The 72,089-nt window shown below is 39.8% G+C and overlaps 1 long non-coding RNA gene and 3 other non-coding genes across 4 annotated transcripts; 1 reads left to right on the top strand and 3 right to left on the bottom strand.

Moving 5' to 3' along the window:
- Positions 1 to 22,536: 22,536 nt before the first annotated feature.
- Positions 22,537 to 22,644, bottom strand: LOC112804154 (small nucleolar RNA R71). The gene has a single exon (XR_003202772.1). It is a non-coding gene; the product is annotated as a small nucleolar RNA R71 (small nucleolar RNA).
- A 12,757-nt stretch (positions 22,645 to 35,401) lies between these two features.
- LOC112803312 (uncharacterized) lies at positions 35,402 to 38,806 on the bottom strand. The gene is made up of 4 exons (XR_011881629.1): positions 38,204 to 38,806; positions 37,910 to 37,984; positions 36,548 to 36,626; positions 35,402 to 35,590 (listed from the first exon to the last, which is right to left on the bottom strand). It is a non-coding gene; the product is annotated as an uncharacterized lncRNA (long non-coding RNA).
- A 12,397-nt stretch (positions 38,807 to 51,203) lies between these two features.
- LOC112804816 (small nucleolar RNA R71) lies at positions 51,204 to 51,311 on the bottom strand. The gene has a single exon (XR_003203436.1). It is a non-coding gene; the product is annotated as a small nucleolar RNA R71 (small nucleolar RNA).
- Positions 51,312 to 71,642: 20,331 nt separating this feature from the next.
- LOC112804570 (small nucleolar RNA R71) lies at positions 71,643 to 71,746 on the top strand. The gene has a single exon (XR_003203180.1). It is a non-coding gene; the product is annotated as a small nucleolar RNA R71 (small nucleolar RNA).
- The last annotated feature ends 343 nt before the right edge of the window (positions 71,747 to 72,089 follow it).

Below are 72,089 nucleotides of genomic sequence, written 5' to 3'. Positions count from 1 at the left end.
CCATTCTTGTGCCAGTTCCGGCGTTTACCGCCAGAATTCTTGAGCTGAATTGGAACGCCTGTTTGGGCCATCAAATCTCAGACAAAGTATGGACTATTATACATTGCTGGAAAGCCCAAAATGTCTACTTTCCAACGCAGTTGAGAGCGCGCCAATTGGGCCTCTGTAGCTCCAGAAAATTCACTTGGAGTGCAGGGAGGTCAGAATCCAACAGCATCTGCAGTCCTTTTCAGCCTCTGAATCAGATTTTTGCTCAGGTCCCTCAATTTCAGCCAGAAAATACCTGAAATCACAGAAAAACACACAAACTCATAGTAAAGTCCAGAAAAGTGAATTTTAACTAAAAACTAATAAAAATATAATAAAAACTAACTAAAACATACTAAAAACATACTAAAAACAATGCCAAAAAGCGTATAAATTATCCGCTCATCACAACACCAAACTTAAATTGTTGCTTGTCCCCAAGCAACTGAAAATCAAATAAGATAAAAAGAAGAGAATATGCAATGAATTCCAAAAACATCTATGAAGATCAGTATTAATTAGATGAGCGGGGCTTTTAGCTTTTTGCCTCTGAACAGTTTTGGCATCTCACTCTATCCTTTGAAATTCAGAATGATGGGCTTCTATAGGAACTCAGAATCCAGATAGTGTTATTGATTCTCCTAGTTAAGTATGATGATTCTTGAACATAGCTACTTTATGAGTCTTGGCTGTGGCCCAAAGCACTCTGTCTTCCAGTATTACCACCGGATACATACATGCCACAAACACATAACTGGGTGAACCTTTTCAGATTGTGACTCAGCTTTGCTAGAATCCCCAATTAGAGGTGTCCAGGGTTCTTTAGCACACTATTTTTTCCTTGGATCACAACTTTATTATTTCTTTTTCTTTTTCCTCTTCTCTTTTTTTTTTGTTTTTTTTCCTTTTTTTTTCACTACTTTTTCTTGCTTCAAGAATCATTTTTATGATTTTTCAGATCCTCAGTAACATGTCTCCTTTTTCATCATTCTTTCAAGAGCCAACATTCATGAACAACAAATTCAAAAGACATATGCACTGTTCAAGCATACATTCAGAAGTCAAAAGTATTGCCACTACATCAAAATAATTAATCTGTTATAAAATTCAAAATTCATGCAATTCTTCTCTTTTTCAATTAAGAACATTTTTCATTTAAGAAAGGTGATGGATTCATAGGACATTCATAACTTTAAGGCATAGACACTAAGACACTAATGATCATAAGACACAAACATAGATAAACATAAGCATGAAAATTTGAAAAACAGGAAAATAAAGAACAGGGAAATTAAAGAACGGGTCCACCTTAGTGATGGCGGCTTGTTCTTCCTCTTGAAGATCTTATGGAGTGCTTGAGCTCCTCAATGTCTCTTCCTTGCCTTTGTTGCTCCTCTCTCATGATTCTTTGATCTTCTCTAATTTCATGGAGGAGGATGGAATGTTCTTGGTGCTCCACCCTTAGTTGTCCCATGTTGGAACTCAATTCACCTTGGGAGGTGTTGATTTGCTCCCAATAGTTTTGTGGAGGAAAGTGCATCCCTTGAGGTATCTCAGGAATTTCATGGTGAGTGGGATCTCTTGTTTTCTCCATCCTTTTCTTAGTGATGGGCTTGTCCTCATCAATGAGGATGTCTCCCTCTATGTCAATTCCAATTGAATAACAGAGGTGACAAATGGGATGAGGAAAGGCTAACCTTGCCAAGGTAGAGGACTTGTCCGCCACCTTATAAAGTTCTTGGGCTATAACCTCATGAACTTCTACCTCCTCTCCAATCATGATGCTATGAATCATGATAGCCCGGTCTATAGTAACTTCGGACCGGTTGCTAGTGGGAATGATTGAGCGTTGGATAAACTCCAACCATCCTCTAGCCATGGGCTTGAGGTCATGCCTTCTCAATTGAACCGGCTTCCCTCTTGAATCTCTCTTCCATTGAGCGCCCTCTTCACAAATGTCTATGAGGACTTGGTCCAACATTTGATCAAAGTTGACCCTTCTATTGTAAGGGTGTTCATCTCCTTGCATCATGGGCAAGTTGAATGCCAACCTTACATTCTCCGGACTAAAATCCAAGCATTTCCCCCGAACCATTGCAAGCCAATTCTTTGGGTCCAAGTTTACACTTTGATCATGGTTCTTGGTGATCCATGCATTGGCATAGAACTCTTGAACCATTAAGATTCTGACTTGTTGAATGGGGTTGGTAAGAACTTCCCAACCTCTTCTTTGGATCTCATGTCGGATATCCAGATATTCACTCTTTTTGAGTTTGAAAGGGACCTCGGGGATCACCTTCTTCATGGCCACAACTTCATAGAAGTGGTCTTGATGCACCCTTGAGATGAATCTCTCCATCTCCCATGACTCGGAGGTGGAAGCTTTTGCCTTCCCTTTCCTCTTTCTAGAGGTTTCTCCGGCCTTAGATGCCATAAATGGTTATGTAAAAACAAAAAGCAATGCTTTTACCACACCAAACTTAGAAGGTTTGCTCGTCCTCGAGCAAAAGAAGAAAGAAGAGAGTAGAAGAAGAAGAAATAGAGGAGATGGAGGTGGCTTTATGGTTCGGCCAAGGGGGAGAAGTAGTGTTTTGGTTGTGTGAAAATGAAGGAGTGAAGATGGGTTTATGTAGGAGTGGAGAGGGGGTGTATGGTTCGGCTATTATGGGTGGGTTTGGGAGGGAAAGTGGTTTGAATTTGAATGGTGAGGTAGGTGGGGTTTTATGAAGGATGGATGTGAGTGGTGAAGAGAATAGTGGGATTTGATAGGTGAGGGGATTTTGGGGAAGAGGTATTAAGGTGATTGGTGAATGGGTGAAGAAGAGAGAGAGTGGTGGGGTAGGTGGGGATCCTGTGGGGTCCACAGATCCTGAGGTGTCAAGAAAAAGTCATCCCTGCACCAAGTGGCGAGCAAAAATGCTCTTTATGCCAATTCTGGCGTTAAACACCGGGCTGGTGCCCATTTCTGGCATTTAACGCGAGCTTCTTACCCTTTCCTAGCGTTTAACGCCAGTCTGGTGCCCCTTTCTGGCGTTTAACCCCCAGAATGGTGCCAGACTAGGCGTTAAATGCCCATTTACTGCCCTTACTGGCGTTTAAACGCCAGCAAGTTTTTCCTCCAGGGTGTGCTGTTTTTCTTTCTGTTTTTCATGCTGTTTTTGTTTTTTTCAATTGATTTTGTGACTTCCCATGATCATCAACCTACAGAAAACATAAAATAACAAAGGGAAAATAGATAATATAATAAAATTGGGTTGCCTCCCAACAAGCGCTTCTTTAATGTCAGTAGCTTGACAGTGGGCTCTCATGGAGCCTCACAGATATTCAGAGCAATGTTGGAACCTCCCAACACCAAACTTAGAGTTTGAATGTGGGGGTTCAACACCAAACTTAGAGTTGGTTGTGGCCTCCCAACACCAAACTTAGAATTTGACTGTGGGGGCTCTGTTTGACTCTGTTTTGAGAGAAGCTCTTCATGCTTCCTCTCTATGGTTATAGAGGGATATCCTTGAGCCTTAAACACAAAGGATTCTTCATTCACTTGAATGATCAATTCACCTCTATCAACATCAATCACAGCCTTTGCTGTGGCTAGGAAGGGTCTGTCAAGGATGATGGATTCATCCATGCACTTCCCAGTCTCTAGGACTATGAAATCAGCACGGATGTAATGGTCTTCAACTTTTACCAGAACATCCTCTACAAGTCCATAAGCTCGTATTCTTGAATTGTCTGCCATCTCTAGTGAGATTCTTGCAGCTTGTACCTCAAAGATCCCTAGCTTCTCCATTACAGAGAGAGGCATGAGGTTTATGCTTGACCCTAAGTCACACAGAGCCTTCTTAAAGGTCATGGTGCCTATGGTACAAGGTATTGAAAACTTCCCAGGATCCTGTCTCTTTTGAGGTAATCTCTGCCTAGTCAAGTCATCCAGTTCTTTGGTGAGCAAAGGGGGTTCATCCTCCCAAGTCTCATTACCAAATAACTTGTCATTTAGCTTCATGATTGCTTCAAGGTACTTAGCAACTTGCTCTTCAGTGACATCTTCATCTTCTTCAGAGGAAGAATACTCATTAGAGCTCATGAATGGTAGAAGTATATCCAATGGAATCTTTATGGTCTCAGTGTGAGCCTCAGATTCCCATGGTTCCTCATTAGGGAACTCATTGGAGGCCAGTGGACGTCCATTGAGGTCTTCCTCAGTGGCGCTCACTGCCTCTTTCTCCTCTCGAAGTTCGGCCATGTTGATGGCCTTACACTCTCCTTTTGGATTTTCTTCTGTATTGCTTGGAAGAGTACTAGGAGGGAGTTCAGTAACTTTCTTACTCAGCTGACCCACTTGTGCCTCCAAGTTTCTAATGGAGAACCTTGTTTCAGTCATGAAACTTTGAGTGGTTTTGATTAGATCAGAGATCATGGTTGCTAAGTCAGAGTGGCTCTGCTTAGAATTCTCTGTTTGTTGCTGAGAAGATGATGAAAAAGGCTTGCCATTTCTAAACCTGTTTCTTCCACCATTATTATTGTTGAAACCTTGTTGAGGTCTCTGTTGATCCTTCCATGAGAGATTTGGGTGATTTCTCCATGAAGGATTATAGGTGTTTCCATAGGGTTCTCCCATGTAATTCACCTCTTCCATTGAAGGGTTCTCAGGATCATAAGCTTCTTCTTTAGATGAAGCGTCCTTAGTACTGCCTGGTGCAGCTTGCATTCCAGACAGACTTTGAGAAATCATATTGACTTGTTGAGTCAATATTTTGTTCTGAGCCAATATGGCATTCAGAGTATCAATCTCAAGAACTCATTTCTTCTGATTCGTCCCATTGTTCACAGGGTTCCTTTCAGAAGTGTACATGAATTGGTTATTTACAACCATTTCAATCTGTTCTTGAGCTTCTGCAGATGTCTTCTTCAGATGAAGAGATCCTCCAGCAGAGCTATCCAATGACATCTTGGATAGTTCAGACAGACCATCATAGAAGATACCTATGATGCTCCATTCAGAAAGCATGTCAGAAGGACACTTTCTGATCAATTGTTTGTATCTTTCCCAAGCTTCATAGAGGGATTTTCCTTCCTTCTGTCTGAAGGTTTGGACTTCCAATCTAAGCTTACTCAATTTTTGAGGTGGAAAGAACTTTGCCAAGAAGGCATTGACTAGCTTTTCCCAAGAGTTCAGGCTTTCTTTAGGTTGTGAGTCCAACCATATCCTAGCTTTGTCTCTTACAGCAAAAGGGAATAGCATAAGTCTGTAGACCTCAGGGTCAACCCCATTGGTCTTGACAGTGTCACATATTTGCAAGAATTCAGCTAAAAACTGATGAGGATCTTCCAATGGAAGTCCATGAAACTTGCAATTCTGTTGCATTAGAGAAACTAATTGAGGTTTAAGCTCAAAGTTGTTTGCTCCAATGGCAGGGATAGAGATGCTTCTCCCATAGAAGTCGGGAGTAGGTGCAGTGAAGTCACCCAGCACCTTCCTTGCATTGTTGGCATTGTTGTTGTTTTCGGCTGCCATGTCTTCTTCTTTGAAGATTTCTATTAGGTCCTCTACAGAGAGTTGTGCTTTAGCTTCTCTTAGCTTTCGCTTCAAGGTCCTTTCAGGTTCAGGGTCAGCCTTAACAAGAATGCTTTTGTCTTTGCTCCTGCTCATATGAAAGAGAAGAGAACAAGAAAATATGGAATCCACTATGTCACAGTATAGAGATTCCTTGAGGTGTCAGAGGAATAGAAGGAGGAGGTAGAAGAATTAGGATGTGAGAAGAAGGGAAGAATTTTCGAAAATAAGTTAAAAGATTTTGAAAAATAATTTTGAAAATTGATTGATGATTTTCGAAAACTAAGATTGAGAAAGAAGTAAAGTGATTTTTGAAAAAGATTTTGAAATTAGAAATCAAAAAGATATGATGGAAAACTATTTTTGAAAAGGATGTGATTAAGAAGATATGATTGAAAAGATATAGTTTTAAAAAGATATGATTGAGAAGATATGATTTGGAAAAACAATTTAAAAAGATTTGATTTTTAAAATTAATGACTTGGCTAACAAGAAAAGATATAATTCAAACATTAAACCTTTCTCAACAGAAAAGGCAACATACTTGAAATGTTGAATCAAATCATTAATTATTAGCAAGTATCTTTGAAAATGGAAAGAAATTGATTTTGAAAATATATGATTGAAAAGATATGATTTGAAAAAGATTTGATTTTGAAAAATTTTGAAAACTTGAAAAAAATTTGAGTTAAAAACAAAATCTTCCCTCTTGTGCCATCCTGGCGTTAAACGCCCAAAATGGTATACATTCTGGCGTTTAACGCCCAAAATGCTACCCTTTTGGGCATTAAACGCCCAGCCCTGGCTGGCGTTTAAACGCCAGTTTTCCTTCTTCACTGGGCGTTTTGAACGCCCAGCTTTTTCTGTGTAATTCCTCTGCTGTATGTTCTGAATCTTCAATTCTCTGCATTATTGACTTGAAAAGACAAAAATTAAATTTTTTTTTGGATTTTTAATGATGAGGAAAAATCAAAATGCAACTAAAATCAAATAAACAATGCATGCAAGACACCAAACTTAGAAGTTTGTATACTACTGACACTAACAAGTTGAGAATGCATATGAGAAACAATAAAACACACAAAACAAGAGAATTACAGATCAGAGTGAGTAAATCATCAAGAATAACTTGAAGATCAATGAAGACACATGATAAATGCAAGAAGAACAAAAACATGCAATTGACACCAAACTTAAAATGAGACACTAGACTCAAACAGGAAATATTTTTGGTTTTTATGATTTTGTAATTTTTTTGGTTTTTTTGAAAATTATGTGGAAAAAGAAGATAAAGAGGATCAAAACTTTTAATAAGAATTCCAGGAATCATGCAATGTTAGTCTAAAGCTTCAATCTAAAGGAATTAGACATGGCTAGCCAAGCTTTAGAAGGACATTACATTCAAGAGCTAAATTGATGAAGATCAATCAGCTTTGGTGATGATAAGAACATCACCTTGAAACACTAGAATTCATTCTTAAAAATTCTGAAAAATACCTAATCTAAGCAACAAGATGAACCGTCAGTTGTCCAAACTCAAACAATCCCCGGCAACGGTGCCAAAAACTTGGTGCACGAAATTGTGATCATCAATGGCGCCATCAACATGGTACGCTCAATTTCAATCTCAACTCTTTATCACAACTTCGCACAACTAACCAGCAAGTGCACTAGGTCGTCCAAGTAATAAACCTTACGCGAGTAAGGGTCGATCCCACAGAGATTGTTGGTATGAAGCAAGCTATGGTCATCTTGTAAATCTCAGTCAGGCAGATTCAAATGGTTATGGATGATTTATGAATAAAGCATAAAATAAAGATAGAGATACTTATGTAATTCATTGGTGAGAATTTCAGATAAGCGTATGGAGATGCTTTGTCCCTTCCGTCTCTCTGCTTTCCTACTGTCTTCATCCAATCCTTCTTACTCCTTTCCATGGCAAACTATATGTTGGGCATCACCGTTGTCAATGGCTACAGTCCCGTCCTCTCAGTGAAAATGTTCAACGTGCTCTGTCACAGCACGGCTATTCAGCTGTCGGTTCTCGATCATGTCAGAATAGAATCCAGTGATTCTTTTGCGTCTGTCACTAACGCCCCACAATCGCGAGTTTGAAGCTCGTCACATTCATTCAATCCTTGAATCCTACTCAGAATACCACAGACAAGGTTTAAACCTTCTGGACTCTCTTGAATGCCGCCATCAATTCTAGCTTATACCACAAAGATTCCGATTAAGGGATCCAAGAGATAAACATTCAAGCCTTGTTTGCTTGTAGAACGGAAGTGGTTGTCAGGCAGGCGTTCATAAGTGAGAATGATGATGAGCGTTACATAATCATCACATTCATCATGTTCTTGGGTACGAATGAATATCTTAGAACAGGAATAAGCTGAATTGAATAGAAGAACAATAGTAATTGCATTAATAGTCGAGGTACAGTAGAACTCCACACCTTAATCTATGGTGTGTAGAAACTCCACCGTTGAAAATACATAAGAACAAGGTCTAGGCATCGCCGAGAGGCCAGCCCCCAAAACGTGATCAAAAGATTCAAAGATCTAAAGATGAAAATACAATAGCAAAAGGTCCTATTTGTAGAGAACTAGTAGCCTAGGGTTTACAGAAATGAGTAAATGACATAAAAATCCACTTCTGGGCCCACTTGGTGTGTGCTTGGGCTGAGCATTGAAGCATTTTCATGTAGAGACTTTTCTTGGAGTTAAACACCAGCTTTTGTGCCAGTTTGGGCGTTTAACTCCCATTCTTGTGCCAGTTCCGGCGTTTAACGCCAGAATTCTTGAGCTGAATTGGAACGCCTGTTTGGGCCATCAAATCTCAGACAAAGTATGGACTATTATACATTTCTGGAAAGCCCAGGATGTCTACTTTCCAACGCAGTTGAGAGCGCACCAATTGGGCCTCTGTAGCTCCAGAAAATCCACTTCGAGTGCAGGGAGGGCAGAATCCAACAGCATCTGTAGTCCTTTTCAGCCTCTGAATCAGATTTTTGCTCAGGTCCCTCAATTTCATCCAGAAAATACCTGAAATCACAGAAAAATACACAAAATCATAGTAAAGTCCAGAAAAGTGAATTTTAACTAAAAACTAATAAAAATATAATAAAAACTAGCTAAAACATACTAAAAACATACTAAAAACAATGCCAAAAGGCGTATAAATTATCCGCTCATCAACAACCACTTCTATTCTATCTTAGATTGAGTGTGTATCTCTTGGGTTCCTGGTTCACGATTTTGATTCCCTCTCCTGACAACAGAGTGTTCAAATCCATGAAACTAGAGTCTTCGTGGTATAAGCTAGAATCAATTGGCAGCACTCTTGAGATCTGGAAAGTCTAAACCTTGTCTGTGGTATTCCGAGTAGGATCTGGGAAGGGGTGGCTGTGACGAGCTTCAAACTTACAAATGTTGGGCGTAGTGACAGTGTGCAAAAGGATCAATGGATCCTATTCTAGCACGAGTGAGAACCGAGAGATGATTAGTCCTACGGAACCCGTAGTAGGACCATTTTCACTAAGAGGACGGAACGTAGCCATTGACAACGGTGATCCACCAACATACAGCTTGCCATGGAAGGAACCTTGCGTGTGTGAAGAAGACAATAGTAGGAAAGCAGAGATTCAGAAGACAGAGCATCTCCAAAACCTCAACTTGTTCTCCATTACTACATAACAAGTACTCTTTATTTCATGTTCTTTTTCTTTTTGCAATTAAAACTAAGAATCATTATTGATATCCTGACTAAGAGTTACAAGATAACCATAGCTTGCTTCAAGCCGACAATCTCTGTGGGATCGACCCTTACTCACGTAAGGTATTACTTGGACGACCCAGTGCACTTGCTGGATAGTTGTGCGGGATTGCAAAAGTGTGATTGTAATTTCGTGCACCAAAGGTATATAGAACTTCACAGTATAAAGCTTACCACTAAGTTAGGAAACGAGTTTAATGAGTCAACAGAGACCAGATCACTGATTTTGTTATCACCTGAACGAAGAATCAGAGATTGAAAGTCAATAGATGTCCACAATCTATATTTCATGTAGGATGATGAGCATCATCAAGAGAAATACTACCTAATAGAAGGCCTTCGCAAAGAAGTTGGCGACGAGAGTGAGGGAAGACTATAGCACCGCTGGTGACACGAGTAACGTGAGTAGCGTCGGCGACATGATCAGAGTCCAGAGATATTTGAATTTTAGAATTGAAAGAGGAGGATTAGGGTTCTTCTTGCGCCGTTGAGGGAGAGACTGTGAAATAAGGGATGTAATCTAAATGATGGAGGCCACTAGATTATTAAAAATTATATTTATATCTTATTAAATGAGAAATATGTTTTATAAAAATAAATGAGTAAAGTTTACAAATTTATAAATTTGGTTCAGTGGCCAAAAACCTTTTGCACATTTTTAAACATATATAACACATATTATGGGGGGTGCGGGTAGGGCAGGAATGGTTGAGACTTAACCCGCACCCAACCTAGTCTGCGTCCAACCCTACCCGTAGCAGATCGGGTTGGGTACCCGCGGGTAGGGTCCATGTTGCCAGGCTTACACGCATACGCATGGCCCATGGGTATGCGGGATCCCTAATTTCGAACCTCTAAAACTCTATTTTTACTCTTTTAGCCCTTAAACCTTAGTTGTATGCTTAGTGATGGGAAAGTGAACAATGAGGGTGGCAGAAGTACTGTTTATGTAATAGGCTTAAGGGCTACGTTAAATTATGATTTATGGCTGATAATGATTATGTTTGAGATATACGTGACCAAGTATGAATTAAGAATGAATAAATGGATGAGAATGAATTGTAATGATAATGAAATATGTTTCTGAATGTGACTCCGGGTAAGATGCAGTGGTGTTATTCACTTGCTCCGGGAAAGTTCAAGGCTTCGGGTAATATGTAAGGGCTGTGTTTTGTCGCCGCTTGCTCCGGGTCGAGAATTGTAACACAGCTTAGGTAAGAGGCAGTGGTGAGGTTGTCCCCAGCTCTGAGTATGCAGGTAAGATGCAAGGGTTACAACGTTGTTCCACTTGCTCTGTGTTTGGTGTTCTGTCCATAGTTAGCTACCAAGACATGTTGGGCTGGCTATGTAATCGATAGTTGATATTAACGGCTAGTAGGATAGACATACATCATATGCATATGTGTGCTTTGTTTGATTGTGCATTAATTGGGTTTGCCTGTGTGATTATTATGCTTACTTGCTATAATTGCTATTCGCCGTATTTGTATTTTACTTGTGTTTACTTTATCTATGTAGTTCTATTGGTGTTTGGGAGGATTATAGAAGAAGGGGGAATATTCGAGAGTTTTAGTTAAATTGAAGAACCTTAGAGAACCACCCTGTTTATGGTTTCTGTTTTAAATCCTTAAGTTCTATAATCTGTTGTCGGAAGTTCTAGAATCACCTTTGGCTTTCCCGGGACATTATAGGTTAGTTATGCGGGCACTGCTACTATGCTGCGATCCTCTGGTTCTTATTCCATACATATTTTGTGGTTTTTAGATGCAGGTCAGGTGGCATCTCACTGAGGCATTGTGGGAGCTTCAGTCAGCAAAGGATCCTTGTGTTTTGGGTGTCGTTTTGGTTAAGTTGTATATATAGATACTTTTATATCTCCACTGTATATGTGTATTATGTTTTACCCCTCTTAGAGGTTTATTTGGAGAAACAGGTTATATAAACAGTATTTTGGGCCATCATGGGTTTCTCAGGTATATATGTATATATGTTTATGTGCTTTGTTCGATTTTAACTTTGCGAGCCGGGTCAGAAGCTTTGTTATTTATATCTTGGAACTTTTATTTTATGTATTTATGTTTTGCTTTACTCTTATCCTACCTGGCTTAGGTTTGTCGCTTACGTGAATGATGCGCTTTTCTATTTAACGCTTTTGTTTAACTTCCCTTCAGAAGGCTCCTAGATATAAACTCTTTTTATATATATTATGTATATAAATACTTTATTTTAGAGGTCATAGTGCTTCACCACCTCTGTTTTACATCCTAGGTATAAAGCTCTATGTGGTAGGGTGTTATACTTACTGCTGTATGTACCAGTCATAGTACACTGGGAGAGGATGAAAGTCGACAATGACGTCCCCTAACTGCAGTGTGTCATAACAACCAGTGCTCCACATGTTAACCCACTCACTGGTCTTGTCTCTCCAATCATGGTTCTGTGGGCCGGTCAACTGCCTGCAATGATCACAACCAATCTGGAATGCCAGGCCTGGTCGAAGCTGTTCCAGCCTGAATCGTCGTCTAACTTGGTCTGTTGGGTGCCATTTTATACACACACACACACAACAAAGGTTATGGCGAGGTCATCCAAAACTACCACTGCCATACACGGCCGCAATATAAATTGCACATCAGTAACCACGAGGCCGATTAGAAAAATTATTATTCTAAGTAAGTAGCTGATGGTTTGCATCTTCTACCTCTCTCTCTTATCCAAAAGAACCATAAAAAGAGCATAATCTCATTCAATTAATGCAATTTCATGAAGTAAATAGTGAATATTATGGTACATTGCTTTGAAATGAGTTTTTGTTGAATTTCAGGTGAAAAGAGCAACAATGGAAGAAGGAAACAAGAAAAGTGTGCTCGGTGTGCATGTTGGGCGTGCCACATATAGCAAACGCCCACAAATTGAATGGGCGTGGCACGCCAGCCAAGGGACGAGGCACGCTAGTTTACAAATCCAAAAGGCACAATGCAAGAATTACAATGGGCGTGCCACTTGACATCGAAGGCGTGGAACGCCAGTTATCCAGTCCAGAGAAGAAGTCCATGGAGCTCACTATGGGCGTGGCACGCCAAGGCCAGGCGTGGCACGCTAGTTATAAACTCCAAAGAAGGGACAATGAGCTTTACTATGAGCGTGGCACGCTAGTTATACTTTCCAGAGAGCACTTTTGATGACCACAAAGGAAGCATGGCACGCCAACCCCCTCATGCACAATGGGCGTGCCACTTGAACTCGAAAGCGTGGCACGCCAGTTCATTGCTCTAGAAAGGGACTTGAAGGCTCAACACTGGGCGTGCCACTTGATGTCGAAGGTGTGGCACACCAACTCTATTAATGTCATAGGTGTTCCACTTGAGTTCTAGGCATGGCACGCCAATCTTGGAGAAGCTCAACATTAAAATGGGCATGCCGCTTGAACTTGAAGGTGTGGCATGCTAGTTCAAATAGGCAAAGAGGACTAGAAGGCTAAGCAACACTGGGCGTGCCACTTTATGTCGAAGGCGTGGCACGCCAACCTTAATTGTGACTTGGGCGTGCCACCTGGGTTCTAGGCGTGGCACACCAATGCGTGAAGAATGCAGCCCCAACATGGGCGTACCACTTGATATCGAAGGCGTGGCACGCCAACTTTAGCACCCAAGGAGGAAGAACAAAGGGCATGCCACTTTGGACTTAAGGCGTGGCACACCAAGACAATGCAACCATGGGCGTGCGACTTGAATGCTGGGCGTGGCACGCCGGCTACTGGACCAAAGGGGGTCAAGCATGCATCATAAAGGGCGTGGCACACCATCTACTGTGCGTGGCACGCCAGTATTATTTTTCAGAGAAGGAAGAAGAGGTGCTTACAATGGGTGTGGCACACCAAACCTGGTCGTGCCACGCTAGTTCAAGATTCCAGAAAGCAAAAGAGGAAGAAAGACCCTGGCGTGCCACTGAGCTCAAAGGCGTGGCACGCCAGGCTAGAGGAGCAAAGAGAAGACCCTAGGCATGCCACTTGAGTTTGAAGGCGTGGCACGCCAGGTTAGTTGGACAAAGGGTGCATGCCACTTGGAAGCCAGACGTGGCGCGCCAAGCCAAGCTGAGGATCTAGGCATGGCACGCTACTCAAACCCCAGTCACACGCCAGGCACATGGTTCATTTATGAGTTTTTCCTTTTTCCTTTTTGTTGTAATTTTCTTTACTCTTTTATACTTTCTTATTCTAGTGATAGGAGTAGTATATATACCCCCTGAGAGCACTAAAAAGGGGTTGGCAAGTGGGTTAGAAAGTTGGATAGTTAGCTTTACTTTTACACTTCATCTTCTCCATCTCTTGTACTTTTCTCTAAGTTTTGAGTAGCTAAACTCCCTCTCATTGGGAGAGGGAGCTCTGTTGTACTTGATGGATTAATGATAGTGAATTTCTTCTTCTCTTCATCTTCTCTTTGATTTGCTAGAAGGAATTTTGTTCTGCATGCTAGTGTTCAATCATCTTGGGAAAGAGACTGAATGCAAAATGGGTTTCATGGGAACCTTGGAAAAGGAAACATGAAACTATGCTTGAAATCCCTTCTCACACTTGAGTAGATCTGGGTTTTGGGATTGGATATGGTGACATATAATCCACCCACTATTTGGATCTATGAGGTTGTGTGGTAATAATCAGGGACCAAGGAATTGGCTGATTATCAAGATTTGAGAGATTGAATCACCAAGGGATTGGGGTTCAATCAATCATGATTGACAAGAGGTCAATGAGTTGCATGATTGAAGATGAGTTGATCTAGATTTAATCCAAAAAGAGCAACATCTCCTAATCCCAATGAATTTTCCCTATTCTTATCTTCCCTATTCTTTATAGCTTTCTTTAATTTTTGTTATTCCCCATTTCCATTTACAATTCAGTCATTTATGTTCTAGCACTTTACATTCTTGCCATTTACTTTTCTGTATTCTATTGCTTTTCTTTACTTTTAAGTCATTTACATTTCTGCTAATTTATAATTCTGCACTCAACAATCTCTATTGCTTAGCTTGACTAATTCACCCATTGATTAAAATTGCTCAAATCTACCAATCTTTGTGGGATTCGACCCCACTCCTAGTGGGTTATTACTTGACGATATTTGGTGCGCTTGGCATGTTCTTGCTGTTGGGTAGACTGAAGTCGTAATTTCTCAGAACGCTTATTTTGATGACTTTATTTGGTTTGTGGCCTTTCCGAATGTCGTTCTTGTTGAAATAGAGGCTTTGTCTTCTTGTTGGGACATGTAGAAATGTAGGCTTGTAGGCTTCCCTGAGTCCTTATTCTGCCTCCAAAGGATGCCCCTAGGACCTTTTGGATTGGGTCCTAGGGTTTTCTTTTGTTGCTTTGCCTGGCTTCTTGATACCTATATGCTTTAGTTTTTCGAGTTGTCTTTGTTTACACCCGAGTTGTTTGATTAGTGTTCCGAGGTGTTTTTGAATAATTCAATCTTCTTTCCTTCTTGTAGGACTAGTTAACCATGTCTTCTCGCAAAAATATTGTTGAGACATCTTCCCAGGTCCCTGAGGGCATGGCCGATTGGGTGGATTCTATGGTCCTTTTATGCGTCTCATTGGTTGACTCCGATTTTTGTCAACAACTTAGGCAGTTTTATAGAATTTATGGCAACGGTAGTGATGAGAAGAATTATGAACTCGTATCTCCAACTTCTGACGAAAGGGTTTGCTTTTCTACCCGGATTGCTGGAGAGCGCCCCTTTTCTATGGCTATGACTTCTTTTTTAGCCAAATGAATATTTCCCTTCCTTTTACCCCCTTTGAGACCAACTTGTTATGGTCCTGTAATGTAGCTCCATCCCAACTTCACCCCAATTCCTGGGGTTTTATAAAAATATTTCAGCTGCTGTGTCGTGAGGAAGACAGTCTGGTGTAGTGAAGAAGAAAGTCGCTTGGGTTTCTTTCCGAGCTTCCCAGGGGAAAAAGGTTTTCTCCATATTTGATGAGTCTTTTCGTGATTTCAAAAATTACTTTTTTAGGGTCCGAGCTATTGAAGGAGCTCGGCCCTTTTTTCTGGATGAGAATAATGAGCCCACCTTTCCTTTAGAATGGCAAAAGAATGTAGTGGTATCGAGATACTCGTGGGAGATGTTAGATGAGGTTGAACAAGCTTTTGTGATTGTGTTAGAGGAAAACTGGGGGGGAGCCTCCTCATCTCGACACAAAGAAATTTTTAGCTAACCCCTATCTCCTCTGAGCTGAGCTGGGTAGTGGTCAATTTTTTCTATTGGTTTTGCTTGTCGTGTTTGTCTCTTGTGAGATCTTTTCTGACTCGTAGTTTGGTTTCCTGCTGTGATGTGTGTTTGCATAGATGATTAAGAATAATGAATCCATGAAGGCTTTTAAGAGGGCAAGGAAAGCTACTGTATCTCAGAATGCCTCGGCCAATGTGGCCGAGGAGGGATCTTCTTAGGTTTCATCTAAGCCTTTAGTCACAAGTTCTCTTGGGCCGAGGAAGGTTGTCCCCACTCCTCGAGTTTGCTTGATTGATTCTTCACAAACTTCTGCTAGTACCTCCTCTCCTTCTGCCGCTCCTCCTCCAAAAAGACCTCGGACTGTCGAGCCTTTTAATCTTGGTGCTCTCGACTTTGATGCTGTTGGAGTTGTAGATCAACAGATTGCTCCCTATGGTGTCATGCCTACTAACGATGTATCCATTCTTCGTCATTTAGACTACATTACTCGGTGGTATTACGCTGGCGCACATGGGAGCGGCTTTATACCGGACTGCTCAAGATCTTCCTATCCATGCTACCAAGGCCTTTATGGAGGAGGCAAAATCAGTGTTTGACCGAATTAAGGGTTTGAAGGAGGAGCTCGAGGTGAAAGTGGCCGAGCTGGAAAAGGAGTTGAAGGGGGAAAAAGCTCGGGCTGTTGGTCTGGCGGCTGCTGCGCAACTGGCCGAGGATACGGCGTTAAAACATAAGGATAGCTATGTTACTACTTATAGAGAGATGATGGAGCTCAGGGGTAGCTTGGAATCTGTCCGGGCCGATTATACCGAACTTCAGAGTCATCTTGTAGGCAGTGTTACTGCTGCTTATGAGAATTTGAAGGAGCAATTTCAAGTTCTTGCACCAGATCTCGACCTTTCCCTTATTAGCCTAGATAACATTGTTAAGGATGGTAAGATTGTCCCTGACAATCCTGATGATGATGATGATGATGATCGTCCTTCACTGCCTGCTACCAAGACATCTGCTGCGTCGACTTCTCCGGCGACCACTACTGAGATCAACTGCCCAGGGGGGAACCGGATTGCCAAATCCTGAACCGGGATGATGGGACGATGGATGCGATGCCTCTTCAGACTCGACCTTCCTCACCCCAAGTTGATGCTGCTGAGAAGCCTTCGGATGTTAGCTGAATTTCCTTTTTTCTTGTTGTAAATTGCCCGGTTTGTGGGCTTTATTTTTAAAACACTTTATTTTGTGAATGATGTCTTGACGCTCTTCTAGTTGCTTGTTTAGCAACTTTATTTTGATAAACAAAGTAGTTCCCAGGCTTTGCGGGCTGAACCTGGTAGCCTCTGAAGCTGGCTATTATTATAACTTTTATTTTCATATCATACTTGTCTGCGTTTGTCTTGGTACCTTTGTAGTCTTTTGACATGATCGGCTTGATTCCTTTGCCTGATGCTACTTTCAACAGTTTGAATTTTGTTCAAGTCTTCGTTTAGGAATCATAATACTGAGATTGCCGATTTCTTCAACTCGGGTTGAGTTGTTTGTTTGTAATCCTCTTTTTTGGACTTTATTTAGGTCTCTTTCAGGGGTAACTTTATCGTGTCGGATCCTGTCGAGTTACTTGATAATCCTTTTTCATGGACCTTATTCAAGTCTCTTTCAGGGATTACTTTTGTAACTTTATATTTTTGGGCCGATTTTGCCATGTCGGTCCCTGTCGAGTTACTTGGTAATCCTCTTTCTTGGACCTTGTTTAGGTCTCTTTCAGGGATTACTTTTGTAACTTTATATTTTTGGGCTGACTTCGCCATGTCGGTCCCTGTCGAGTTACTTGGTAATCCTCTTTCTTGGACCTTGTTCAGGTCTCTTTCAGGGATTATCTTTGTAACTTTATATTTTTGGGCCGGCTTCGCCATGTCGGTCCCTATCGAGTTACTCGGTAATCCTCTTTCTTGGACCTTGTTCAGGTCTCTTTTAGGGATGACCTTTGTAACTTTATATTTTTGTAGGAGTCCAACTTCATCGTGTCGGGCTCTTCTAAGTTATACTAATCCTCTTTTATAGGGTTGGCCAGACCTCTTTCTAGGGCTTTACTTATAACTTGAGTTGTTGTGGCTGGTCCGACCTCTTTGTGTCGGCTAGTCTTCAAGTTATTTTATAGCAATCCATTTTATTAGGACCTCGTCAGGTCCTTTCTATGGATCACTTTCTATAACTTCTTGCATTATCCTGTTTTCATCTTTGCCGATTTTGTAGAGTTTGGGTTTTAACCCTCGTTTGGCAGACCTTTTAATGAATTTGGTTTTCATCTTTGGTCTTTATCGGGATTGTGTAATGATTTTGATTTTCACTTTCTGTCGATTCGTAGCTTTATAATCGGGCGATGAATGTTTCGGTATAGTGCGGCTTGAGCGTTTGTAGAAAATCTGAATAGATTTTATTAAAAGAAAATGCAAATATACATGCGGGGGTTAATTTCCTAAGTCGGGTGATTTATAGGTCTCAGCTTGGCACCTCGTTAAAAAACCTTTTCAGGAAAAAGAGTGCGCCTTGTCCAAGGTCCTTTATCATCCCTAGCTATAGTACCTTCTTAGGTTGCAAGCGTGCCATGACCTGGGAAGTTCTCGCCCGTCGAGTTCGGAAAGCCTGTAGTAGCCCTTTCCTAGCACTTTTATGACTCGGTAAGGTCCTTTCCAGTTTGCTGCCAGCTTTCCTTCTCCAGGTCGAGTTGTTCCGATGTCGTTTCGGATTAAGATGAGGTCGTCTTCAGCAAAGGCCCACTGTATTACCTTTATGTTGTATCTGGAGGCCATCCGTCGTTTCAATGCTTTTACCCTTATCTGAGCTCTTTCTCAGATTTCCGAAAGTAGGTCGAGTGATAAACCACTATTTTATGGTTTACAATGTGTTTAATTGTGTGGTTTTATCATGGTATTTACCCACTTATTCATATAATTAGCATGCATTTATATTTCCTTCCTAAAATTATTACATGATTGAAAACATGCTTCTTTGGTCTTAATTTAGCTAATCTTAATCCTCTCTTATTACCATTCGATGCCTTGATCTGTGTGTTAAGTGTTTCAGGCTTCATAGGGCAGGAATGGCTTAGAGAATGAAGAAGAAGTATGCAAAGATGGAAGGAATACAAGGAAATGAGGAGATGACCAGCAAAAAGTCACGCGGTCACATGGCTCACGCGACCGCGTGAAATAGAAGAAATCAGAGTGACGCGATTGCATGGCTCACGCGACCGCGGCAGATTGGAAAAGCACAAGTGATGCGGAAGCATGGACGACGTGAAGGCGTGGCAGGGAAAAAACGTGAATGACGCTGATGAGCGGATAATTTATACGCTTTTTGGCATTGTTTTTAGTATGTTTTTAGTATGTTTTAGTTAGTTTTTATTATATTTTTATTAGTTTTTAGTCAAAATTCACTTTTCTAGACTTTACTATGAGTTTGTGTATTTTTCTGTGATTTCAGGTATTTTCTGGCTGAAATTGAGGGACTTGAGCAAAAATCTGATTCAGAGGCTGAAAAGGACTATAGATGCTGTTGGATTCTGACCTCCCTGCACTCGAAGTAGATTTTATGGAGCTACAGAAGCCCAATTGGCGCGCTCTTAACTGCCTTGGAAAGTAAACATCCTAGGCTTTCCAGCAATGTATAATAGTCCATACTTTGCTCGAGATTTGATGGCCCAAACAGGCGTTCCAAGTCAGCTCAAGAATTCTGGCGTAAAACGTCAGAACTGGCACAAGAATGAGAGTTAAACGCCCAAACTGGCACAAAAGCTGGCGTTTAACTCCAAGAAGAGTCTCTACACGAAAATGCTTCAATGCTCAGCCCAAGCATACACCAAGTGGGCCCGAAAGTGGATTTTTATGTAATTTACTCATTTCTGTAAACCCTAGGCTACTAGTTCTCTACAAATAGGACCTTTTGCTATTGTATTTTCATCTTTAGATCTTTGAATCTTTTGATCACGTTTTGGGGGCTGGCCTCTCAGCCATGCCTAGACCTTGTTCTTATGTATTTTCAACGGTGGAGTTTCTACACACCATAGATTAAGGTGTGGAGCTCTGCTGTACCTCGAGTATTAATGCAATTACTATTGTTCTTCTATTCAATTCAGCTTATTCTTATTCTAAGATATTCATTCATACCCAAGAACATGATGAATGTGATGATTATGTGACGCTCATCATCATTCTCACTTATGAACGCGTGCCTGACAACCAAGGCTTGAATGTTTATCTCTTGGATCCCTTAATCGGAATCTTCGTGGTATAAGCTAGAATTGATGGCGGCATTCAAGAGAGTCTGGAAGGTCTAAACCTTGTCTATGGTATTCTGAGTAGGATTCAAGGATTGAATAACTGTGACGAGCTTCAAACTCGCGATTATGGGGCGTTAGTGACAGACGCAAAAGAATCACTGAATTCTATTCCGACATGATCGAGAACCGACAGCTGAATAGCCGTGCTGTGACAGAGCGCGTTGAACATTTTCACTGAGAGGACGGGACTGTAGCCATTGACAACGGTGATGTCCAACATACAGCTTGCCATGGAAAGGAGTAAGAAGGATTGGATGAAGACAGTAGGAAAGCAGAGAGACGGAAGGGACAAAGCATCTCCATACGCTTATCTGAAATTTTCACCAATGAATTGCATAGGTATCTCTATCTTTATTTTATGTTTTATTCATAAATCATTTATAACCATTTGAATCTGCCTGATTGGGATTTACAAGATGACCATAGCTTGCTTCATACCAACAATCTCTGTGGGATCGACCCTTACTCGGGTAAGGTTTATTACTTGGACGACCCAGTGCACTTGCTGGTTAGTTGTGCGAAGTTGTGATAAAGAGTTGAGATTGCAATTGAGCGTACCATGTTGATGGTGCCATTGATGATCACAATTTCGTGCACCAAGTTTTTGGCGTCGTTGCCGGGGATTGTTCGAGTTTGGACAACTGACGGTTCATCTTGTTGCTTAGATTAGGTATTTTTCAAAATTTTTAAGAATGAATTCTAATGTTTTAAGGTGATGTTCTTATCATCACCAAAGCTGATTGATCTTCATCAATTTAGCTCTTGAATGTAATGTCCTGCTGAAGCTTGGCTAGCCATGTCTAATTCCTTTAGACTGAAGCTTTAGACTAACATTGCATGATTCTTGGAATTCTTATTAAAAGTTTTGATCCTCTTTATCTTCTTTTTCCACATAATTTTCGAAAAAACAAAAAAAAAATTACAAAATCATAAAAACCAAAAATATTTCCTGTTTGAGTCTAGTGTCTCATTTTAAGTTTGGTGTCAATTGCATGTTTCTGTTCTTCTTGCATTTATCATGTGTCTTCATTGATCTTCAAGTTGTTCTTGACGATTTACTTACTCTGATCTTTCAATTCTCTTGTTTTGTGTGTTTTGTTGTTTCTCATATGCATTCTCAATTTGTTAGTGTCAGTAGTATACAAACTTCTAAGTTTGGTGTCTTGCATGCATTGTTTATTTGATTTTAGTTGCATTTTGATTTTTCCTCATCATTAAAAATCCAAAAAAAATTTTAATTTGTGTCTTTTCAAGTCAATAATGCAGAGAATTGAAGATTCAGAACATACAGCAGAGGAATTACACAGAAAAAGCTGGGCGTTCAAAATGCCCAGTGAAGAAGGAAAACTGGTGTTTAAACGCCAGCCAGGTGCCCTGGCTGGGTTAACACCCAAAAGGGTAGCATTTTGGGCGTTAAACGCCAGAATGTATACCATTCTGGGCGTTTAATGCCAGGATGGCACAAGAGGGAAGATTTTCTTTTTAACTCAAATTTTTTTCAAGTTTTCAAAATTTTTCAAAATCAAATATTTTTCAAATCATATCTTTTCAATCATATATTTTCAAAATCAATTTCTTTCCATTTTCAAAGATACTTGCTAACAATTAATGATTTGATTCAACATTTCAAGTATGTTGCCTTTTCTGTTGAGAAAGGTTTAATGTTTGAATCATATCTTTTCTTGTTAGCCAAGTCATTAATTTTAAAAAAATCAAATCTTTTTAAATTGTTTCTCAATCATATCTTTTCAATCACATCTTTTTAAAACCATAACTTTTCAATCATATCTTCTTAATCACATCTTTTTCAAAAATAGTTTTCAATCATATCTCTTTGATTTCTAATTTCAAAATCTTTTTCAAAAATCACTTTACTTCTTTCTCAATCTTAGTTTTCGAAAATCATCAATCAATTTTCAAAATTCTTTTTCAAAATCTTTTAACTTATTTTCGAAAATTCTTCCCTTCTTCTCACATCCTAATTCTTCTACCTCCTCCTTCTATTCCTCTGACACCTCAAGGAATCTCTATACTATGACATAGAAGATTCCATATTTTCTTGTTCTCTTCTCTTTCATATGAGCAGGAGCAAAGACAAAAGCACTTTTGTTGAGGCTGACCCTGAACCTGAAAGGACCTTGAAGCAAAAGCTAAGAGAACCTAAAGCACAACTCTCTGTAGAGGACCTAGCAGAATTCTTCAAAGAAGAAGACATGGCAGCTGAAAACAACAACAATGCCAACAATGCAAGGAAGGTGCTGGGTGACTTTACTGCACCTACTCCCGACTTTTATGGGAGAAGCATCTCTATCCCTGCCATTGGAGCAAACAACTTTGAGCTTAAGCCTCAATTAGTTTCTCTAATGCAACAGAATTACAAGTTCCATGGACTTCCATTGGAAGATCCTCATCAGTTTTTAGCTAAATTCTTGCAAATCTGTGACACTGTCAAGACCAATGGGGTTAACCCTGAGGTCTACAGACTTATGCTATTCCTTTTCGCTGTAAGAGACAGAGCTAGGATATGGTTGGATTCAAAACCTAAAGAAAGCCTGAACTCTTGGGAAAAGCTAGTCAATGCCTTCTTGGCAAAGTTCTTTCCACCTCAAAAATTGAGTAAGCTTAGAGTGGAAGTCCAAACCTTCAGACAGAAGGAAGGTGAATCCCTCTATGAAGCTTGGGAAAGATACAAACAATTGATCAGAAAGTGTCCTTCTGACATGCTTTCTGAGTGGAGCATCATAGGTATCTTCTATGATGGTCTGTCTGAACTGTGCAAGATGTCATTGGATAGCTCTGCTGGAGGATCTCTTCATCTGAAGAAGATGCCTGCAGAAGCTCAAGAACTAATTGAAATGGTTGCAAATAACCAATTCATGTACACTTCTGAAAGGAATCCTGTGAACAATGGGATGAATCAGAAGAAAGGTGTTCTTGAGATTGATACTTTGAATGCCATATTGGCTCAGAACAAAATATTGACTCAGCAAGTCAATATGATTTCTCAAAGTTTGTCTGGAATGCAAGCTGCACCAGGCAGTATTAAGGACGCTTCATCTGAAGAAGAAGCTTTTGATCCTGAAAACCCTTCAATGGAAGAGGTGAATTACATTGGAGAACCCTATGGAAACACCTATAATACTTCATGGAGAAATCATCCAAATCTCTCATGGAAGGATCAACAGAGACCTCAACAAGGTTTCAACAACAATAATGGTGGAAGAAACAGGTTTATCAATGGCAAGCCTTTTCCATCATCTTCTCAGCAACAGACACAGAATCCTAAGCAGAGCCACTCTGACTTAGCAACCATGGTCTCTGATCTAATCAAAACCACTCAAAGTTTCATGACTGAAATAAGGTCCTCCATTAGAAACTTGGAGGCACAAGTGGGTCAGCTGAGTAAGAAAGTTACTGAACTCCCTCCTAGTACTCTTCCAAGCAATACAGAAGAGAATCCAAAAGGAGAGTGCAAGGCCATCAACATGGCCGAACTTGGAGAGGAGAAAGAGGTAGTGAGTGCCACTGAGGAAGACTTCAATGGACGTCCACTGGCCTCCAATGAGTTCCCTAATGAGGAACCATGGGAATCTGAGGCTCACACTGAGACCATAGAGATTCGATTGGATTTACTTCTGCCATTCATGAGTTCTGATGAGTATTCTTCCTCTGAAGAGGATGAAGATGTCATTGAAGAGCAAGTTGCTAAGTACCTTGGAGCAATCATGAAGCTAAATGACAAGTTATTTGGTAATGAGACTTGGGAGGATGAACCCCATTTGTTCACCAAAGAACTGGCTGACTTGTCTAGGCAGAAACTACCTCAAAAGAGACAGGACCCTGGGAAGTTCTCAATACCTTGTACAATAGGCACCATGACCTTTAAGAAGGCTCTGTGTGACCTAGGGTCAAGCATAAACCTCATGCCTCTCTCTGTAATGGAGAAGCTAGGGATCTTTGAGGTACAAGCTGCAAGAATCTCACTAGAGATGGCAGACAATTCAAGAAAACAAGCTTATAGACTTGTAGAGGATGTTCTGGTAAAATTTGAAGACCATTACATCCCTGCTGATTTCATAGTCCTAGAGACTGGGAAGTGCATGGATGAATCCATCATCCTTGGCAGACCCTTCCTAGCCACAGCAAAGGCTGTGATTGATGTTGACAGAGGAGAATTGATCATTCAAGTGAATAAAGAATCCTTTGTGTTTAAGGCTCAAGGATATCCCTCTGTAACCATGGAGAGGAAGCATGAAGAGCTTCTCCCAAAACAGAGTCAAACAGAGCCCCCACAGTCAAACTCTAAGTTTGGTGTTGGGAGGCCTCAACCAACTTCTAAGTTTGGTGTTGAACCCCCACATTCAAACTCTAAGTTTGGTGTTGGGAGGTTCTAACATTGCTCTGAGTATCTGTGAGGCTCCATGAGAGCCCACTGTCAAGCTACTGACATTAAAGAAGCGCTTGTTGGGAGGCAACCCAATGTTATATTTATCTATATTTCCTTTGTTATTTTATGTTTTCTGTAGGTTGATGATCATGGGAAGTCACAAAATCAATTGAAAAAGCAAAAACAACATGAAAAACAGAAAGAAAAATAGCACACCCTGGAGGAAAAACTTGCTGGCATTTAAACGCCAGTAAGGACAGCAAATGGGCGTTTAACGCCCAGTCTGGCACCATTCTGGGTGTTTAACGCCAGAAAGGGGCACCAGACTGGCGTTAAACGCCAGGAAAGGGCAAGAAGCTGGTGTTAAACGCCAGAAATGGGCACCAGCCCGGCGTTTAACGCCAGAATTGGCATAAGGGAGCATTTTTGCTCGCCACTTGGTGCAGGGATGAATTTTCCTTGACACCTCAGGATCTGTGGATCCCACAGGATCCCCACCTACCCCACCACTCTCTCTCCTCTTCACCAATTCACCAATCACCTCAACACCTCTTCCCCAAAAACCCCTTGATGAGCGGATAATTTATACGCTTTTTGGCATTGTTTTTAGGTAGTTTTTAGTAAGTTTAAGCTACTTTTAGGGATGTTTTCATTAGTTTTTATGTTAAATTAACATTTCTGGACTTTACTATGAGTTTGTGTGTTTTTCTGTGATTTCAGGTAATTTCTGGCTGAAATTGAGGGACTTGAGCAAAACTCTGAAAAAGGCTAACAAAAGGACTGCTGATGCTGTTGGAATCTGACCTCATTGCACTCGAAACGGATTTTCTGGAGCTACAGAACTTCAATTGGCGCGTTCTTAATGGCGTTGGAAAGTAGACACTCATAGCTTTCCAGCAATATATAATAGTCCATACTTTATGCGGAAATTGATGACGTAACTTGGCGTTGAACGCCAAGTACTTGCTGCTGTCTGGAGTTAAACGCCAGAAACACGTCATGATCCGGAGTTGAACGCCCAAAACACGTTATAACTTGGAGTTCAACTCCAAGAGAAGCTCAGCTCGTGGATAGATCAAGCTCAGTCCAAGCATACACCAAGTGGGCCCCGGAAGTGGATTTATGCATCAATTACTTACTCATGTAAACCCTAGTAGCTAGTTTAGTATATATAAGACTTTTTACTAGTGTATTAGTCGTCTTTTGACCACGTTTCATCTTTGGTCTCAGTTTTGTTTTATTCTTCATCTTAGGAGGCCATTGAGCACGTTTTAGGGGGCTGGCCATTCGGCCATGCCTGAACCTTTCACTTATGTATTTTCAACAGTGGAGTTTCTACACACCATAGATTAAGGGTGTGGAGCTCTGCTGTACCTCAAGTTTCAATACAATTATTATTACTTTCTATTCAATTCTCTTCTATCCTTATTCCAAGATATACGTTACACTTAACTTTGACGAATGTGATGATCCGTGACACTCATCATCATTCTCACCTATGAACGCGCATGACTGACAACCACTTCCGTTCTACTCTAGGCCGGGCGCATATCTCTTAGATTCCCCAACAGAATCTTCGTGGTATAAGCTAGATAGATGGCGGCATTCATGAGGATCCGGAAAGTCTAAACCTTGTCTATGGTATTCCGAGTAGGATTCTGGGATTGAATGACTGTGACGAGCTTCAAACTCCTGAAGGCTGGGCGTGATGACAAGCGCAAAAGAATCAAGGGATTCTATTCCAACCTGATTGAGAACCGACAGATGATTAGCCGTGCTGTGACAGAGCATAGGAACGTTTTCACTGAGAGGATGTGATGTAGCCATTGGCAACGGTGATGCCCTACATACAGCTTGCCATGGAAAGGAGAAGGAAGGATTGGATGAATGTAATAAGAAAATAGAGATACGAGAGGAGCACATCATCTTCACACACTTATCTGAAATTCCCACTATTGCTTTACATAAGTATTTCTATCCCTTTTTATTTTCTATTTGTTTATTAATTTTCGAACTCACCATAAACCAATTTAATCTGCCTAACTGAGATTTACAAGGTGACCATAGCTTGCTTCATACCAACAATCTCTGTGGGATCGACCCTTACTCACGTAAGGTATTACTTGGATGACCCAGTACACTTGCTGGTTAAGTTGAACGGAGTTATGATCACACTAGGGATTATTAAGATCCCAATTATCACACCATGATCTCTTTGGGGTATTTTTGATTTCATACAAATACAAAGAGACCAACTTTGAGGATCACAATTTCGTCCACCAAGTTTTTGGCGCCGTTGCCGGGGATTGTTCGAGTATGGACAACTGACGGTTCATCTTGTTGCTCAGATTAGGTAATTTTCTTTTTATTTTCTTTTCAAAAATTTTTTTCAAATTTTTTCTTTTATTTTCGTTTTTCTAAAAGAATATTTTCGAAAAAATTAATAAAAATCCAAAAAAATTAGAAAATCATAAAAATAAAAAATATTTTGTGTTTCTTGTTTGAGTCTTGAGTCAAATTTTAAGTTTGGTGTCAATTGCATGCTTTAAAATTTTTTCTTGCATTTTTCGAAATTCCATGCATTCATAGTGTTCTTCATGATCTTCAAGTTGTTCTTGACAATTTTTCTTGTTTGATCTTGATGAGTTCTTGTTTTGTGTTGTTTGTTGTTTTTCATATGCATTTTTCGTTTGTTAGAGTCCATGCATTAAAGATTTCTAAGTGTGGTGTCATGCATGTTTTCTTTGCATCAAAAAAAATTTTTTTTTTAAAATATGTTCTTGATGTTCATCATGATCTTCAAAGTGTTCTTGGTGTTCATCTTGACATTCATAGTGTTCTTGCATGCATCTTGTGTTTTGATCCAAAATTTTCATGTTTTGGGTCATGTTTGTGTTTTTCTTTCTCATAATTAAAATATTCAAAAATCAAAAAAATATCTTTTCCTTATTTCCCTCCAAATTTTCGAAATTTTGGGTTGACTTGGTCAAAAATTTTTAAAAATTAGTTGTTTCTTACAAGTCAAGTCAAAATTTCAATTTTAAAAATCTTATCTTTTCAAAATCTTTTTCAAAAATTATATCTTTTTCATTCTTTCCTATTTTTTGAAAATTTCAAAAATATTTTTCAAAATATTTTCAAAATCTTTTTCTTATCTTTATATCATATTTTCGAAAATTCACTAATAATTAATGTGATTGATTCAAAAATTTGAAGTTTGTTACTTTCTTGTTAAGAAAGGTTCAATCTTTAAGTTCTAGAATCTTATCTTGAAGTTTCTTGTTAGTGAAGTAAGTAATTTTAAATTTAAAAATTAAATCTTTTTATCTTTTATCATATCTTTTTCAAAAAAATTTTATCTTTTTTTTCAAAATTTGATTTCAAAATATCTTATCTAACTTCTTATCTTCTTATCTTTTCAAATTTGATTTTAATATCTTTTCAATCAACTAACTAACTTTTTGTTTGTTTCCTATCTTTTTCAAAACCAACTAACTACTCTTCCCTCTCTAATTTTCGAAAATACTTCTCTCTTTTTCAAAAATTCTTTTTGTTTTAAAATTTAATTTTAATCTTATCTTATCTTTAATTTTCAAAAATTACTAACACCTTTTTAAAATTATTTTCGAAATTCTCCCTCTCTTTTCTTATTCTATTTATTTATTTAATTACTAACACTTCTCTTCACCCCTCTTCACCTAAATATCCGAATCCCCTCTTCTACTTTCTTCCCCCTTTCTTTTTCTACTAACATAAAGGAATCTCTATACTGTGACATAGATGATTCCTCTTTCTTTTCTTGTTTTCTTCTCTTTTATATGAGCAGGAGCAAGGATAGAGGCACTCTTGTTGAAATTGATCCAGAACCTGAAAGGACTCTGAAGAGAAAATTAAGAGAAGCTAAGTTACAACAATCTAAAGGTAACCTTTCAGAAATATTAGAACAAGAGAAGGAGATGGCAGCCGAAAATAATAATAATGCAAGAAGAATGCTTGGTGACTTCACAAAGCCAACGTCCAAGTTTGATGGAAGAAGCATCTCCATTCCTGCCATTGGAGCCAATAATTTTGAGCTGAAACCTCAGCTAGTTGCCTTAATGCAACAAAACTGCAAGTTTTATGGACTTCCATCTGAAGATCCTTACCATTTTTTAACTGAGTTGTTGCATATCTGTGAGACTGTAAAGACGAATGGAGTTGATCCTGAAGTCTACAGACTCATGCTTTTCCCTTTTGCTGTAAGAGACAAAGCTAGAATATGGTTGGATTCACAACCCAAGGATAGCCTGGACTCATGGGATAAGCTGGTCACTGCCTTCTTGGATAAATTCTTTCCTCCTCAAAAGCTGAGCAAGCTGAGAGTGGATGTTCAAACCTTCAAGCAAAAAGATGGTGAATCCCTCTATGAAGTTTGGGAAAGATACAAGCAGCTGACCAAAAGATGTCCATCTGACATGTTTTCAGAATGGACCATATTAGATATATTCTATTATGGCCTGTCTGAATTTTCGAAAATGTCATTGGACCATTCGGCAGGTGGATCTATTCACCTAAAGAAAACGCCTGAAGAGGCTCAAGAACTCATTGACATGGTTGCAAACAACCAATTCATGTACACCTCTGAGAGGAATTCCGTGAATAATAGGATACCTCAGAAGAAATGAGTTCTTGAAATTGATGCTCTAAATGCCATATTGGCTCAGAACAAAGTGTTGACTCAACAGGTCAACATGATCTCTCAAAGTCTGAATGGATGGCAACACGCATCCAACAGTACTAAAGAGGCAGCTTCTGAAGAAGCTTATGATCCTGAGAACCCTGCCATGGCAGAGGTTAATTACATGGGTGAACCTTATGGAAACACCTATAACTCATCATGGAGAAATCATCCAAATTTCTCATGGAAGGATCAACAAAAGCCTCAACAAGGCTTTAACAATGGTGGACGCAATAGGCTGAACAATAGCAAGCCATATCCATCATCTTCTCAGCAACAGACAGAGAATTCTGAACAAAACACTTCTAATTTAGCCAATCTAGTCTCTGATCTGTCAAAGGCCACTTTCAGTTTCATGAATGAAACAAGATCCTCCATCAGAAATCTGGAGGCACAAGTGGGCCAGCTGAGTAAGAAAGTCATTGAAACTCCTCCCAGTATTCTCCCAAGCAATACAGAAGAGAATCCAAAAGGAGAATGCAAGGCCATTGATATAATCAATATGGCCGAATGCACAAGGGAGGAGGAGGACGAAAATCCTAGTGAGGAAGACCTCCTGGGACGTCCCTCAAGCAAGAAGGAATTTCCTATTAAGGATCCAAAGGAATCTGAGGCTCATATAGAGACCATAGAGATTCCACTAAATCTCCTTCTGCCATTCATGAGCTCTGAAGACTATTCTTCCTCTGAAGAGGATGAAGATGTGACTGGAGAGCAAGTTGCTCAATATTTAGGAGCTTTCATGAAGCTGAATGCCAAGTTGTTTGGTAATGAGACTTGGGAAAGTGAACTTCCCTTGCTCATTAGTGAACTAGATTCTTGGATTCAGAAAGCTCTACCTCAAAAGAAACAAGATCCTGGCAAGTTCTTAATACCTTGTACCATAGGCACCATGACCTTTGAAAAAGCTCTATGTGATCTAGGGTCAGGGATAAATCTTATGCCACTCTCTGTAATGGAGAAGCTGGGGATCATTGAGGTACAACCTGCCTTGTTCTCATTACAATTGGCAGACAAGTCATTGAGACAAGCTTATGGAATAGTGGAGGACGTGTTAGTAAAGATTGAAGGCCTTTACATCCCTGCTGATTTCATAATCTTAGACACTAGGAAGGAAGAGGATGAATGCATCATCCTTGGAAGACCTTTCCTAGCCACAGCAGAAGCTGTGATAGATGTCAACAGAGGTGAACTAGTCCTTCAATTGAATGGGGACTACCTTGTGTTTAAAGCACATGGCCATCCCTCTGTGACAAAAGAGAGTAAGAATGAAGAGCTTCTCTCAGTTCAGAGTCAAGAAGAGCCCCCACAATCAAATTCTAAGTTTGGTGTTGTGAGGCCACAACCAAACTCTAAGTTTGGTGTTAAGACCCCATATCCAAACTCTAAGTTTGGTGTTGGGACTATACAACATTGACCTGATCACCTTGTGGCTCCATGAGAGCCACTGTCAAGCTATTGACATTAAAGAAGCGCTTGTTGGGAGGCAACCCAATTTTATCTAATTTTTATTTTATTGTTATTTTATGTTTTATTAGGTACATGATCATGAGGAGTCACGAAAAAATCATAAAAATTAAAAGCAGAATCAAAAACAGCAGAAGAAAAAAAATCACACCCTAGAGGAAGCACAGGCTGGCGTTCAACGCCAGTAAGATGCATCTGGCCGGCGTTCAACGCCAGAACAGAGCATCATTCTGGCGCTGAACGCCAAAAACAAGCAACATTCTGGCGCTGAACGCCAGGAATGTGCCTAGAGAAGAAAAGCTGGTGCTGAACGCCAGTAACAAGCATGAAACTGGCGTTCAACGCCAGAAACATGCTTTACATGGGCGTTGAACGCCCAGAATGTGCACCACACGGCGTTTAAACGCCAGAATGGTGTGCAAAGGCATTTTACATGCCTATTTGGTGCAGGGATGGAATTCCTTGACACCTCAGGATCTGTGGACCCCACAGGATCACCTCAGGATCTGTGGATCCCATAGGATCCCCACCTACTATATTCCCACCTTACCTCCTAACCCTACTTTGGGATTTCCCCATGTCACACTACCCAACACTCTTCACCAATCACCTCAATCCCTCTTCCCAATCACCCCCCTCACCACTCACATCCATCCACTCTTCCCCATAAACCCCACCTACCTTCAAAAATTCAAAACCATTTTCCCACCCATTCCCACCCTAAATGGCCGAACATACACTCCCCCCTTTCCCTATATATACCCTTCCATTCTACTTCATTTTCACACAACACAACCCCCTCCTCTTCACCTTGGCCGAACCTACATCTCTCCCTTTCTACCATATTCTCTTCTTCTTCTTCTTCTTCTCTTCTTTCTTCTATTGCTCGAGGACGAGCAATAATTTAAGTTTGGTGTGGTCAAAGTACAATCTTTTTTGTTTTCCACTACCATCAATGGCACCTAAGGCCGGAGAATCCTCTAGAAAAGGAAAAGAGAAGACAAAAGCTTCTACCTCCGAGTCATGGGAGATGGAAAGATTCATCTCCAAGAGCCATCAAGACCACTTCTATGATGTTGTGGCAAAGAAGAAGGTGATCCCTGAGGTCCCTTTCAAGCTCAAGAAAAATGAGTATTCGGAAATCCGACATGAGATCCGAAGAAGAGGTTGGGAAGTCTTAACCAACCCCATGCAACAAGTCGGAATCTTAATGGTTCAAGAGTTCTATGCCAATGCATGGATCACTAGGAACCATGATCAAAGTATGAACCCGAGTCCAAAGAATTATCTCACAATGGTTCGAAAGAAATACTAAGATTTTAGTCCGGAGAATGTAAGGTTGGCATTCCACTTGCCCATGATGCAAGGTGATGAACGCCCCTACACTAGAAGGGTCAACTTTAATCAAAGGTTGGACCAAGTCCTAATGGACATATGTGTGGAAGGAGCTCAATGGAAGAGAGACTCCAAAGGCAAGCCAGTTCAACTAAGAAGACTGACCTCAAGCCTGTGGCTAGAAGATGGTTGGAGTTCATTCAACGCTCCATCATTCCCACTAGCAACCGATCTGAAGTTACTGTGGATCGGGCCATCATGATTCATAGCATCATGATTGGAGAGGAAGTAGAAGTTCATGAGGTCATCTCCAATGAAATCTACAAAATAGCCGACAAGCCCTCCACCATGGCAAGGCTAGCTTTTCCTCACCTTATTTGCCATTTATGTTACTTAGCTGGAGTTATCATAGAAGGAGACATCCCCATTGAAGAGGATAAGCCCATCACCAAGAAGAGGATGGAACAAGCAAGAGAGACCCTCCACGGATCTCAAGAGATGCATGAGGAAGCTCATCATCAAGAAATCCCTGAGATGCCTCAAGGGATGCACTTTCCTCCCAAAAATTATTGGGAACAACTCAACACTTCCTTAGAAGATTTGAGCCACAATGTTGAACAATTAAGGGTGGAACATCATGAGCACTCCATCATTCTCCATGAAATAAGAGAAGACCAAAGAGCAATGAGGGAGGAGCAACAAAGGCAAGGAAGAGACATAGAAGAGCTTAAGGACATTGTTGGTCCTTCAAGAAGAAGACGCCACTAAAGGTGGATTCATTCCTTGTTCTTATTTCTTTCTGCTTTTCGGTTTTTATGTTGTGTTTATCTATGTTTTGTGTCTTTATTTCATGATCATTAGTATGTAGTAACTATGTCTTCAAACTATGAATAAATTCCATGAAATCCTTCACCTCTCTTAAATGAAAAATGTTTTAATTCAAAAGAACAAGAAGTACATGAATTTCGAATTTATCCTTGAATTTAATTTAATTATATTGATGTGGTGACAATACTTTTTGTTTTCTGAATGAATGATTGAACAGTGCATATGTCTTTTGATATTGTTTTTTATGAATGTTAAAATTGTTGGCTCTTGAAAGAATGATGAACAAAGAGAAATGTTATTGATGATCTGAAAAATCATGAAATTGATTCTTGAAGCAAGAAAAAGCAGTGAAAAAGAAAGCTTGCGAAAAAAAAGAAGAAAAAAATTGGCAAAAAAAAATAAAAATAGAAAGAAAAAGAAAAAGCAAGCAGAAAAAGCCAATAGCCCTTAAAACCAAAAGGCAAGGGTAAAAAGGATCCAAGGCTTTGAGCATCAATGGATAGGAGGGCCCAAGGAAATCAAATCCAGGCCTAAGCGGCTAAATCAAGCTGTCCCTAACCATGTGCTTGTGTCATGAAGGTCCAAGTGAAAAGCCTGAGACTGAGTGGTTAAAGTCGTGATCCAAAGCAAAAAGAGTGTGCTTAAGAGCTCTGGACACCACTAACTGGGGACTCTAGCAAAGCTGAGTCACAATCTGAAAAGGTTCATCCAGTCATGTGTCTGTGGCATTTATGTATCCGGTGGTAATACTGGAAAATAAAATGGTTAGGGCCACAGCCAAGACTCATAAGTAGCTGTGTTCAAGAATCAACATACTTAACTAGGAAAGTCAATAACACTATCCGAAATTCTAAGTTTCTAGAGAAGCCAATCATTCTAAACTTCAAAGGAAAAAAATGAGATGCCAAAACTGTTCAGAAGCAAAAAGCTACAAGTCTCGCTCATCTAATTATAATTAATATTCATTGATATTTTGGAATTTATAGTATATTCTCTTCTTTTTATCCTAATTGATTTTCAGTTGCTTGGGGACAAGCAACAATTTAAGTTTGGTGTTGTGATGAGCGGATAATTTATACGCTTTTTGGCATTGTTTTTAGGTAGTTTTTAGTAAGTTTAAGCTACTTTTAGGGATGTTTTCATTAGTTTTTATGTTAAATTCACATTTCTGGACTTTACTATGAGTTTGTGTGTTTTTCTGTGATTTCAGGTAATTTCTGGCTGAAATTGAGGAACTTGAGCAAAACTTTGAAAAAGGCTGACAAAAAGACTGCTGATGCTGTTGGAATCTGACCTCCCTGAACTCGAAATGAATTTTCTGGAGCTACAGAACTCCAATTGGCGCGATCTCAACGGCGTTGGAAAGTAGACATCCAGAGCTTTCCAGCAATATATAATAGTTTATACTTTATGCGGAAATTGACGACGTAACTTGGCGTTGAACGCCAAGTACATGCTGCTGTCTGGAGTTAAACGCTAGAAACACGTCATGATCCGGAGTTGAACGCCCAAAACACGTTATAACTTGGAGTTCAACTCCAAGAGAAGCCTCAGCTCGTGGATAGATCAAGCTCAGCCCAAGCATACACCAAGTGGGCCCCGGAAGTGGATTTATGCATCAATTACTTACTCATGTAAACCCTAGTAGCTAGTTTAGTATATATAAGACTTTTTACTAGTGTATTAGTCGTCTTTTGACCACGTTTCATCTTTGGTCTCAGTTTTGTTTTATTCTTCATCTTAGGAGGCCATTGAGCACGTTTTAGGGGGCTGGCCATTTAGCCATGCTTGAACCTTTCACTTATGTATTTTCAACAGTGGAGTTTCTGCACACCATAGATTAAGGGTGTGGAGCTCTGCTGTACCTCAAGTTTCAATACAATTATTATTACTTTCTATTCAATTCTCTTCTATCCTTATTCCAAGATATACGTTACACTTAACTTTGATGAATGTGATGATCCGTGACACTCATCATCATTCTCACCTATGAACGTGCGTGACTGACAACCACTTCCGTTCTACTCTAGGCCGGGCGCATGTCTCTTAGATTCCCCAACAGAATCTTCGTGGTATAAGCTAGATAGATGGCAGCATTCATGAGGATCCGGAAAGTCTAAACCTTGTCTATCGTATTCCCACTACAAGAAAAACACCCATTCAGGTACACTTGAAAAGTGTAGCCAAAAGTGAAAAAAAAATGATGCCTTAGGCTACGGCTATGCTTTTTGGGCTACGGCTACGCTTTTTTGGGTGATTCCTATTCGACCGTTGCCTATTCTCAAAGGCTACGCTTTTCTGCACCAAGGACTACGCTTTTGGCGTTTAGGAATAGGCAACGCTTTTCAAATGATGCTGTCCAGGACCAAAGGCTACGCTTTTCAGCTTTCATTTCTCTAGAATAAGCTACGCTTTTCAACGCTACTGCATCACTTGTAAAGCGTAACCACATTGTATACCATAGCTACTTTTTATAAGCGTAGCCTTAGGTCCCTCCTTTTTTTTGTATACCATGGCTACTGTATATAAGTGTAGCCTTAGGTCCCTTATTATTTTTTTTAATTTTCTGTATATATATAATATTCTAATAATTATTAATACAACATAATTATACTAAATAATTTCTTTAAATAATAAAAATTATCACATAACCAAAATATATTTATAATAATGATCCAAAAATACTAGAATGAAGTTAATTTTGAATATTCATACATCTCATACTAAAGCAAGCATAGTCATACCAAAATAATCATGATACATTTAGAATTTACTATTAATACTCTACGAAAAACTAAAATATTATATCCTACATAAGTATCTTCTAATAAAAGTCATTAATCAACCATACATGTATCCATTCCTAACACTACTCTATCTTAGCCAATAAACCACAATAATAATCAGCTTAATCTTTATTATCATCCTCAATATTATCCTGCATAATTATATAAAAAAAATTAGAAAAATATTTATAATGACATTCGCAATTATAAAAATTAAAAAATCAAACTCAAAACTATCAATGACTGATATCATTAATTCTTTCTGTACTGTGTGCAAGTTTCACCAATGCATAGTAGTATTTCACAAATCCAAATTTAGAATTCAAAGATAAAAAAAAAAAGCATAAGCTAGATAAAATGCTATAAATGATTGGGGGAACAAGCAGATTCACAAGAAATATTCAAGTTGCAGTTTATATCCAATCAATTATTAAAGAGATTAAATTGTGTAATATACAATGATTTGCCTGTTGGTGCTGTCCAATGTGACATTTGGTAATTGGTAATGGTAGTGTGATTATTCATTAGTCATTAACCACTTCTGGGGGATTGCTTGGGGGAACTCTAACTAAGCAAAAGGGGCCATTTTTTGCAATATTTTATTTATTTTTATTTTTATTTTTATTTTTATTTTATAATTATATAAGACTTTATGAGAGGAAGAAAGATACTGAATGCAAAAATGGATGTCAGTGTTGAAAAGGATCTCGTGTTTTGCATGGAGAGGACATATCATATTATGAACAAGAGGGAGAGTTAATTTTTATACTCAATGAAATAGAACACACACATGCTAATGTTTTGAAACTTTTAAATAATTATTATTTTTTTAATTTACAATTAATTACTTACTCTTCTTAAAATAAGTTTTCTATTAATAGTATTATTAAAAAGGCATCGAAGTTTGGCATTCCATTTGGGCCTATGATATTAAGTCATGATGATTATATTATTACTAAATTACGAATTGAGATTAGGGTATAATAGTCAAGTTAGGGGAAGGGCGTGTGTGAGGAAGGTGTGGAAAAAAAAGAAACAGGACAAGTAATATCTAAATTACAAATTGGTGCAAGTTATTGCTAAATTATATGCCGCAATAAATAACTAACCTGAAATGAAGTTACACTTCTATCTAACTTTGATATGTATTGCAGCTTCCTATGTGCAGAATGTCTATTTGCCAAGATTCTAATACAAAACAAATAAGAATTTTCAGTCAAAATCATAAAAGTGTAATGTAAAGCAATTTCATATAATAATTGTCAATAAAATTCATTGGTCAGCATTCATAATGAACTCAAATGCAAATTACAGAAAATGCATATAATAATTCTCAATAAAATGCTAAGCCAATATCCCTAAATAACTGCACAGAGCATGCACCAAAGTAAAATTATACTGAAGCACTTAGCCAAGCATAATTACAGAAAATAAGAGATCAAGTTTCAATTCCTATGTGACAATCATTGAATGTCTCCACTAATACGTTTAGCCAAGCATCCAAACTGATCATTTTCAAAATTTTAATGAGTCAGTGGTCCATTTCTTTCTTTCAAGTTTCAACATCCTTATAAAATCCCTGTTCTTCAATCATATGTAATTCAAATGCAAATACAGCATACTTCTAAATTAATCACACAGAAAAAGAAATACCAAAATTACATGCCCAGCAGCCTCGTGGCTGAAATTTTGGGAAAAAGTGGAGTTTGTCCCTGAAAGGCCAAAGCATAAAAAGAAATGACAAAATGCATAACTTAATTCCAAATTCTTCAACAATAATTTGTATCTTTCACCAATTAATAAACACAACTGTATAAGTTCACTCAACTAACGAACTCCGTCGACTAGTAACATGGTACCAAAATCAACATTTTGTAGACACAGTCATGAATGCAACATAAACATTGTTGTTACTATAACCACTGAAACTGCATCAATGCAGGAATTGCAGCCATGTGAACCAATTTTTCTATGAAATTAATTTTTAATTTGATTCACATGCTAATGAGATAGAAATTACAACTTACAATATGAAACATGGAGAGGAAAAGCATTAATTAAACATGTATTGAACATTCAGGATATGCAAATTATTTCAACAATAATAGCTACGCACATAGACAAATTGTGCGGTGTTTCTATTGAATATTGAAACCAAAAATTCAAGGAAACCCAATTGAATAATTCGAGCGAATCGTAAATACAGTAGAAGTTAGTATACCATTCAATGATCAAATCTTACGGATTGGAGAAAAAGAAATTAACAAAAACACAAAAAATGCTTGACAGTTAGTACTATGGTAGTAGTAGTGGGCAGGGAATCAAATTTCTGGAAGCTTTGGTGGAAGTTATGCATGTCTTCCATAAAGGACTAATTAACTAATTAATTATATATCAACTTAAAAAAATAAAAACAGAATCAATATGGAAACAAAACTAAAGTGATGCAACAGAGAGCAGACACCACTTACCACTCTTGGAGGAAAACAAAAATCAGTTCGAATGCATCCTTTGGAAGTGTCACACCTAACTCTTTGAGCTCCCTTCTGAAAAAGAACTCAACACACTATTATCTCTGAAATTACCACAACAATGGCGTATCTGGCTCATGCATCAACTTGGTTTACTCTCAAATTTCAACATTGTAATTGAAATACAAGAAATAAATAAGAGCATAGTAGCTGTGTTTGTGATTACTGACCGGAAACCGCTTTCAAAAATCGGAACCCCTGAAATTTCAGAACCAAATAGAAATTAATACATACCTAATCGACGACGTGAGCACAGAGACAACGATGAGAAGCGCAGAGATTGACCCCAGGAGCACGGCAAGCCCTAGCTGCGGCGGCGGCTTCAATCGACCCCAGGAGCGACGACAGCGCACGGCGGAACAGCCTCCTCTCTTGCGTCGCATCTTCGTCCTCTCTCTCCATCTCGTCTGCAAATCGTCTCTCTCTCCCCTCTGGGCTCCCTGCTCCGCGACGGCAATGGCGGCGGCTGCAACGACGTTGCGGCGGTGACCCCCTCTCACTCTCCATTCTCTCGATCACGCTCTCTCATCTCCGTCTCCTCCTCTCCTCCCTCTGGTTCACTCTTTCTCTCGGATCTGGGTGTGTGTGTGTGTGAAAGGGGGCGTGGTGGGGGTGGTGAGTGATGGTGAGAATGAGTGTGAGTGTGTGGGTGTGTTAGGGTTAGGGTTTTGAAGAATTAATTCGAAGGTGATTTGCGAAGGTGAGGGGCGAAACTTTTTTCTGATCAGATGGCGAAAGTGAGGGTATTCAAATGTGAGTGTGATTTGGTGATAAGGAAAAGAAAAATTACTAAGTGTTTGGGTGCATTTGGTCTAGATACATTAGGCTACGCTTTTAAAGTGCACTCAAAATATAGCAAATATGTTACTTTTTAAAAGTGTTTTCTTTGGTATGAAAGGTGTACCTATAGATATTAACATAAGGCTACGCTTTATAAGTGATTTTTGTTGTATCTAAGCCTACACATTTTAAATGATGCTACAATTGTGTTTTCTATTCTCTTATAAAAGGGGAACACGGAGAAAAGCGTAGCCCATTCTATGAATAGGCTACGCTTTTCAAATGTAGCTTAAAAAAAGTGTGGGTGAATGGGTGTTTTTCTTGTAGTGTCCGAGTAGGATTCTGGGATTGAATGACTGTGACGAGCTTCAAACTCTTGAAGGCAGGGCGTGATGACAAGCGCAAAAGAATCAAGGGATTCTATTCCAACCTGATTGAGACCCGACAGATGATTAGCCGTGCTGTGACAGAGCATAGGAACGTTTTCACTGAGAGGATGGGATGTAGCCATTGACAACGGTGATGCCCTACATACAGCTTGCCATGGAAAGGAGAAGGAAGGATTGGATGAATGTAATAAGAAAATAGAGATACGAGAGGAGCACAGCATCTTCACACACTTATATGAAATTTCCACTATTGCTTTACATAAGTATTTCTATCCCTTTTTATTTCTATTTATTTATTAATTTTCGAACTCACCATAAACCAATTTAATCTGCCTAACTGAGATTTACAAGGTGACCATAGCTTGCTTCATACCAACAATCTCTGTGGGATCGACCCTTACTCACGTAAGGTATTACTTGGATGACCCAGTACACTTGCTGGTTAAGTTGAACGGAGTTATGATCACACCAGGGATTATTAAGATCCCAATTATCACACCATGATCTCTTTGGGGTATTTTTGATTTCATACAAATACAAAGAGACCAACTTTGAGGATCACAATTTTGTCCACCACCCCTCACCTATCATATCCCATTATTCTCTTCACCACTCACATCCACCCTTCATAAAACCCCACCTACCTCACCATTTAAATTCAAACCACTTTCCCTCCCAAAACCACCCATCCATGACCGAACCCTACCCCTCTCCCCACCCCTATATAATCCCTTCTTCACTCCTTCATTTTCACACAACCTAAACACTACTTCTCCACCTTGGCTGAACCACAAAGCCACCTCCATCTCCTCTATTTCTTCTTCTTCTACTCTCTTCTTTCTTCTTTTGTTCGAGGACGAGCAAAACTTCTAAGTTTGGTGTGGTGAAAGCATTGCTTTTTGTTTTTCCATAACCATTTATGGCATCTAAGGCCGAAGAAACCTCTAGAAAGAGGAAAGGGAAGGCAAAAGCTTCCACCTCCGAGTCATGGAAGATGGAGAGATTCATCTCAAGGGTGCATCAAGACCACTTCTATGAAGTTGTGGCCATGAAGAAGGTGATCCCCGAGGTCCCTTTCAAACTTAAAAAGAGTGAATATCCGGAGATCCGACATGAGATCTGAAGAAGAGGTTGGGAAGTTCTTACCAACCCCATTCAACAAGTCAGAATCTTAATGGTTCAAGAGTTCTATGCCAATGCATGGATCACCAAGAACCATGATCAAAGTGTGAACCTGGACCCAAAGAATTTGCTTACAATGGTTCGGGAGAAATGCTTAGATTTTAGTCCGGCAAATGTAAGGTTGGCATTCAACTTGCCCATGATGCAAGGAGATGAACACCCTTATACTAGAAGGGTCAACTTTGATCAAAGGTTGGACCAAGTCCTCATAGACATTTGTGAAGAGGGCGCTCAATGGAAGAGAGATTCAAGAAGGAAGCCGGTTCAACTGAGAAGGCATGACCTCAAGCCCGTGGCTAGGTGATGGTTGGAGTTTATCCAACGCTCAATCATTCCCACTAGCAACCGGTCCGAAGTTACTATAGACCGGGCCATCATGATTCATAGCATCATGATTGGAGGGGAAATAGAAGTTCATGAGGTTATATCCCAAGAACTTTATAAGGTGGCGGACAAGTCCTCTACCTTGGCAAGGTTAGCCTTCCCTCATCTCATTTGTCACGTCTGTTATTCAGTCGGAATTGACATAGAGGGAGACACCCTCATGGATGAGGACAAGCCCATCACTAAGAAAAGGATGGAGCAAACAAGAGATCCCACTCATCATGAAATCCCTGAGATGCCTCAAGGGATGCACTTTCTTCCACAAAACTATTAGGAGCAAATCAACACCTCCCTAGGAGAATTGAGTTCCAACATGGGACAACTAAGGGTGGAGCACCAAGAACATTCCATCCTCCTCCATGAAATTAGAGAAGATCAAAGAATCATGAGAGAGGAGCAATAAAGGCAAGGAAGAGACATTGAGGAGCTCAAGCGCTCCATTAGATCTTCAAGAGGAAGAACAAGCCGCCATCACTAAGGTGGACCCGTTCTTTAATCTCTTGTCCTTTATTTCTCTGTTTTTCGAATTCTTATGCTTATGTTTCTCTATGTTTGTGTCTTATGATCATTAGTGTCTTAGTGTCTATGCCTTAAAGTTATGAATGTCCTATGAATCCATCACCTTTCTTAAATGAAAAAATGTTCTTAATTGAAAAAGAGAAGAATTGCATGAATTTTGAATTTTATAATAGATTAATTATTTTGATGTGGTGGCAATACTTTGACTTCTAAATGTATGCTTGAACAATGCATATGTCTTTTGAATTTGTTGTTCATGAATGTTGGCTCTTGAAAGAATGATGAAAAAGGAGACATGTTACTGAGGATCTGAAAAATCATAAAAATGATTCTTGAAGCAAGAAAAAGCAGTTGATACAAAAAAAAATGAAAAAAAAGAAAAAGAAATAATAAAGTTGTCCAAGGCAAAAAGAGTGTGCTTAAGAACCCTGGACACCTCTAATTGGGGACTCTAGCAAAGCTGAGTCACAATCTGAAAAGGTTCATCTAGTTATGTGTCTGTGGCATGTATGTATCCGGTGGTAATACTGGAAGACAGAGTGCTTTGGGCCACAGCCAAGACTCATAAAGTAGCTATGTTCAAGAATCATCATACTTAACTAGGAGAATCAATAACACTATCTGGATTCTGAGTTCCTATAGAAGCCCATCATTCTGAATTTCAAAGGATAAAGTGAGATGCCAAAACTGTTCAGAGGCAAAAAGCTAAAAGCCCCGCTCATCTAATTAATACTGATCTTCATAGATGTTTTTGGAATTCACTGTATATTCTCTTCTTTTTATCTTATTTGATCTTCAGTTGCTTGGGGACAAGCAACAATTTAAGTTTGGTGTTGTGATGAGCGGATAATTTATACGCTTTTTGGCATTGTTTTTAGTATGTTTTTAGTATGTTTTAGTTAGTTTTTATTATAATTTTATTAGATTTTAGTTAAAATTCACTTTTCTGGACTTTACTATGAGTTTGTGTGTTTTTCTGTGATTTCAGGTATTTTCTGGCTGAAATTGAGGGACCTGAGCAAAAATCTGATTCAGAGGCTGAAAAGGACTGCAGATGCTGTTGGATTCTGACCTCCCTGCACTCGAAGTGGATTTTCTGGAGCTATAAAAGCCCAATTGGCGCTCTCTCAACTTCATTGGAAAGTAGGCATATTGGGCTTTCCAGCAATGTATAATAGTTCATACTTTTCCCGAGATTTGATGGCCCAAACAGGCATTCCAAGTCAGCTCAAGAATTCTGGCGTTAAATGCCGGAACTGGCACAAGAATGGGAGTTAAACGCCCAAACTGGCACAAAAGCTGGCGTTTAACTCCAAGAAGAGTCTCTACACGAAAATGCTTCAATGCTCAGCCCAAGCACACACCAAGTGGGCCCGAAAGTGGATTTTTATGTCATTTACTCATTTCTGTAAACCCTAGGCTACTAGTTCTCTACAAATAGGACCTTTTGCTATTGTATTTTCATCTTTAGATCTTTGAATCTTTTGATCACGTTTTGGGGGCTGGCCTCTCGGCCATGCCTAGACCTTGTTCTTATGTATTTTCAACGGTGGAGTTTCTACACACCATAGATTAAGGTGTGGAGCTCTGCTGTACCTCGAGTATTAATGCAATTACTATTGTTCTTCTATTCAATTCAGCTTATTCTTATTCTAAGATATTCATTCGTACCCAAGAACATGATGAATGTGATGATTATGTGACGCTCATCATCATTCTCACTTATGAACGCGTGCCTGACAACCACTTCCGTTCTACAAGCAAATAAGGCTTGAATGTTTATCTCTTGGATCCCTTAATCGGAATCTTCGTGGTATAAGCTAGAATTGATGGCGGCATTCAAGAGAGTCCGGAAGGTCTAAACCATGTCTATGGTATTCTGAGTAGGATTCAAGGATTGAATGACTGTGACGAGCTTCAAACTCGCGATTGTGGGGCGTTAGTGACAGACGCAAAAGAATCACTGGATTCTATTCCGACATGATCGGAACCGACAGCTGAATAGCCGTGCTGTGACAGAGCGCGTTGAACATTTTCACTGAAAGGATGGGACTGTAGCCATTGACAACGGTGATGCCCAACATACAGCTTGCCATGGAAAGGAGTAAGAAGAATTGGATAAAGACAGTAGGAAAGCAGAGAGACAGAAGGGACAAAGCATCTTCATACGCTTATCTGAAATTCTCACCAATGAATTACATAAGTATCTCTATCTTTATTTTATGCTTTATTCATAAATCATCCATAACCATTTGAATCTGCCTGACTGAGATTTACAAGGTGAATATAGCTTGCTTCATACCAACAATCTCCGTGGGATCGACCCTTACTCGCGTAAGGTTTATTACTTGGACGACCCAGTGCACTTGCTGGTTAGTTGTGCGAAGTTATGATAAAAAGTTGAGATTGTAATTGAGCGTACCATGTTGATGGCGCCATTGATGATCACAATTTCGTGCACCAGCTCTCATGGATGAGTTCCACATGTTCTAGAGATAGGATCTTGTTTATTGTGTGTGGAATGACTGGATTGTCAGTGAAGACAACTCTCATGCCAGGTGAGAGGCCTTCAGTGGGGTTCTTTTTATCCCTCCAGCCTTTAGGTACTTTCTTCTTAGTACCTTTATTCTCAATGCTTGATGATGGCTTCCCAACACCAAATTTAGAATTGGTGTCTGGGGGCTTTGTATAGCTTTGTACTGAGAGAGAGGGTTGGAACACTAAGTGTTGCACAACTGTCTCTCTTTTGTCAGAGGGAGAGTTGGGGTTAGGTATCTTAAACAAGATGTGATCCTCCCATAACCATAGAATCAGCTCTCCATTTGCTACATCAATGATGGCATTGACAGTGGCTGGGAAGGGTCTTCCAAGTATGATGGATTCATCCTTGTCCTCCCCAATATCCAAGGTTATGAAATCTGCAGGGATGTAAAGGTCTTCAACCTTTACTAAGACATCCTCTACCAAACTATATGCTTTTTTCATTGACTTGTCTACCATCTCTAGTGAGATTCTTACAGCTTGTACCTCAAAGATTCTTGGTCTCTCCATTACAGAGAGTGGCATAAGGTTTATGCTTGACTCTAGGTCACAGAGCCTTCTCAAAGCTAATGGTGCCTATGGTGCAAGGGATTAGGAAGCGTCAGGGATCCGGCAGATTCTGAGGCAGAATCTGTTAAATCGAGGCATTGAGTTCCTTGGTGAGCAATAGATGTTCTTCCTTTAATGTCTCCATTCCAAATAACTTGGCATTTAACTTCATGAGGATTCCTAGGTAACAAGCAACTTGCTCTTTCCTAGTCTCCTCTCCTCATTAGAGGAGGAATGATCTTCATAATCCATGAATTACAACAAGGCATTCAATAGAACTTCTATAGTCTCCTCATGAGCCTTTAGTTCTTCAATAGGGAAGTCTTGAGTGGGAGTTGAATGCCCAGCTGCCCCATTACTGGCGTTCAACGCCAGTTTCTGTGCCACTTTGGGTGTTGAACGCCCAGTAAGGCCTTCCTTACTGGCGTTCAACGCCAATGATTGTTCCTCTTTGGGCATTGAACGCTTTGAATGCCCAGTAAGGACTTCCTTACTGGCGTTCAATGCTAGCTTATCTCCTTCAGATTCGGCCTCCACTTTTACAGTGATGGCCTTGCAATCTTCTCTTGGGTTCACTTCAGTGTTACTAGGAAGAGTGTTAGGAGGGGTCTCAGGGAATCTTTTGCTCAGTTGACCAACTTGTACCTCCAGATTTCTGATGGAGGACCTAGTTTCTATGTTGAAACTGTGAGTGGTCTTAGAGAGTTTAGAGACCATGGTTGCTAAGTTAGAAAGGCTCTGCTTAGAAGTCTCCATGTTTTGCTGAGAAGAAGGGAATGGTTTATTATTAAACCTATTCTAATTTCTCCCACTTTGATTATTATTGAAGCCTTGTTGAGGCTTTTGTTGATCTCTCTATGAAAGGTTAGGATGATTTCTCCATGAGGAGTTGTAGGTGTTTCCATAGGGTTCTCCTATGTAATTCACCTCTTCCAATAGTGGGTTGATCTAGATCGTAAGCATCTCCTTCACAGCAGGTGTCTTGAGTGCTGCCAACTGCAGCTTGCATTCCAGTCAAATGCTGAGAGATCATATTGACCTGTTGGGTCAAGATCTTGTTCTGAGCCAATATGGTTAGTACCACGAAGCCCCACACCTTCGTACTATTGTACCAGCAAGTGCACTGGGTCGTCCAAGTAATACTTGAGCGAGTCAGGGTTGATCCCACGAGGATTATGGTTTGAAGCAAGCTATGGTTATCTTGTAGGTCTTAGTCAGGCGGATCAGAAGACTTGGTTGGAACTTTGTATAAGTACTTGTTATATCAAATATTTGGATGCTAAGTAGGAATAAAGATAGGAAAAGAGTTGAGAGTTGGAGTTGCTTTGTCTTTTTGAATTAAATCTGGTAGTACTATTTCCTTTTCTTGTGAGTGATTTCTTCAATGGCAGGCTGTATATGATTGACCCTAGTTTGAGCAACTGTCAATATTCCTCCAGATCTGAACCCCAGGTTTAGTATGGATCCATTCTGATTGAGGGTGAAGCTCGTACAATCCATTCTCCTTAATGATCCTACTAAAAATGCCACAGACAAAGTCGGATCTTTCGGATTAGAGAATGCTTCTTCTATGGAATCTAGCCTCTACTACAGAGACCCTAATCTCCCCGAAAATCGACTGACTGATGTCTCAAGAAGTCCCCAACAAAATCATAGATTAGCCGTCTGAGAGATGTTGATTCAAGCTGTTGGTTCGTCCTTGTCCGGTGAAAGACGCATTCTGAACGCAAGTAGACGCGGGTGTTTGTCAGGCACATTCATCTTAATGTGATGAACAGAGCTAATTTGTCAGATCATCCTATTCACCACGATGAAGTACGAATATACATCTTATAATTAATCAAACACGGATCGAAGAGAAACAGTAGTACTTTTATTAATTCATAGGACTCAATAGGGCTCCTCCCCTCAACCTAGGAGGTTTAGAAACTCATATTTAAGTAAAAATACAATGATAAACGTGTATGATGGTAAAGTGATGTAAAGTTTCTGAATAACATGAATTAAATCCCTTAAATACTAAACTAATGACTAATAAGGATAAAATAGTCTTTTTAGTGATAAAATCCACTTTTAGGCCCACTTGGTGAGTGTTTGGGCTGAGCTTGATGAGATCCATGTGCTATGAGGTCTCTTGGATGTGGAACACCAGCTAGGGAGTCCTCCCTGGACGTTTGGACATTGGGCTCTGCTCCTTGGGCGCGCTGGACACTAGAAATGGGGCAGAAAGCTGGCGTTGGACACCCTTCTACTCCAAAACAACGCATAGACTATTATACATTACTGGAAATCTTTGAAATTCAAATTTCCATAGCCATCGAGAACGCTCCATTTGGACTTCTGTGGCTCTGGAAAGTCTCTTCCGTGTGCAAGGAGGTCAGATCTGGACAGCATCTGTAATGCTTTCTCTGTCTCTGAATCAGACTTTTGCTCCAACTCTTCAAATTCAGCCAGAAAACACCTAAAATGATAAAAAAAACACACAAAATAAAAGTGGATTCCAAAAATGTGAATTTAACACTAAAACCTATAAAACTTAACAAAAAATAAATAAGAACTACTAAAAACTATATGAAAATGATGTCAAAAAGCGTATCAAATATCCGCTCATCACAACACCAAACTTAAACCGTTGCTTGTCCCCAAGCAACTAAAAGCATAGTAGGATAGAAAAGAAAATTAAGATACAATAAATCTCTAAGTTTCAAATAAAGCTTAGTTACAATTAGATGAGTGAGACTTAGTAGCTTTTTACTTCTGAACAATTTTGGCATCTCACTATCCATTGAAACTCAGAGATGTTGGCATCCTTAGGAACTTAGAATCCAGATGATATTGTTGACTCTCCTAGTTAAGCTTATTTTGATTCTTGAACACATCTTTTTGAGTCTTGGTCGTGACCTTAAGCACCTTGTTTTCTAGTATTACCATCGGATACAATAATGCCACAAACACTTTAACTGGGTGAACCTTTTCAGATTGTGACTCAGCTTTGCTAGAGTCCCCAGATAGAGGTGTCTAGAGTTCTTAAGCACACTGCTTTGGACCACGACTTTAACCGCTCAGTCTCAAACTTTTCACTTGACACCTTCACGCCACAAGCACATGTTAGGGACAACTTGATTGAGCCGCTTAGGCCAGGATTTTATTCCTTTGGGCCCTCCTATCCATTAATGCTCAAAGCCTTGGGTCTTTTTACCGTTGCTTTTTAGTTTAAAGGGTTATTGGCTTTTTTTCAATTTGCCCTCCTTTTCCAGCATTTTTGGGCAGTAATGGATAATTTGTACGCTTTTTGGCATTGTTTTTAGTATGTTTTTAGTATGATCTAGTTAGTTTTTAGTATATTTTTATTAGTTTTTAGTTAAAATTCACTTTTCTGGACTTTACTATGAGTTTGTGTGTTTTTCTGTGATTTCAGGTATTTTCTGGCTGAAATTGAGGGACCTGAGCAAAAATCTGATTCAGAGACTGAAAAGGACTGCAGATGCTGTTGGATTCTGACCTCCCTTCACTCGAAGTGGATTTTCTGGAGATAAAGAAGCCCAATTGGCGCGCTCTCAACGGCGTTGGAAAGTAGACATCTTGGGCTTTCCAGAAATATATGATAGTCCATACTTTGCCCAAGATTTGATGGCCCAAACCGGCGTTCAAAGTCACCCTTAGAAATCCCAACGTTAAACGCCGGAACTGGCACCAAAATGGGAGTTAAACGCCCAAACTGGCATAAAAGCTGGCGTTTAACTCCAAGAGGAGTCTCTACACGAAAATGCTTCATTGCTCAGCCCAAGCACACACCAAGTGGGCCCGGAAGTGGATTTTTATGTCATTTACTCATCTCTGTACACCTTAGGCTACTAGTTTTCTATAAGTAGGACCTTTTACTATTGTATAGAGACATCTGGGTAGTTATCTTTGTTCTGATGCTATCTTAGATCATTGGGAGGCTGGCCATTCGGCCATGCCTAGACCTTGTTCTTATGTATTTTCAACGGTGGAGTTTCTACACACCATAGATTAAGGTGTGGAGCTCTGCTGTACCTCGAGTATTAATGCAATTACTATTGTTCTTCTATTCAATTCCGCTTGTTCTTGTTCTAAGATATCACTTGTTCTTCAACTTGATGAATGTGATGATCCGTGACACTCATCATCATTCTCACCTATGAACGTGTGATTGACAACCACCTCCGTTCTACCTTCGATTGGGTGAATATCTCTTGGATTCCTGATACACGATGCATGGTTGATCGCCTGACAACCGAGTGCTCGCCTGACAAACGAGCCAGCCATTCCGTGAGATCAGAGTCTTCGTGGTATAGGCTAGAACTGATGGCGGCATTCAAGAGAATCCGGAAGGTCTAACCTTGTCTGTGGTATTCTGAGTAGGATTCAATGATTGAATGACTGTGACGTGCTTCAAACTCCTGAGGGCGGGGCGTTAGTGACAGACGCAAAAGAATCACTGGATTCTATTCCGGCTTGATCGAGAACCGACAGATGGATAGCCGTGCCGTGACAGGGTGCGTTGAACATTTCCACTGAGAGGATGGGAGGTAGCCACTGACAACGGTGAAACCCTTGCTTAAGCTTGCCATGGAAAGGAGTAAGAAGGATTGGATGAAGACAGTAGGAAAGCAGAGAGACGGAAGGGAAGGCATCTTCATACGCTTATCTGAAATTCCTACCAATGAATTACATAAGTATCTCTATCTTTACCTTTATGTTATATGCATTTATCACCATACCCATTTGAGTTTGTCTGACTAAGATTTACAAGGTGACCATAGCTTGCTTCATACCAACAATCTCTGTGGGATCGACCCTTACTCGCGTAAGGTTTATTACTTGGACGACCCAGTACACTTGCTGGTTAGTTGTGCGAAGTTGTGTTTATGCCATGGTATTGAACACCAAGTTTTTGGATTCATTACCAGGGATTATTTGAGTTGTGAAAAGTATTGATCACAATTTCGCGCTATCAAGTTTTTGGCGCCATTGCCGGGGATTGTTGAGTTTGGACAACTGACGGTTCATCTTGTTGCTTAGATTAGGTATTTTTTTTTTTCGGAATTCTTGAAGATGAATTCTAGAGTTTCATGATGATTTGTTGAAGTCTGGCTGGCTGAGAGGCCATGTCTAATTTCATTGGACCGAGGTTTCAACTTATCATCACAAGAGCTTGTTGATTTCTATCAATCTTGCTTTTGGAGCAGTGATCTGCTAAGGCTTGGCTGGCCATTGGCCATGTCTAGTGTTTTGGACCGAAGCTTTCTTTGAAAGCTTGGCTGGCTGTGAAGCCATGTCTAATTCCTGGACCGGAGTCTTAGACTAGCATTGCACTGATTCTTGGAATTCTCATTAAGAATTTTGATATCTTTTTCCACTTAATTTTCGAAAATCACAAAAAAAAATTACAAAATTATAAAATCCAAAAATATTGTATGTTTCTTGTTTGAGTCTAGTGTTTCATTTTAAGTTTGGTGTCAATTGCATGCATTCATTCATGTGTCTTAAGGATCTTCAAGTAATTCTTGATGATTTCTTACTTTGATCTTTGAATTCTCTTGACTTGAGTGTTTATGAGTCTCATATGCATTCTCAAAAGGGTATAGTTTTGGGCGTTAAACGCTAGAATGTGCACCATTCTGGGCGTTTAACGCCAGGATGGCACAAGAGGGAAGATTCTGTTTTCAATGCAATTTTTTTTTAGTTTTCAAACTTTTTCAAAATCAAATCTTTTTCAAATCATATCTTTTCAATCAAATCTTTTTCAAATTCAATTTCTTTTTATTTTTAAAAATACTTGCTATCAATCAATGATTTGATTCAACATTTCAAGTATGTTGCCTTTTCTATTGAGAAAGGTTTAATGTTTGAATCATATCTTTTCTTGTTAGCCAAGTTTTTAATTTTCAAAATCAAATCTTTTCTAAAATGTTTTTCAAATCATATCTTCTCAATCACATCTTTTTAAAAACTAATCATATCTTCTTAACCACATCTTTTTCAAAATAGTTTTCAATCAAATCTTTTTGATTTCTAATTTCAAAATCTTTTTCAAAAATCACTTGATTTCTTTTCCACTTTCATTTTCGAAAATCAATTAGTGTTTTTCAAAAATGTTTTCAAACTCTTTTACTTAATTTTCGAAAATTACTTCCCTTCTTCTCACATCCTTCTATTTATGGACTAACACTATTCCTTAATGCAAAATTCGAACTCCATCTTCTTTGATAAGTTCGAATTTTCTACTTCTGTCTTCTACTTTTCTTTTCCTCTGACACCTAAAGGAATCTCTATACTGTGACATAGAGGATTCCACATTTTCTTGTTCCCTTCTCTTTCATATGAGCAGGAGTAGAGACAAAGGCATTCTTGTTGAGGCTGATCCTGAACCTGAAAGGACCTTGAAGAGAAAGCTAAGAGAAGCTAAGGCACAATTCTCTGTAGAGGACCTAACTGAATTCTTCAAAGAAGAAGAACACATGGCAGCCGAAAACAACAACAATGCCAACAATGCAAGGAAGGTGCTGGGTGACTTTACTGCACCTACTCCCGACTTTTGTGGGAGAAGCATCTCTATCCCTGCCATTGGAGCAAACAACTTTGAGCTTAAGCCTCAATTAGTTTCTCTAATGCAACAGAATTGCAAGTTCCATGGACTTCCATTGGAAGATCCTCATCAGTTCTTAGCTGAATTCTTGCAAATCTGTGACACTGTCAAGACTAATGGGGTTGACCCTGAGGTCTACAGACTTATGCTATTCCCTTTTGCTGTAAGAGACAGAGCTAGAACATGGTTGGACTCTCAACCTAAAGAAAGCCTGGACTCTTGGGAAAAGCTAGTCAATGCCTTCTTGGCAAAGTTCTTTCCACCTCAAAAATTGAGTAAGCTTAGAGTGGAAGTCCAAACCTTCAGACAGAAGGAAGGAGAATCCCTCTATGAAGCTTGGGAAAGATACAAACAATTAATCAGAAAGTGTCCTTCTGATATGCTTTCTGAATGGAGCATCATAGGTATTTTCTATGATGGTCTCTCTGAACTATCCAAAATGTCTTTGGATAGCTCTGCTGGAGGCTCTCTTCATCTGAAGAAGACGCCTACAGAAGCTCAAGAGCTGATTGAAATTGTTGCAAATAACCAATTCATGTACACTTCTGAAAGAAATCCTGTGAACAATGGGACTAGTCAGAAGAAAGGAGTTCTTGAAATTGACACTCTGAATGCCATATTGGCTCAGAACAAAATATTGACTCAACAAGTCAATATGATTTCTCAAAGTCTGTCTGGAATGCAAAATGCACCAAGCAGTACTAAGGAGGCTTCATCTGAGGAAGAAGCCTATGATCCTGAGAACCCTTCAATGGAAGAGGTGAATTACATGGGAGAATCCTATGGAAACACCTATAATCCTTCATGGAGAAATCATCCAAATTTCTCATGGAAGGATCAACAGAGACCTCAACAAGGTTTCAACAATAATAATGGTGGAAGAAACAGGTTTAGCAATAGCAAGCCTTTTCCATCATCTTCTCAGCAACAGACAGAGAGTTCTAAGCAGAAGACCTCTGACTTAGCAACCATGGTCTCTGATCTAATCAAAACCACTCAAAGTTTCATGACTGAAACAAGGTCCTCCATTAGAAACTTGGAGGCACAAGTGGGTCAGCTGAGCAAGAAAATTATTGAACTCCCTCCTAGTACTCTTCCAAGTAATACAGAAGAAAATCCAAAAGGAGAGTGCAAGGCCATCAACATGGCCGAATTTTGGGAGGAAGGAGAGGCAGTGAACACCACTGAGGAAGACCTCAATGGACGTCCACTGGCCTCCAATGAGTTCCCCAATGAGGAACCATGGGAATCTGAGGCTCAAAATGAGACCATAGAGATTCCATTGAACTTACTTCTGCCATTCATGAGCTCTGATGAGTATTCTTCCTCTGAAGAGGATGAGTATGTCACTGAAGAGCAAGTTGCTAAATACCTTGGAGCAATCATGAAGCTAAATGACAAGTTATTTGGAAATGAGACTTGGGAGGATGAATCCCCTTTGCTCACCAAAGAACTGGATGACTTGTCTAGGCAGAAATTGCCTCAAAAGAGACAGGATCCTGGGAAGTTTTCAATACCTTGTACCATAGGCACCATGACCTTCAAGAAGGCCTTGTGTGACTTAGGGTCAAGTGTAAACCTCATGCCTCTCTCTGTAATGGAGAAGTTAGGGATCTTTGAGGTGCAAGCTGCAAAAATCTCACTAGAGATGGCAGACAATTCAAGAAAACAAGCCTATGGACTTGTAGAGGATGTTCTGGTAAAGGTTGAAGACCATTACATCCCTGCTGATTTCATAGTCCTAGAGACTGGGAAGTGCATGGATGAATCCATCATCCTTGGCAGACCCTTCCTAGCCACAACAAGGGATGTGATTGATGTTGATAGAGGAGAATTGATCATTCAAGTGAATGAAGAATCCTTTGTGTTTAAGGCTCAAGGATATCCCTCTGTCACCATGGAGAGGAAGCATGAAGAGCTTCTCTCAAAACAGAGCCAAACAGAGCCCCCACAGTCAAACTCTAAGTTTGGTGTTGGGAGGCCACAACAAAACTCTAAGTTTGGTGTTGAACCCCCACATTCAAACTCTAAGTTTGGTGTTGGGAGGTTCCAACATGGCTCTGAGCATTTCTGAGGCTCCATGAGAGCCCACTGTCAAGCTACTGACATTAAAGAAGCCCTTGTTGGGAGGCAACCCAATATTATATTTTGACTATTTTTCCTTTGTTATTTTATGTCTTTTGTAGGTTGATGATCATGAGAAGTCACAAAATCAATGAAAAAAGCAAAAACAGAATGAAAAACAGAAAGAAAAACAGCACACCCTGGAGGAAGAACCCACTGGCGTTTAAACGCCAGTGAGGCTAGCTGTTGGGCGTTTAACGCCCAGTCTGGCACCATTCTGGGCGTTTAACGCCAGAAAGGGGCACCAGACTGGCGTTAAACGCCAGAAAAGGGCAAGAAGCTGGCGTTAAACGCCAGAAATGGGCACCAGCCCGGCGTTTAACGCCAGAATTGGCACAAAACGAGATTTTGTTTGCCATTTGGTGCAGGGATGACTTTTCCTTGACACCTCAGGATCTGTGGACCCCACAGGATCCCCACCTACCCCACCACTCTCTCTCTTCTTCACCCATTCACCAATCACCTCAACACCTCTTCCCCAAAAACCCTTCACCTATCAAATCCCATCTTTCTCTTCACCACTCACATCCATCCTTCATAAACCCAAACCCACCCTCACTTAACCGAACCCTACCCTTCCCCCACTCCTATATAAACCCTCCTTCACTCCTTCCTTTTCACACAACATACACACCACTTCTCCCCCCTTTGGCCGAACACAAAGCCTTTCCCTTCTTCCTCATTTCTTCTTCTTCTTCTACTCTCTTCTTTCTTAATTTGCTCGAGGACGAGCAAACCTTTTAAGTTTGGTGTGGTAAAAGCATTGCTTTTTGTTTTTCCATAACTATTTATGGCATCCAAGGCCGGAGAAACCTCTAGAAAGAGGAAAGGGAAGGCAAAAGCTTCCACCTCCGAGTTATGGAAGATGGAGAGATTCATCTCAAGGATGCATCAAGACCACTTCTATGAAGTTGTGGCCTTGAAGAAGGTGATCCCCGAGATCCCTTTCAAAGTAAAAAAGGGTCAACTTTGATCAAAGGTTGGACCAAGTCCTCATAAACATTTGTGAAAAGGGCGCTCAATGGAAGAGAAACTCAAGAAGGAAGCCGGTTCAACTAAGAAGGCATGACCTCAAGCCCATTACTAAGAAGAGGATGGAGCCAACAAGAGACCCCTCTCATCATCAAATCCCTGAGATGCCTCAAGGGATGCACTTTCCTCCACAAAACTATTGGGAGCAACTAAACACCTCCCTAGGAGAATTGAGTTCCAACATGGGACAACTAAGGGTGGAGCACCAAGAACATTCCATCCTCCTCCATGAAATTAGAGAAGATAAAAGAATCATGAGAGAGGAGCAACAAAGACAAGGAAGAGACATTGAGGAGCTCAAGCACTCCATAGGATCTTCAAGAGGAAGAAAGAGCCGCCATCACTAAGGTGGACCCGTTCTTTAATTTCCTTGTTCTATATTTTCCTGTTTTTCGAAAATTAATGCTTATGTTTGTCCATGTTTGTGTCTTGTGATCATTAGTGTCTTAGTGTCTATGCCTTAAAGTTATGAATGTCCTATGAATCCATCACCTTTCTTAAATGAAAAATGTTCTTAATTGAAAAAGAAAAAGAATTGCATGAATTTTGAATTTTATAACAGTTTAATTATTTTGATGTGGTGGCAATATTTTTGTTTTCTGAATGTATGCTTAAACAGTGCATATGTATTTTGAATTTGTGGTTCATGAATGTTGGCTCTTGAAAGAATGATGAAAAAGGAGACATGTTACTGAGGATCTGAAAAATCATAAAAATGATTCTTGAAGCAAGAAAAAGCAATGAAAAAAAGAAAAATTCGAAAAAAAAAGAGAAAAAAAAGAAAAAGAGAGAAGAAAGAAAGAAATAAAGTTGTGATCCAAGGCAAAAAGAGTATGCTTAAGAACCCTGGACACCTCTAATTGGGGACTCTAGCAAAGCTGAGTCACAATCTGAAAAGGTTCACCCAATTATGTGTCTGTGGCATGTATGTATCCGGTGGTAATACTGGAAGACAGAGTGCTTTGGGCCACGGCCAAGACTCAATAAGTAGCTATGTTCAAGAATCATCATACTTTACTAGAAGAATCAATAACACTATCTGGATTCTAAGTTCCTAAAGAAGCCAATCATTCTGAATTTCAAAGGATAGAGTGAGATGCCAAAACTATTCAGAGGCAAAAAGCTAAAAGCCCCGCTCATCTAATTAATACTGATCTTCATAAGATGTTTTTGGAATTCATTGCATATTCTCTTCTTTTTATCTTATTTGATTTTCAGTTGCTTGAGGACAAGCAACAATTTAAGTTTGGTGTTGTGATGAGCGGATAATTTGTACGCTTTTTGGCATTGTTTTTAGTATGTTTTTAGTATGATCTAGTTAGTTTTTAGTATATTTTTATTAGTTTTTAGTTAAAATTCACTTTTCTGGACTTTACTATGAGTTTGTGTGTTTTTCTGTGATTTCAGGTATTTTCTGGCTGAAATTGAGGGACCTGAGCAAAAATCTGATTCAGAGACTGAAAAGGACTGCAGATGCTGTTGGATTCTGACCTCCCTGCACTCGAAGTGGATTTTCTGGAGATAAAGAAGCCCAATTGGCGCGCTCTCAACGGCGTTGGAAAGTAGACATTATGGGCTTTCCAGCAATATATGATAGTCCATACTTTGCCCAAGATTTAATGGCCCAAACCGGCGTTCAAAGTCACCCTCAGAAATCCCAGCGTTAAACGCCGGAACTGGCACCAAAATGGGAGTTAAACGCCCAAACTGGCATAAAAGCTGGCGTTTAACTCCAAGAGGAGTCTCTACACGAAAATGCTTCATTGCTCAGCCCAAGCACACACCAAGTGGGCCCGGAAGTGGATTTTTATGTCATTTACTCATCTCTGTACACCTTAGGCTACTAGTTTTCTATAAGTAGGACCTTTTACTATTGTATAGAGACATCTGGGTAGTTATCTTTGTTCTGATGCTATCTTAGATCATTGGGAGGCTGGCCATTCGGCCATGCCTAGACCTTGTTCTTATGTATTTTCAACGGTGGAGTTTCTACACACCATAGATTAAGGTGTGGAGCTCTACTGTACCTCGAGTATTAATGCAATTACTATTGTTCTTCTATTCAATTCCGCTTGTTCTTGTTCTAAGATATCACTTGTTCTTCAACTTGATGAATGTGATGATCCGTGACACTCATCATCATTCTCACCTATGAACGTGTGATTGACAACCACCTCCGTTCTACCTTCGATTGGGTGAATATCTCTTGGATTCCTGATACACGATGCATGGTTGATCGCCTGACAACCGAGTGCTCGCCTGACAAACGAGCCAGCCATTCCGTGAGATCAGAGTCTTCGTGGTATAGGCTAGAACTGATGGCGGCATTCAAGAGAATCCGGAAGGTCTAACCTTGTCTGTGGTATTCTGAGTAGGATTCAATGATTGAATGACTGTGACGTGCTTCAAACTCCTGAGGGCGGGGCGTTAGTGACAGACGCAAAAGAATCACTGGATTCTATTCCGGCCTGATCGAGAACCGACAGATGGATAGTCGTGCCGTGACAGGGTGCGTTGAACATTTCCACTGAGAGGATGGGAGGTAGCCACTGACAACGGTGAAACCCTTGCTTAAGCTTGCCATGGAAAGGAGTAAGAAGGATTGGATGAAGACAGTAGGAAAGCAGAGAGACGGAAGGGAAGGCATCTTCATACGCTTATCTGAAATTCCTACCAATGAATTACATAAGTATCTCTATCTTTACCTTTATGTTATATGCGTTTATCACCATACCCATTTGAGTTTGCCTGACTAAGATTTACAAGGTGACCATAGCTTGCTTCATACCAACAATCTCTGTGGGATCGACCCTTACTCGCGTAAGGTTTATTACTTGGACGACCCAGTACACTTGCTGGTTAGTTGTGCGAAGTTGTGTTTATGCCATGGTATTGAACACCAAGTTTTTGGATTCATTACCGGGGATTATTTGAGTTGTGAAAAGTATTGATCACAATTTCGCGCTATCAGCTGCACAGGTTCATGTGCATGCTTTTCTGGTTTGCTCCATCCTCTTTTTCTATACTCAAGAGTGGTAGAAGTCACAAAGCAAGACTTTTGCAACACCAAACTTAAGAGTTTTGCTCATTCTCGAGCAAATATGATCAATGGGGGAGAAGAATGTGGGGTAGGTGGAGCTTCTATGGGACCCACTGGTCCTGAGAGAGTAGGGAATCCAGATTCTCTGCTTCTCTGCACTGGCGTTTGAATGCCCAGGGGCTACTCCCTGGCTGGCGTTCAACGCCAGCAATGCGCCCATGATGGGTGTTGGATGCCCAGTGAGGGCTTTCTGACTAGCGTTCAACTTTGACACTCCATCCAGAGTGCTCTGTTTTAACTGCTGTGGATTCTGTCTCTTGACTGATGCACATGATCATGACTCTGACAAATGAAAAGAAAAACAAAATAAAGGAATATAAATGTGGTTGAGTAAGCTTGGGTTGCCTCCCAACAAGCGCTTCTTTAATGTCTTTAGCTGGACTTCACTATACTTAACTTAGTAGCAGTGTTGAGCCTCCTTGCTCTATATCTCCTTCAAGGTAATGCTTAACCCTCTGTCCATTGACAGTGAACTTGGTTTTAGGATCTTTTCCTTGAAGTTCTATGTGTCTGTAAAGTGATACTCTTGTAATCATATACGGTCCCTTCCAGTGGAATTTGAGTTTCCCAGGGAATAATCTGAGCCTTGAGTTGAAGAGCAGGACTTTCTATCCTGGTTCAAAGACTCTGGAAGCTAACTTCCTGTCATGCCACCTCTTTGCCTTTTCCTCATAGATTTTTACATTTTCAAATGCTTCTAAGCAGAATTCATTTAACTCATTTAGTTGGAGCAGCCGTTTCTCCCCTACTGCTTTAGCATCAAGGTTGAGGAATCTAATAGCCCAATAGGCTTTGTGTTCTAGTTTCACTAGCAAATGATAGGACTTCCCATATACTAACTAATATGGTGAAGTTTCAGTAGGGGTTTTGAAAGCTATTCTGTATGCCCACAGAACATCATCAAGCTTTCTAGCCCAATCCTTTCTAGAGGCACTTACTGTCCTCTCTAGGATTTGCTTTAGTTCTCTATTTGAGACATCAGCTTGCCCATTTGTTTGGGGATGATACGGTGTTGCTATTTTATGGCGAACTCCGTAACGACTTAAGACAAAATCCAGTTGTCTGTTGCAGAAATGAGTTCTTCCATCACTAATTAGTGTCATATGGACACCAAATCTGCTGAAGATGATCTTTTGGTGGAACTTCATTACTACTCTGGTGTCATTGGTGGGTGTTGCTATTGCTGCAACCTATTTAGACACGTAATCTACTACCACAAGGATGTAGATATTTGAGTATGAAGGCAGGAATAGTCCCATGAAATCTATGCCCCATACGTCAAACAACTCAATCTCTAAGATTCCTTGCTGAGGCATGTTGTGACCATGAGGAAGATTGCCATTCCTCTGGCAACTATCACAGTTATGGATGAACTCTCTAGAATCCTTAAAGAGAGTAGGCCAGTAAAAGCCACTTTGGAGTACCTTAGTGGCTGTCCGCTCACCTCCAAAGTGTCCTCCATAGTTAGAGCCATGACAATGCCATAGAATTTTCTATGCCTATTCTTCAGACACATAGTGTTGGATTATTCCATCTGAGCATCTCTGAAAGAGATATAGCTCATCCCATAGGTAATATTTTGCATCATGCATGAGTTTTTGGGCTTGCTCCCTGGTAAACTCCTTGGGAATGAACCGTATAGCTTTGTAGTTTGCAATGTCTACAAACCAAGGTACTGTCCGGATGGCATAGAGTTGCTCATCTGGAAAGGATTTGGATATGTCAATGGAGGGAGAAGAAGTCCCTGCTACTGGCTCAATCCGGGACAAGTGATCAGCCACCTGATTTTCTGCCCCTTTTCTGTCTTTAATTTCTATATCAAACTCTTGCAGGAGTAATACCCATCTTATAAGTCTGGGGTTAGAATCCTACTTAGTGAGTAGATACTTTAGAGCAGCATAGTCAGTATAAATAATGACCTTAGGATCTAAACTTATCAATGGCATAAACCACTGCAAGTAGCTCCTTTTCTGTATTAGTGTAGTTTTTCTGCGCATCATTTAATACGCGACTAGCATAATAAATGACATGCATAAGCTTGTCATGTCTCTGACCTAGGACTGCACCAATTGCATGATCACTTGCATCACACATTAGCTCAAATGTCAAGTCCCATTTGGGTGCAGAAATGATAGGAGCAGTGTCTAGCTTGGCTTTCAGGGTTTAAAAGGCATGCATGCATTCTTGGTCAAAGATGAATGGAACATCAGTGGCCAAGAGATTACACAGTGGTTTGGCAATTTTTGAAAAATATTTTATGAACCGCCTGTAGAATCCTGCATGTCCTAGGAAACTTCTGATTGCCTTGACATTAGTAGGTGGAGGCAAGCATTCTATCACTTCCACCTTAGCTTGATCCACCTCTATCCCCTTATTTGAGATCCGATGCCCAAGAACAATGCCCTCAATTACCATGAAGTGGCATTTCTCCCAGTTTAGAACTAGGTTTATTTCTTGGCATCTTTTCAAGACCAGGGTCAGATGATCAAGACAGGAGTCAAAAGAGTCTCCATAAACAGAGAAGTCATTGGTGCACGAAATTGTGATCATCAACAATGGCGCCAAAGACTTGAAGCTCTCAAACGTGAATCACACTTTGTCACAACTTCGCACAACTAACCAGCAAGTGCACTGGGTCGTCCAAGTAATACCTTACGTGAGTAAGGGTCGATCCCACGAAGATTGTTGGTATGAAGCAAGCTATGGTCATCTTGTAAATCTCAGTCAGGCGGATTCAAATGGTAATAATGGTTTTCGAATATAAGGATAAATGAAGCATAAAATAAAGATAAAGATACTTATGTAAATCATTGGTGGAAATTTCAAATAAGTGTGTGGAGGTGCTTTGTCCTTCTGAATTTCTGCTTTCCTACTGCCTTCCTCCAATCAATCTTACTATTTTCCATGGCAAGTTGTATGTAGAGCGTCACGGTTGTCAATGGCTACTTCCCATCCTTTCAGTGAAAATGGTCCAAATGCTCTATCACAGCACAGCTAATCATCTGTCGATTCTCGATCATGTCAGAATAGAATCCATTGATTCTTTTGCGTCTGTCACTACACCCAACACTCGCGAGTTTGAAGCTTGTCACAGTCATTCAATCCCTGAATCCTACTCGAAATACCACAAAGAAGGTTTAGACTTTCTGAATTCTCAAGAATGCTGCCAATGGATTCTAGCTTATACCACGAAGACTCTGATTAAGGAATCCAAGAGATACTCATTCAATCGAAAGTAGAACGGAGGTGGTTGTTAGACACGTATTCATAGATTGAGAATGGTGGTGAGTGTCACGGATCATCATATTCATCAGGTTGAAGTACGAATGAATATCTTAGAACAAGAATAAGCATGAATTGAATATAAAGTAGTAGTAATTGCATTAATACTCGAGGTACAGCAGAGCTCTACACCCTTAATCTATGGTGTGTAGAAACTCCACCGTTGAAAATACATAAGTGATGGTCCAGGCATGGCCGAATGGCCAGCCCCCAAGCGTGATCAATAGTCTCCTAAGATGAACAATAGATTAAAACTTAGATTAAAGATGTCTAATACAATAGTAAAAAGTCCTATTTATACTAGACTAGTTACTAGGGTTTACAGAAATAAGTCTTAGTACAGAAATCCACTTCCGGGTCCCATTTTGGTGTGTGCTTGGGCTGAGCTTGAGCTTTACACGTGCAAAGGCTTCTCTTGGAGTTAAACGCCAAGTTGTAACGTCTGTTTGGCGTTTAACTCTGGTTTGTGACGTGTTTCAGGTGTTTTACACCAGAATACAGCATGGAACTGGGGTTGAACGCCAGTGTGCATCGTCTAAACTCGAATAAATTTTGGACTATTATATATTGCTGGAAAGCCCTGGATGTCTACTTTCCAACGCAGTTGAGAGCGCGCCATTTGGAGTTCTGTAGCTCCAGAAAATTCATTTCGACTGTAGGGACGTCATAATCCAACAGCATCAGCAGTCCTTTTGCAGCCTAAATCAGATTTTTGCTCAGATCCCTCAATTTTAGCCAGAAAATACATGAAATCATAGAAAGACACACAAACTCATAGTAAAGTCCAGAAATGTGAATTTTGCATAAAAACTAATAAAAACATCCCTAAAAGTAGCTAGATCCTACTAAAAACTACTTAAAAACAATACCAAAAAGCGTTGTATAAATTATCCGCTCATCACAACACCAAACTTAAATTGTTGTTTGTCCCCAAGCAACTGAAAATAAAATAGGATAAAAAGAAGAGAATATACTATAAATCCCAAAATATCAATGAATATTAGTTCTAATTAGATGGGCGGGACTTGTAGCTTTTTGCTTCTGAACAGTTTTGGCATCTCACTTTATCCTTTGAAGTTTAGAATGATTGGCATCCATAGGAACTCAGAGTTCAGATAGTGTTATTGATTCTCCTAGTTAAGTATGTTGATTCTTGAACACAGCTACTTTTATGAGTCTTGGCCGTGTCCCTAAGCACTTTGTTTTCCAGTATTACCACCGGGTACATAAATGCCACAGACACATGATTGGGTGAACCTTTTCAGATTGTGACTCAGCTTTGCTAAAGTACCCAGTTAGAGGTGTCCAAAGCTCTTAAGCACACTCTTTTTGCTTTGGATCACGACTTTAACCACTCAGTCTCAAGCTTTTCACTTGGACTTGTATGCCACAAGCACATGGTTAGGGACAGCTTGATTTAGCCGCTTAGGCCTGGATTTTATGTCCTTGGGCCCTCCTATCCATTGATGCTCAAAGCCTTGGATCCTTTTTACCCATGCCTTTTGGTTTTAAGGGCTATTGGCTTTTTCTGCTTGCTTTTTATTTTTCTTTTCTCTCTCTCTATCTCCCTCTTTTCGCCAAATATTTTTTTCGCTGCTTTTTCTTGCTTTAAGAACCAATTTCATGATTTTTCAGATTATCAATAACATTTCTCTTTGCTCATCATTCTTTTAAGAGCCAACAACTTTAACATTCATAAACAACAAGATAAAAAATATGCACTGTTCAAGCATTCATTCTGAAAACAAAAAGTATTGCCACCACATCAAAATAATTAAACTAGTTTTAAGATAGAATTTGAAATCCAAGTACTTCTTGTTCTTTTGTATTTAAGCATATTTTTCATTTAAGAGAGGTGAAGGATTCATATAGCTTTAAGGAATAGACACTAGAAACTAATGATCATGTAGTGAAGACACAAACATAGATAGAACATACAGCATAAAGCCGAAAATAGAAAAATAAATAGACAAGGTGATTAAGGAATGAGTCCACCTTAGTGTGGGTGGTGTCTTCTCTTGAAGATCCTATGGAGTGCTTGAGCTCCTCAATGTCTCTTCCTTGCCTTTATTGCTTCATCCTTAGTGATTTTGGTGCTCCTATCCTTAGTCGCTCCCAATGGTTGTGTGGAGGAAAATGTATCCTTAGAGGTATCTCAGGGATTTCTTGATGAGGGAATTCATCATGCTCTTGTTGAGGTCCATGAGTGGGCTCTCTTGATGTGCAGTCAAATACTCTACTACTGAGCTATGGACCCTTGAGATGAATCTCTCCATCTCCCATAACTCAGAGGTGGAAGCTTTTGTCTTCCCTTTCCTCTTTCTAGAGGTTTCTCTGGCCTTAGGTGCCATAAATGGTTATGGAAAAACAAAAAAGCAATGCTTTTACCACACCAAACTTAAAAATATTTGCTCGTCCCTGAGTAAAAGGAGAAGGAAAGATGTAGAAGAAGAAGAAAATGGAGGAGATGGAGAGTGTATAGGGTTTTTGGAGAAGAGTGTTGTAGAAAGGTGTGAAGAGGAGAGAGAGTGAGTTGAGGTTGGTGGGGATCCTGTGGGGTCCACAGATCCTGAGGGGTCAAGGAATTCTTCATCCATGCTCCAATTGGGCGTTCACAACACCTTGGAGTGCAATTCTAGCGTTTAAATGCCAGTTTGCTGCCCTGTTCTGGCGTTTAAACGCCAGCTTTCCTTCCTGTTCTGGCGTCTAAATGCCAGTTTGTTGCCCTGTTCTAGCATTTAAATGCCAGTCTGGTGCCCTATTCTGGCGTTTAAATGCCTAGAAAGGTGCCAGATTGGGCGTTTAAACGCCTATTTTGATACCCTTACTGGCGTTTAGGGTGTGCTGTTTTCAATGCTATTTTTATTTTTTCTTTATTTTTGTAATTGTCTTTGTGACTTCACATGATCATCAACCTAAAAGAAAACAAAAATAATATAAATAAAATTAAAATCAAATTGGGTTGCCTCCTTATAAGCGCTTCTTTAATGTCAATAGCTTGACAGTGAGCTCTCATGGAGCCTCACAGTTGATTAGAGTATGGTTGAGATCTCTCAACACCAAACTTAGAGTTTGGTTGTGGCCTCCCAACACCAAACTTAGAGTGTAAATATGGGGGCTCTGTTTGACTCTGTATTGGGAGAAGCTCTTCATGCTTACTCTCCATGGTTACAGATGGAGAACCTTGAGTCTTTACTACAAGGCATTCTTCATTCACATGAAGGATCAACTCTCCTCTGTCAACATCAATTACATCTCTTGCTGTGGCTAGGAAGGGTCTTCCAAGGATGATGGATTCATCCTCATCCCTCCTAGTGTCTAGGATTATGAAATCAGCAGAGAAGTAAAGGCCTTCAACCTTCACTAGCACGTCCTCTACTAGTCCATAAGCCTTTTTCATAGATTTATCTGCCATCTCTAATGAGAATTTGACAGCCTGTACCTCATAGATTCCCAGTCTCTCCATTACAGAGAGGAGCATCATGTTTATCCCTGACCCCAGGTCACACAGAGCTTTTTCAAAGGTTATGGTGCCTATGGTACAGGGTATTAAGAATTTACCAGGATCCTATTTCTTTTGAGGTAAATTTTGCTGAACCAATGTATTCAATTCATTAGTGAGCAAGGGAGGCTCTTCCTCCCAAGTCTCATTACCAAATAGCTTGGCATTCAGCTTCATGATTGCTCCTAAATATTGGGCAACTTTCCCTTCAATAATGTTTTCATCCTCTTCAGAAGATGAATAGTCATCAGAGCTCATAAATGGTAAAATGAGGTCCAAGGGAATCTCTATATTCTCTGTATGAGCCTCAGATTCTTTTGGTTCCTCATTAGGGAATTTCGTACTGACCATTGGACGTCCCCTGAGGTCTTCCTCATTGGGATTCGCGTCCTCCTCCTCCCTTAAGGTTTTGGCCATGTTGATTATATCAATGACCTTGCACTCTCCTTTGGGATTCTCTTCTGTATTGCTTGGGAGAGTGCTAGGAGGAGGTTCAGTAACCCTTTTACTCAGCTGGCCCACTTGTGCCTCCAAATTTCTAATGGAGGATCTTGTTTCAGTCATGAAACTAAGAGTGGCCTTAGATAGATCAGAGACTATGTTTGCTAAGCTATAAGGATTCTGCTCAGAATGGTCTGTCTGTTGCTGAGATGATGATGGGAAAGGTTTGCTATTGCTAAACCTGTTTCTTCTACCATTGTTATTATTGAAGCCTTGCTTCTATTGATCCTTCCATAAAAAATTTGGATGATTTTTCCATGAAGGATTATAGGTGTTGCCAAAGGCATCACCCATGTAATTCACCTCTGCCATTGCAAGGTTCTCAGGATCATAAGCTTCTTCTACAGAAGATGCTTCTTTAGTACTATTGGATGCATTTTGCAATCCATTCAAACTCTGAGAGATCATATTGACTTATTGGGTCAATATTTTGTTCTAAGCCAGTATGGCATTCAGAGCATCAATTTTAAGAACTCCTCTCTTTTGAGGCGTCCCATTACTCACAGGATTCCTCTCAGAGGTATACATGAACTGGTTATTTGCAACCATTTCAATAAGTTCCTGAGCTTCTGCAGGCATTTTCTTTAGGTGAATGGATCTACCTGCAGAGTGGTCCAGTGATATCTTGGAAAACTCAGACAGACCATCATAGAATATATCTAATATGGTCCATTCTGAAAGCATGTCAGAAGGACACTTTTTGGTCAGCTGCTTGTATCTTTCCCAAGCTTCATAGGGGGATTCAACTTCTTTCTGTCTGAAGGTTTGAACATCCACTCTAAGCTTGCTTAGCTTTTGAAGAGGAAAGAACTTGGCTAAGAAAGCCGTGACCAGCTTATCCCAAGAGTCCAGGCTATCTCTAGGTTGTGAGTCCAACCATGTTCTAGCTCTATCTCTTACTACAAAAGGGAAAATCATAAGCTTGTAGACTTCAAGATTAACTCCATTGGTCTTAACAGTATCACAGATTTGCAAGAACTCAGTTAAGAACTGATAAGGGTCTTTTGATGGAAGTCCATGAAACTTGCAGTTCTGTTGCAGTAGAGAAACTAATTGAGGCTTTAGCTCAAAAATTGTTTGCTCCTATGGCAGGGATTGAGATGCTTCTTCCATAGAAGTTGGAAGTAGGTGTAGTAAAATCACCAAGCATCTTTCTTGCATTGTTGTTTGGTTCAGCCATAATTGTTTCTTTTGCTGCTTCCTTTTCGAAAATTTCAGTGAGATCCTCTTCTGAGTTTTGTGCTTTAGCTGCTCTTAGCTTCCTCTTCAGAGTCCTTTCAGGTTCAGGATCAGCTTCAACAAGTATGCCTTTATCTTTGTTCCTGCTCATATGAAAGAGAAGAAGACAAAGAAAATATGGAATCCTCTATGTCACAGTATAGAGATTCCTTGAGGTGTCAGAGGAAAACAAGAATGGAAGGATGAGGTAGGTAAGGAAGAATTTGAACACACAAAGAGAGATGGAGTTTGAATTGACAATGGAGGAGGAATTTTAGTGTTTAAATAGAAAAAGATAAGAGATGGGGGGAGAATTTTCGAAAATTTTAATTAAAATTCCAAACAATTAGTTAAATAAAAAAGAATTTAAAAAAAGGTTAATGTTTTTCAAAAATTAAAAGTGAAAAAGTGGTTTTGAAAAAGATACGGAATAAATTTGAAAAAGATAAGAAGTTAAAAAGATTTTGAAATCATGGATTTTTAAAAAGATATGATTTGAAAAAGATATGATTTAAAAGATAAAAATTAAAAAGATTTGACTTTTAAAAAGTTAATGAGTTGATTAACAAGAAACTAAAAGATATGATTCTAAATTTCAAATATTGAATCTCTCTTAACAAGAAAGTAACAAACTTGAAATTTTTGAATCAAGATTTTTGAAAATATGAGGAAAAGATTTGATTTTTCAAAAAGATATGTTTGAAAAGATATGATTTTGAAAAGGATATGATTGAAAATATTTGATTTGAAAAAGATTTGATTTTGAAAAATTATGAAGATTTGAAATAGATTTGATTTGAGAACAAAGTTCCTCTCCTTGTGTCATCCTGGTGTTAAACGCCCAGGAGCTGCATGTTTTGGGCGTTTAACGCCCAATTGCTGCATGGTTTGGGCGATACTTGGCTGGCATTTAAATGCCAGTTTTCCTTCTTCACTGGGCGTTTTGAACGCCCAGCTTTTTCTCTGTAATTTCTCTGCTTTATGTTCTTGGATCTTCATTTTGCTAAATCCTTTATTCAAGAAGATATATTTTCAATTTTGAAAAATAACAAAATGAGTCAAAAAATATAATTCTTGGATCAAATCACAAGATATATGCAAGAACATTATGAACGTCAAGATGAACACCAAAAACAATCTTGAAGATCAAGATAAATATCAAGAACTCAATTTTCTTAATGAAAGAAAACATGGAGGACACCAGACGTAGAACTTTCTCATGTTTGGGCCATATGAATGCAAGAATGCATATGTAGAACATCATGCAGTGCAAATCAATAAATCATGAAGATCAAACAAGGCAATTCATCAAGAACGACTTGAAGATCATCAAGAACACAATGAATGTGTTTCAAAAATTGCAAGACAGTTAAAATCATGCAATTGACACCAAACTTAAAATTTGGCCCTAGATTCAAACAAGAACTATGAAATATTTTTGAGTTTTTATGATTTTATGAATTTTTTTGGATTTTTCGAAAATTATTTTGGAAAAACAAAAAACAAAAAAAATTTTTGAAAGCTTTTTGAAAAGAAAATAAAATTTACCTAATCTGAGCAATAAGATGAACCGTCAGTTGTCCAAATTCGAACAATCCCCGGCAACGGCGCCAACAACTTGTACGCACAATTGTAATCTCAACTCTTTTTCACAAATTCACACAACTAACCAGCAAGTGCACTGGGTCGTCCAAGTAATAAACCTTACGTGAGTAAGGGTCGATCCCACGGAGATTGTCGGCTTGAGCAAGCTATGGTCACCTTGTAAATCTCAGTCAGGTGGATTCAAATGGGTTATGGAGTTTTCATAATTAAAAGATAAATAAACAGAAAATAAAGATAGAGATACTTATGTAATTTATTGGTGTGAATTTTAGATAAGCGTATGGAGATGCTTCATCCCTCTTGAATCTCTGCTTTCCTACTGCATTCATCCAATCCTTCATACTCCTTTCCATGGCAAGCTGTATGTTGGGTTTCACCGGCATCAATGGCTACCTCCCGTCCTCTCAGTGAAAATGGTCCAAATGCGTTGTCACCGCACGGCTAATCATCTGTCGGTTCTCGATCATGTTGGAATAGGATTTACTATCCTTTTGCGTCTGTCACTACGCCCAACACTCGCGAGTTTGAAGCTCGTCATAGTCATCCCTTCCCAGATCCTACTCAGAATACCACAGACAAGGTTTAGACTTTCCGGATCTCAGGAATGGCTGCCAATAATTCTAACTTATACCACAAAGACTCCGATCTTTCGGAATGGAGGCTAAGAGATACACGCTCAATCTTAAGTAGAACGGAAGTGGTTATCAATCATGCATTTATAGGTGAGAATGATGGTGAGTGTCATGGATCATCACATTTATCAGGTTGCAGTGCAAGCGAATATCTTAGAATAAGAATAAGCTTAAATTGAAGAGAAAATAGTAGTAATTGCATTAATACTCGAGGAACAGCAGAGCTCCACACCTTAATCTATGGTGTGTAGAAACTCCACCGTTGAAAATACATAAGTGATAAAGGTCCAGGCATGGCCGAGAGGCCAGCCTCCAAGTCTAAGGAAAAATGTTTCAAAGATTCCAAGATTAAAATACAGTAGTAAGAGGTCCTATTTATAATGAAACTATCTACTAGGGTTTACAGAAATAGGTAAATGATGCAAAATTCCACTTCCGGGCCCACTTGGTGTGTGCTTGGGCTGAGCATTAAGCTTTACACGTGTAGAGGCTTCTCTTGGAGTTAAATGCCAGCTTTGGTGCCAGTTTGGGCTTTTAACTCCATCTTTTATGCCAGTTCTGGCGTTTTGACTTCAGAATAGGGCAGAGAAGGGGTGTTTGAATGCCAGTTTGCGTCATCAAAACCCGAGCAAAGTATAGACTATTATATATTGTTGGAAAGCCCTGGATGTCTACTTTTCAACTCAATTGAGAACGCGCCATTTAAAGTTCTGTAGCTTCATAAAATTTACTTCGAGTGCAGGGAGGTCAGAATCCAACAGCATCAGCAGTCCTTTGTCAGCCTCTGAATCAGATTTTTGCTCAGGTCCCTCAATATCTGCCAGAAAATATTTGAAATCACAGAAAAACATACAAACTCATAGTAAAGTCCAGAAATATGAATTTTGCATAAAAACTAATAAAAACATCCCAAAAAGTAGCTAGATCCTACTAAAAACTACCTAAAAACAATGCCAAAAAGCGTATAAATTATCTGCTCATAAGCTCTCTTGATGTGTAGTCAAATGTTCTACTACTGAGCTGTAGACCCTTGAGATGAATCTCTCCATCTCCCATGACTCAGAGGTGGAAACTTTTGCCTTCCCTTTTCTCTTTCTAGAGGTTTCTCCGGTCTCAGGTGCCATAAATGGTTATGAAAAAATAAAAAGCAATGCTTTTACCACACCAAACTTAAAATGTTTGCTCGTCCTCAAGCAAAAGAAGAAAGAATGAAGGGGAAGAAGAAGAGAATGGAGGAGATGGAGGGAGATAGGTGGTTCGGCTAAGAGGGGGAAGGTATTTGTGTTTTGTGAATCTGAAGGAGTAGTGAGGGGTTTATATAGGGGTGAGGGGAGGGTTGGGTTTCGGTCATTAGGGTTGGGTTTGGGAGGGAAAAGTGTTTGAATTTTGAAGTGAGGTGGGTGGGGTTTTTGGGGAAGAGATATGGAGGTGATTGGTGAAGAGAATATAGGGAAGAGGATATGATTTGATTGGTGAGAGAGAGAGAGAGAGAGGGGTAGGGTAGGTGGGGATCCTGTGGGGTCTACAGATCCTGAGGGGTCAAGGATTTATCATCCCTTCTCATTTTAGGCGTGAAAAATGCCCTTACTGTGCAATCCTGGCGTTTAACGCCAGATTATTGCTTCTTTCTGGCTTTAAACGCCAGCTTTTATTCCTTTTCTGGCGTTAAATGCCAGGCTGCAACCTATTTCTGGCGTTTAACGCCAGATTGTAGCCTGTTTATGGCATTTAACGCTAGTCTGGTGCTTGTTTCTGGCATTTAACGCCTAGAATGGTGTCAGACTTGGCGTTAAACGCCCATTCTGCTACCCTTACTGGCATTTAAATGCCAATAAGTCTCTCCTATAGGGTGTCCTATTTTTAATACTATTTTTTATTTTTCTTAATTTTTTTGTAGTTGTTTTTGTGACTCCACATAATCATCAACCTAAAAAAAGAAAATAACATAGATAAATAAAATTGGGTTGCCTCCCAATAAGCGCTTCTTTAATGTCAATAGCTTGACAATGACCTCTCATAGAGCCTCACAGATGTTCAGAGCATTGTTGGGACCTCCCAACACCAAACTTAGAGTTTGAATGTGGGGGTTCAACACCAAACTTAGAGTTTGGTTGTGGCCTACCAACACCAAACTTAGAGTTTGGCTGTGGGGGCTTTGTTTGACTTTGTATTGAGAGAAGCTTTTCATGCTTCCTCTCCATGGTTGCAGAGGGAGATCCTTGAGTTTTAAACACAAGGTAGTCCTCATTCAATTGAAGGACCAACTCTCCTCTGTCCACATCAATCACAGCCTTTGCTGTGGCTAGGAATGGTCTTCCAAGGATGACAGATTCATCCTCATCCTTCCCAATGTCTAGGATTATGAAATCAGCAGGGATGTAAAGGCCTTTGACCTTTACTAGCACATCCTCTACTTGTCCATAATCCTTTTTCATGGATTTGTCTACCATCTCTAATGAGAATGTGGCAGCATGCACCTCAAAAATTCCTAGTTTCTCCATTACAGAGAATGGCGTTAAATTTATGCCTGACCCCAGGTCACACAGAGCCTTTTCAAAGGTCATGGTGCCTATTGTACAGGGAATTAGGAATTTACTAGGATCCTGTTTCTTTTGAGGTAAAGTATGCTAAACCCAGGTATTTAGTTCATTAATGAGCAACGGAGGCTCATTCTCCCAAGTCTCATTACCAAATAGCTTGGCATTCAGCTTCATGATTGCTCCTAAATACTGGGCAACTTGCCCTTCAACAATGTCTTCATCTTCTTCAGAAGATGAATAGTCATCAGAGCTCATGAATGGTAAAAGGAGGTTCAATGGAATCTCTATGGTCTCTAGGTAAGCCTCAGATTCCTTAGGTTCCTCAATTGGGAACTCCTTTTTGTCCAGAGGACATCCCAAGAGGTCTTCCTCACTGGGATTCACGTCCTCCTCATCCTCTGTGAATTCGGCCACACCAAGCAAGGTTATGGCCTTATACTCTCTTTTGGGATTCTCTTCTGTATTGCTTGTGAGAGTATTAGGAGGAGTTTCAGTGACTCTTTTACTCAGCTGGCCCACTTGTGCCTCTAAATTTCTAATGGAGGACCTTGTTTCATTCATGAAACTTAGAGTGGCCTTAGATAGATCAGAGACTATATTTGCTAAGCTAGAGGGACTCTGCTCAAAATTCTCTGTCTGTTGCTGAGAAGATGATGGAAAAGGCTTGCTATTGCTAAACCTATTTCTTCCACCATTATTAAAGCCTTGTTGAGGCTTTTGTTGATCATTCCATGAGAAATTTAGATGATTTCTCCATGAGGGATTATAGGTGTTTCCATAGGCCTCACCCATGTAATTCCCCTCTGCCATTGCAGGGTTCTCAGGATCATAAGCTTCTTCTTCAGAAGATGCTTCTTTAGTACTGCTGGATGCATTTTGCAAACTGTTCAGACTCTGAGAAATCATGTTGACTTGCTGAGTCAACATTTTGTTCTGAGCCAATATGGCATTCAGAGCATCAATTTCAAGAACTCCCTTCCTTTGAAGCGTCCCATTACTCACAGAATTCCTTTTAGAAGTGTACATGAACTGGTTATTTGCAACCATGTCAATGAGTTCCTGAGCTTCTGCAGGCGTTTTCTTCAGGTGAATAGATCCACCTGCAAAATGGTCCAATGACATCTTAGACAATTCAAATAAACCATCATAGAATATATCCAGGATGGTCCATTTTGAAAGCATGTTAGAAGGACACTTTTTAGTCAGTTGCTTGTATCTCTCCCATGCTTCATAGAGGGATTCACCTTCTTTCTGTCTGAAGGTTTGAACATCCACTCTAAACTTGCTCAGCTTTTGAGGAGGAAAGAACTTGGCTAAGAAAGCCGTGACCAGCTTATCCCAAGAGTTCAGGCTATCTCTAGGTTGAGAGTCCAACCATGTTCTAGCTTTGTCTCTTACAACAAAAGAGAAAATCATAAGCTTATAGACCTCAGGATCAACTATATTGGTCTTAACAGTATTACAGATCTGCAAGAATTCAGTTAAGAACTGAAAAGAATCTTCTGATGGAAGTCTATAAAACTTGTAACTCTGTTGCATTAGAGAAACTAATTGAGGCTTTAGCTCAAAATTGTTTGATCTAATGGCAGGGATTGAGATGCTTCTTCTATGGAAGTTAGACTTTGGT

The sequence above is a fragment of the Arachis hypogaea genome, chromosome 5, assembly GCF_003086295.3.
Source record: "Arachis hypogaea cultivar Tifrunner chromosome 5, arahy.Tifrunner.gnm2.J5K5, whole genome shotgun sequence".
In the NCBI taxonomy this organism is placed as follows: domain Eukaryota; kingdom Viridiplantae; phylum Streptophyta; class Magnoliopsida; order Fabales; family Fabaceae; genus Arachis; species Arachis hypogaea.
Note: the sequence above shows the minus strand (reverse complement) of the source record. Positions and strands in the feature narration are given on the sequence as shown.